General features: G+C 45.2%; 1 protein-coding gene across 1 annotated transcript; it reads left to right on the top strand.

The window, feature by feature from the left end:
* Positions 1-1,577: 1,577 nt before the first annotated feature.
* MTMR9 (myotubularin related protein 9) lies at positions 1,578-29,297 on the top strand. Its single transcript, XM_056563839.1, has 10 exons — positions 1,578-1,884; positions 2,144-2,252; positions 7,054-7,179; positions 8,914-9,087; positions 14,048-14,265; positions 19,032-19,193; positions 22,369-22,510; positions 26,004-26,224; positions 26,314-26,465; positions 28,097-29,297. The coding sequence occupies exons 1-10, from the start codon at positions 1,703-1,705 to the stop codon at positions 28,258-28,260; spliced, it is 1,650 nt and encodes a 549-aa protein (XP_056419814.1). The 5' UTR covers positions 1,578-1,702; the 3' UTR covers positions 28,261-29,297.
* Positions 29,298-72,089: the final 42,792 nt, after the last annotated feature.

The following is a 72,089-nucleotide window of genomic DNA, read 5'->3' on the forward strand; positions in this document are numbered from 1 at the left end:
AGATCAGTGTGTGCAGTGTTATAGATCCCTATGGGATAACAATGATCAGTATAAGAGATCAGTGTGTGCAGTGTTATAGGTCCCTATGGGATAATAATGATCAGTATAAGAGATCAGTGTGTGCAGTGTTATAGGTCCTAATGGGATAATAATGATCAGTATAAGAGATCAGTGTGTGCAGTGTTATAGGTCCCTATGGGATAACAATGATCAGTATAAGAGATCAGTGTGTGCAGTGTTATAGGTCCCTATGGGATAATAATGATCAGTATAAGAGATCAGTGTGTGCAGTGTTATAGGTCCTAATGGGATAATAATGATCAGTATAAGAGATCAGTGTGTGCAGTGTTATAGGTCCCTATGGGATAACAATGATCAGTATAAGAGATCAGTGTGTGCAGTGTTATAGGTCCCTATGGGATAATAATGATCAGTATAAGAGATCAGTGTGTGCAGTGTTATAGGCCCCTATGGGATAATAGTGATCAGTATAAGAGATCAGTGTGTGCAGTGTTATAGCCCCGTATAGGAGCTATAACACTGCAAAACAAAAATGAATGAAGATCATTTAACCCCTCCCCTAATAAAAGTTTGAATCGCCCCCCTTTTCCCAGTGTAAATAAAAATAAGCATATGTGGTATCGCCGCGTGCAGAAATGTCCGAATTATAAAAATATATCATTAATTAAACCACACAGTCAATGGCGTACGCGCAAAAAAATTCCAAAGTCCAAAATAGTGCATTTTTGGTCACTTTTTATATAATGAAAAACTGAATAAAAAGCGATCAAAAAGTCCGATCAAAACAAAAATTGTACCGATAAAAACTTCAGAACACGGTGCCAAAAAATGAGCCGTCATACCGCCCCATACGAGGAAAAATAAAAAAGTTATAGGGGTCAGAAGATGACAATAGTTATGATTTTATCCAGAAGTACGACAAAATCCAACCTATATAAGTAGGGGATCATTTTAACCGTATGGACCTACAGAATAATGATAAGGTGTCATTTTTACCAAAAAATTTACTGTGTAGAAACAGAAGCCCCCAAAAGTTACAAAATGGCGTTTTTTTTCAATTTTGTCTCACAATGATTTTTTTTTTCCGTTCCGCCGTAGACTTTTGGGCACAATGACTGATGTCATTACAAAGTAGAATTGGTTGCACAAAAAATAAGCCATCATATGGATTTTTAGGTGCAAAATTGAAAGAGTTATGATTTTTTTAAGGTAAGGAGGAAAAAATTTAAGTGCAAAAACAGAAAACACCCTGGTCCTTAAGGGGTTAAAACCTATAACCTACCTCCTTTCACGATAAAACCTAAGCTACGCTACCCGTTACGTTACAGGCTAGTCACACTGACGTTAAACTACGCTTTAGCCTGCGCTGCTTTCCAGCTGTCTACGCTAGAGCCCTACGCATGCGCTCTCAGTTTTCCACAGCTACGCTATCACTACGCTACTAACGCAGGCCTTGCGCGGTACGGACGATAAGTGCGCACGCGCAGGGCTACGCTACCGACGCTGCCTACGCTAGACCTAGAGCTGCGCATGCGCTCTACGTTTTCTACGGCTCGAGGTAAACTTTACATCGCTGGGCACGCGCACGCAGGGTGATCGGGCTGGGGCTGGGGCCTGGTTGTCGGTATAGTGGAGACGAGTATGACCCGGGTATAAGGACCGACCGGTCTCCGCCTCCAGCATGGAGTTCGCCGAGCTCATCAAGACCCCCCGGGTGGACAAGGTGCTGCTCCACAGACCCTTCCACCCGACAGTGGGCGGCACCCTGTGTCTGACGGGTCACCACCTGATCCTGAGCTCCAGGCAGGACAACAGTGAGGAGCTATGGCTGCTGCACTCCAACATCGACTCCATAGAGAAGAGGTGCAGTCATGTCCTGTCACATTATATCATTATTATTGGGCACTTGGTTGCCTAGCAACACGGGTGACTACCTGAGCCTCTGCGTTCAGTATAATGCAGTGTTTCCCAACCAGGGTGCCTCCAGCTGTTGCAAAACTACAACTCCCAGCATGCCCGGACAGCCATTGGCTGTCCGGGCATGCTGGGAGTTGTAGTTTTGCAACAGCTGGAGGCACCCTGTTTGGGAAACACTGGTATAATGTTGGTTATATTTCCTCAGGTTCATCGGGTCCTCCGGGACCATCACCATAAAGTGTAAGGACCTGCGGGTCATCCAGCTGGAGATCACCGGGATGGACGAAAGTCTGAACATCGCCAGCTCCATAGAGGTACGACCAGCACTGACGTGACTGTGCCCGGTGATGTAGTCTGTGCCCGGTGATGTAGTCTGTGCCCGGTGATGTAGTCTGTGCCCGGTGATGGAGTCTGTGCCCGGTGATGGAGTCTGTGCCCGGTGATGGAGTCTGTGCCCGGTGATGGAGTCTGTGCCCGGTGATGGAGTCTGTGCCCGGTGATGGAGTCTGTGCCCGGTGATGGAGTCTGTGCCCGGTGATGTAGTCTGTGCCCGGTGATGTAGTCTGTGCCCGGTGATGGAGTCTGTGCCCGGTGATGGAGTCTGTGCCCGGTGATGGAGTCTGTGCCCGGTGATGGAGTCTGTGCCCGGTGATGGAGTCTGTGCCCGGTGATGGAGTCTGTGCCCGGTGATGTAGTCTGTGCCCGGTGATGTAGTCTGTGCCCGGCAGTGTATGATGATGTAGTCTGTGCCCGGCAGTGTATGATGATGTAGTCTGTGCCCGGCAGTGTATGATGATGTAGTCTGTGCCCGGCAGTGTATGATGATGTAGTCTGTGCCCGGCAGTGGATGGGGATGGAGTCTGTGCCCGGCAGTGGATGGGGATGGAGTCTGTGCCCGGCAGTGTATGATGATGTAGTCTGTGCCCGGCAGTGTATGATGATGTAGTCTGTGCCCGGCAGTGTATGGGGATGTAGTCTGTGCCCGGCAGTGTATGGGGATGTAGTCTGTGCCCGGCAGTGTATGGGGATGTAGTCTGTGCCCGGCAGTGTATGATGATGGGGTCTGTGCCCGGCAGTGGATGGGGATGTAGTCTGTGCCCGGCAGTGTATGATGATGGAGTCTGTGCCCGGCAGTGTATGGGGATGGAGTCTGTGCCCGGCAGTGTATGATGATGTAGTCTGTGCCCGGCAGTGTATGGGGATGTAGTCTGTGCCCGGCAGTGTATGGGGATGTAGTCTGTGCCCGGCAGTGTATGGGGATGTAGTCTGTGCCCGGCAGTGGATGGGGATGGAGTCTGTGCCCGGCAGTGTATGATGATGTAGTCTGTGCCCTGCAGTGTATGGGGATGGAGTCTGTGCCCGGCAGTGTATGGGGATGTAGTCTGTGCCCGGCAGTGGATGGGGATGGAGTCTGTGCCCGGCAGTGGATGGGGATGTAGTCTGTGCCCGGCAGTGTATGATGATGTAGTCTGTGCCCTGCAGTGTATGATGATGTAGTCTGTGCCCGGCAGTGTATGGGGATGGAGTCTGTGCCCGGCAGTGTATGATGATGTAGTCTGTGCCCGGCAGTGTATGGGGATGTAGTCTGTGCCCGGCAGTGTATGGGGATGTAGTCTGTGCCCGGCAGTGGATGGGGATGGAGTCTGTGCCCGGCAGTGTATGATGATGTAGTCTGTGCCCTGCAGTGTATGGGGATGGAGTCTGTGCCCGGCAGTGTATGATGATGTAGTCTGTGCCCGGCAGTGTATGGGGATGTAGTCTGTGCCCGGCAGTGTATGGGGATGTAGTCTGTGCCCGGCAGTGTATGATGATGTAGTCTGTGCCCGGCAGTGTATGGGGATGTAGTCTGTGCCCGGCAGTGTATGGGGATGTAGTCTGTGCCCGGCAGTGTATGATGATGTAGTCTGTGCCCGGCAGTGTATGGGGATGTAGTCTGTGCCCGGCAGTGTATGATGATGTAGTCTGTGCCCGGCAGTGTATGGGGATGTAGTCTGTGCCCGGCAGTGTATGGGGATGTAGTCTGTGCCCGGCAGTGTATGATGATGTAGTCTGTGCCCGGCAGTGTATGATGATGTAGTCTGTGCCCGGCAGTGTATGATGATGTAGTCTGTGCCCTGCAGTGTATGGGGATGTAGTCTGTGCCCGGCAGTGTATGGGGATGTAGTCTGTGCCCGGCAGTGTATGGGGATGTAGTCTGTGCCCGGCAGTGTATGATGATGTAGTCTGTGCCCGGCAGTGTATGGGGATGTAGTCTGTGCCCGGCAGTGTATGGGGATGTAGTCTGTGCCCGGCAGTGGATGGGGATGGAGTCTGTGCCCGGCAGTGTATGATGATGTAGTCTGTGCCCTGCAGTGTATGGGGATGGAGTCTGTGCCCGGCAGTGTATGGGGATGGAGTCTGTGCCTGGCAGTGTATGATGATGTAGTCTGTGCCCGGCAGTGTATGGGGATGTAGTCTGTGCCCGGCAGTGTATGGGGATGTAGTCTGTGCCCGGCAGTGTATGGGGATGTAGTCTGTGCCCGGCAGTGTATGGGGATGTAGTCTGTGCCCGGCAGTGTATGATGATGTAGTCTGTGCCCTGCAGTGGATGGGGATGGAGTCTGTGCCCGGCAGTGGATGGGGATGGAGTCTGTGCCCGGCAGTGGATGGGGATGGAGTCTGTGCCCGGCAGTGGATGGGGATGGAGTCTGTGCCCGGCAGTGGATGGGGATGGAGTCTGTGCCCGGCAGTGGATGGGGATGGAGTCTGTGCCCGGCAGTGGATGGGGATGGAGTCTGTGCCCGGCAGTGGATGGGGATGGAGTCTGTGCCCGGCAGTGGATGGGGATGGAGTCTGTGCCCGGCAGTGGATGGGGATGGAGTCTGTGCCCGGCAGTGGATGGGGATGGAGTCTGTGCCCGGCAGTGGATGGGGATGGAGTCTGTGCCCGGCAGTGGATGGGGATGGAGTCTGTGCCCGGCAGTGGATGGGGATGGAGTCTGTGCCCGGCAGTGGATGGGGATGGAGTCTGTGCCCGGCAGTGGATGGGGATGGAGTCTGTGCCCGGCAGTGGATGGGGATGGAGTCTGTGCCCGGCAGTGGATGGGGATGGAGTCTGTGCCCGGCAGTGGATGGGGATGGAGTCTGTGCCCGGCAGTGGATGGGGATGGAGTCTGTGCCCGTCAGTGTATGATGATGTAGTCTGTGCCCGGCAGTGGATGGGGATGGGGTCTGTGCCCGGCAGTGTATGATGATGGGGTCTGTGCCCGGCAGTGGATGGGGATGGGGTCTGTGCCCGGCAGTGGATGGGGATGGGGTCTGTGCCCGGCAGTGTATGATGATGTGGTCTGTGCCCGGCAGTGTATGATGATGTGGTCTGTGCCCGGCAGTGTATGGGGATGTAGTCTGTGCCCGGCAGTGTATGGGGATGTAGTCTGTGCCCGGCAGTGTATGGGGATGTAGTCTGTGCCCGGCAGTGTATGGGGATGTAGTCTGTGCCCGGCAGTGTATGGGGATGTAGTCTGTGCCCGGCAGTGTATGGGGATGTAGTCTGTGCCCGGCAGTGTATGGGGATGTAGTCTGTGCCCGTCAGTGTATGATGATGTAGTCTGTGCCCGGCAGTGTATGGGGATGTAGTCTGTGCCCGGCAGTGTATGATGATGTAGTCTGTGCCCGGCAGTGTATGATGATGTAGTCTGTGCCCGGCAGTGTATGGGGATGGAGTCTGTGCCCGGCAGTGTATGGGGATGTAGTCTGTGCCCGGCAGTGTATGGGGATTTAGTCTGTGCCCGGCAGTGTATGATGATGTAGTCTGTGCCCGGCAGTGGATGGGGATGTAGTCTGTGCCCGGCAGTGTATGATGATGTAGTCTGTGCCCGGCAGTGGATGGGGATGGGGTCTGTGCCCGGCAGTGGATGGGGATGGGGTCTGTGCCCGGCAGTGGATGGGGATGGGGTCTGTGCCCGGCAGTGGATGGGGTCTGTGCCCGGCAGTGTGTGGGGATGGAGTCTGTGCCCGGCAGTGGACGGGGATGTGGCCTGTGCCCGGCAGTGTATGAGGATGTAGTCTGCGCCCGGCAGTGTATGGGGATGTGGTCTGTGCCCGGCAGTGGATGGGGATGTGGTCTGTGCCCGGCAGTGGATGGGGATGTGGTCTGTGCCCGGCAGTGGATGGGGATGTGGTCTGTGCCCCGCAGTGGATGGGGATGTGGTCTGTGCCCGGCAGTGGATGGGGATGTGGCCTGTGCCCGGCAGTGGATGGGGATGTGGCCTGTGCCCGGCAGTGTATGATGATGTAGTCTGTGCCCGGCAGTGTATGATGATGTAGTCTGTGCCCGGCAGTGTATGATGATGTAGTCTGTGCCCGGCAGTGTGTGGTGATGGATGAATAATTCTCATGTTGTGATGTCAGCGGGTGCTGATTATACATGGTAAGTGGCATGACGGGGCACTGCTCATCCCTCTGCTGTCTGATGAGAAAGTGACGTTATGGATATAATGTGTAATGGGCAGATTGGGGACGTACTGTGACTGGCGCTGTGTGAGGCGGGATCCAAGTGTAATTGCATCTTTATATGGAATCCTGGTAATGGGGGTCACAGGGATTGTGCAGGGCCCCCACAGTGTCCTTCATCTTCTGAAGCCCAGGGAAAGTTATTATGATCATCACCCTAAATCTGGGAATTGTTTTATAAGCGATATTCAGTTCCTTGGCGGGGATTCACTTTAAGGGTGTGTTCACACTACGGAATCCCTGCGGAATTCCGTGGTGTGAACTTAACATTAGTGTGAATGGATGTCAGCGAGACCTGTTCACACTGCGGAATTTCAGCGGTAGCCAATTCCGCCACTGAAATTGTTCCGCGCAAAGAAAATACATGTTCATTCTATGCGCGGATTCCGCAAGCACTGCATAGCCGTAGTGCCCCGTGGCCCTAGCGCTGAAGGAATCGTGGTGGCGGCCGCTAGGCGGAATCTCCGCTCGTGGAATTCAGCTAGCGGAGATTCCGCAGTATGAACGCACTCTAACTCCATGTTGTCACTTCATGGATTCTCCTTTATATTCCTGTGTGTGGACCCTAAAGTTGTGGGGGCTCCTGTGTCTATAGATGTTACCGTCCCTGCTCTCCTCTCCTCAGGCCTTATCCACACTGGACTCCATCACTCTCATGTATCCCTTCTTCTACCGGCCCATGTTCGAGGTGACTGAGGACGGCTGGAGCTCTTTCCTTCCGGAGCAGGAATTCGAGCTTCTCTCCTCGGAGGTGAGTTTTTGGCTTTCCCCCGTCCTCCAACCCTCTAATAGACTTTGCACATCCAGCCGGAGCTGGGCTGCCGAGCGTGCGCCTCCGGGGAATTAAAAGTATGTAACACACATATATGTACAAATATAATCACACATTCTCTGCAAAAGAGATCATCCTCTTGTTGCTGTTCCTGTGTGCTTTCACTCCTGTGCTGCTGGAGAGAGATAAGACGGGTAAAGAGGGAAATGGTGGAAGGAAACAGGGAAACTGCGGAGTCCCCGATCACTGTCAGGACAGGCTGAGCTGGGGACAAGAACTGCAGCGAATGTGCATAAAGTTTACACTGCGCCGACTGTCATGTGCTGAGGCCACGAGGGGACGGAAAAGACAGTGTACGGAGGAGATGAGGAAATGTCCCGATCAGAGGAGCTTGCAGTCTATCTAATCTATAAGGAATAAGAGGAAATACAGGAGGAGGAGGAGCAAGAGTCCTGACCATAGGAGCTTACACTCTATAAGGAATAGGAGGAGATACAAGAGGAGGAGTAAGTGTCCTGACCATAGGAGCTTACACTCTATAAGGAATAAGAGGAGATACAGGAGGAGGAGGAGCAAGAGTCCTGACCATAGGAGCTTACACTCTATAAGGAATAAGAGGAGATACAGGAGGAGGAGCAAGAGTCCTGACCATAGGAGCTTACACTCTATAAGGAATAAGAGGAGATACAGGAGGAGGAGTAAGAGTCCTGACCATAGGAGCTTACACTCTATAAGGAATAAGAGGAGATACAGGAGGAGGAGCAAGAGTCCTGACCATAGGAGCTTACACTCTATAAGGAATAAGAGGAGATACAGGAGGAGTAAGAGTCCTGACCATAGGAGCTTACACTCTATAAGGAATAAGAGGGGATACAGGAGGAGGAGGAGTAAGAGTCCTGACCATAGGAGCTTACACTCTATAAGGAATAAGAGGAGATACAGGAGGAGGAGTAAGAGTCCTGACCATAGGAGCTTACACTCTATAAGGAATAAGAGGAGATACAGGAGGAGGAGCAGCAAGAGTCCTGACCATAGGAGCTTACACTCTATAAGGAATAAGAGGAGATACAGGAGGAGGAGGAGTAAGAGTCCTGACCATAGGAGCTTACACTCTATAAGGAATAAGAGGGGATACAGGAGGAGGAGTCCTGACCATAGGAGCTTACACTCTATAAGGAATAAGAGGAGATACAGGAGGAGGAGTCCTGACCATAGGAGCTTACACTCTATAAGGAATAAGAGGACATACAGGAGGAGGAGTCCTGACCATAGGAGCTTACACTCTATAAGGAATAAGAGGACATACAGGAGGAGGAGTCCTGACCATAGGAGCTTACACTCTATAAGGAATATGTGGAGATACAGGAGGAGGAGGAGTCCTGACCATAGGAGCTTACACTCTATAAGGAATAAGAGGACATACAGGAGGAGGAGTCCTGACCATAGGAGCTTACACTCTATAAGGAATAAGAGTCCTGACCATAGGAGCTTACACTCTATAAGGAATAAGAGGACATACAGGAGGAGGAGTCCTGACCATAGGAGCTTACACTCTATTAGGGCAATGAACAAGAGGCTGAGGAGAATAAAGAGACATGTGATGGAGGAGCTCAGCTCCTGTTCATTGATATGGAGGAGGGGGAGGCTTGTAGGGCCATGGATCCCTGTTTCCTTACTGTATTTCTTTTCTCCCATGTAACTCTCGGCCATCAGACTGATGATTGGAGACTGAGTGAAGTGAACCGGGACTTCTCTGTCTGTCCGTCCTATCCTCCTGCCGTCATTGTGCCCAAGTCCATCGATGATGAGTCTCTACGTAAGGTGGCTTCATTTCGTCAAGGGGGGAGATTCCCATTACTGAGCTATTATCACAGGAAGAACGGTATGGTGAGTATGTGAGCATTTATACTCCATTATGTATTACTCCATCTTGTGTAGTTTCCTTATCGGTAATGGTAGGTCTGAAGAGGAAATTGGTAGTATATCCTGTATTATACTCCAGAGCTGTACTCACTATTCTGCTGGTGAGGTCACTGTGTACATACATTACATTACTTATCCTGTACTGATCCTGAGTTATATCCTGTATTATACTCCAGAGCTGTACTCACTATTCTGCTGGTGAGGTCACTATATACATACATTACTTATCCTGTACTGATCCTGAGTTATATCCTGTATTATACTCCAGAGCTGTACTCACTATTCTGCTGGTGAGGTCACTGTGTACATACATTACATTACTTATCCTGTACTGATCCTGAGTTATATCCTGTATTATACTCCAGAGCTGTACTCACTATTCTGCTGGTGAGGTCACTGTGTACATACATTACATTACTTATCCTGTACTGATCCAGAGTTATATCCTGTATTATACTCCAGAGCTGTACTCACTATTCTGCTGGTGAGGTCACTGTGTACATACATTACATTACTTATCCTGTACTGATCCAGAGTTATATCCTGTATTATACTCCAGAGCTGTACTCACTATTCTGCTGGTGGGGTCACTGTGTACATACATTACATTACTTATCCTGTACTGATCCAGAGTTATATCCTGTATTATACTCCAGAGCTGTACTCACTATTCTGCTGGTGAGGTCACTGTGTACATACATTACATTACTTATCCTGTACTGATCCTGAGTTATATCCTGTGTTATACTCCAGAGCTGTACTCACTATTCTGCTGGTGGAGTCACTGTGTACATACATTACATTACTTATCCTGTATTGATCCTATATTATATTCCAGAGCTGCACTCACTATTCTGCTGGTGAGGTCACTGTGTACATAGATTACATTACTTATCCTGTACTGATCCTGAGTTATATTCTGTATTATACACCAGAGCTGTACTCACTATTCTGCTGGTGAGGTCACTGTGTACATACATTACATTACTTATCCTGTACTGATTCTGAGTTATATCCTGTATTATACTTCAGAGCTGTACTCACTATTCTGCTGGTGAGGTCACTGTGTACATACATTACATTACTTATCATGTACTGATCCTGTATTATACTCCAGAGCTGTACTCACTATTCTGCTGGTGGGGTCACTGTGTACATACATTACATTACTTATCCTGTACTGATCCTGAGTTATATCCTGCATTATACTAGAGAGCTGCACTCACTATTCTGCTGGGGAGGTCACTGTGTACATACATTACATTACTTATCCTGTACTGATCCTGAGTTATATCCTGTATTATACTCCAGAGCTGTACTCACTATTCTGCTGGTGAGATCACTGTGTACATACATTACATTACTTATCCTGTACTGATCCTGAGTTATATCCTGTATTATACTCCAGAGCTGTACTCCCTATTCTGCTGGTGAGGTCACTGTGTACATACATTACATTACTTATCATATACTGATCCTGTATTATACTCCAAAGCTGTACTCACTATTCTGCTGGTGGGGTCACTGTGTACATACATTACATTACTTATCCTGTACTGATCCTGTATTATATTCCAGAGCTGCACTCACTATTCTGCTGGTGAGGTCACTGTGTACATCGATTACATTACTTATCCTGTACTGATCCTGAGTTATATCCTGTATTATACTCCAGAGCTGTACTCACTATTCTGCTGGTGAGGTCACTGTGTTCTTACATTACATTACTTATCCTGTACTGATCCTGAGTTATATCCTGTATTATACTCCAGAGCTGCACTCACTATTCTGCTGGTGAGGTCACTGTGTACATAGATTACATTACTTATCCTGTACTGATCCTGAGTTATATCCTGTATTATACTCCAGAGCTGTACTCACTATTCTGCTGGTGAGGTCACTGTGTACATACATTACATTACTTATCCTGTACTGATCCTGAGTTATATCCTGTATTATACTCCAGAGCTGTACTCACTATTCTGCTGGTGAGGTCACTGTGTACATACATTACATTACTTATCCTGTACTGATCCTGAGTTATATCCTGTATTATACTCCAGAGCTGTACTCACTATTCTGCTGGTGAGGTCACTGTGTACATACATTACATTACTTATCCTGTACTGATCCTGAGTTATATCCTGTATTATACTCCAGAGCTGCACTCACTATTCTGCTGGTGGAGTCACTGTGTACATACATTACATTACTTATCCTGTACTGATCCTGAGTTATATCCTGTATTATACTCCAGAGCTGTACTCACTATTCTGCTGGTGGAGTCACTGTGTACATACATTACATTACTTATCCTGTACTGATCCTGTATTATATTCCAGAGCTGCACTCACTATTCTGCTGGTGTATTATAGGTACATACACAGCTGGATTTATTATTCTCTGCTTAGTTGATTAAAAGTAAAGTTTTAGTTAACCCCTAACAGTGTTAACTAGGCATGCTGGGAGTTGTAGTTTTGCAACAGCTGGAGACACACTGTTTGGAAAACACTGGTTTACTGTAAGTGTGTGCATGTATTATTGCCAGCATAGGCAACATGTGTCCCCTTCTTTATTTAACCCTTGTGTTCCCTGACCTAGTCCACCCCACCCCTTCTGCAGCGTTGTTCAGTCGGGATCATTGTGGATGAATTGTTGGAGGGCTGAGCTCTCCCTGCGCTGCACATCAGATCATCAATCACTGCTCCAGACACACCGCACTGTCGGCTCTGCTGCACCACGGTGGCCATTTTCCCCTCTTTCTCCTTCACTAACCTGCAAGATAATGGCCGGGCCGTTGTGTCTGGGCTGCTCAGGCGACTGTATCTCTTCCATCGCACGTGATATATAGGATGGAGCCTATCGGAGATCCAATGTATTTTATATTGTTTTAGTACAGATTTTTTTTCTTCTCCTGTAAGCCCCACCAGATACCACATAGGAGGTCTTCACCCAGCTATTCCAAGCCCCTGAGTGGTATTTGTTGCCATACACAGACTAGGATTGATGGCCCCAAACACCTGGGAGATGGAAAGGTGTCACTCAGCTTTCCTGGGTATAGATATACTATAAAATAAGGCATGGTTTTGACAACCTGACAAAGGGAGACATCTTGTTGTTGCATTATGTCTTCTACTGCAGTCATATCCTAAACTACATACACACATCTCAATGCTTTACTAAATGGGAGATACACTATACATAGAGAAATGTAGCCCCCCCCTCCCCCCCACATATGCTTAAAGGGGTACTCCGCTGCTCAGCGTTTGGAACAAACTGTTCCAAATGCTGGAGTCGCGAGCTCGTGACGTCATAGCCCCGCCCCCTCATGATGTCACACCCCGCCCCCTCAATGCAAGTCTATGGGAGGGGGCGTGACGGATGCCACGCCCCCTCCAATAGACTTGCATTGAGGGGGTGGTGAGTGACATCATGAGGGGGCGGGACTATGACGTCACAAGCTCCCGCCGCCGTCACATTGCCCCATAGATCATTATGCCCCCTTACATTGCCCCATAGACCATTATGCCCCCTTTCATTGCCCCATAGATCATTATGCCCCCTTACATTGCCCCATAGACCATTATGCCCCCTTTCATTGCCCCATAGACCATATGCCCCCTTACATTGCCCCATAGATCATTATGCCCCTTACATCGCCCCATAGATCATTATGCCCCCTTACATTCCCCATAGACCATTATGCCCCCTTACATTGCCCCATAGATTACTTTGCCCCCTTATATTGCCCCATAGACCATTATGCCCACTTACATTGCCCCCCCATAGACCATTATGCCCCCTTACATTGCCCTATAGATCATTATGCCCCCTTACATTGCCCCATAGACCATTACGCCCCTTACATTGCCCTATAGATCATTATGCCCCCTTACATTGCCTCATAGATCATTATGTCCCCTTATATTGCCCCATAGACCATTATGCCCCCTTACATTGCCCCATAGACCATTACGCCCCTTACATTGCCCTATAGATCATTATGCCCCCTTACATTGCCTCATAGATCATTATGCCCCCTTATATTGCCCCATAGACCATTATGCCCACTTACATTGCCCCCCATAGACCATTATGCCCCCTTACATTGCCCCATAGATCATTATGCCCCCTTACATTGCGCCATAGACCATTACGCCCCTTACATTGCCCCCTTACATTGCCTCATAGATCATTATGCCCCCTTACATTGCCCCATAGATCATTATGCCCCCTTACATTGCCCCATAGATCATTATGCCCCCTTACATTGCCCCATAGATCATTATGCCCCCTTACATTGCCCCATAGATTACTTTTCCCCCTTACATTGCCTCATAGATCATTATGCCCCCTTACATTGCCCCATAGACCATTATGCCCCCTTACATTGCCCCATAGACCATTATGCCCCCTTACATTGCCCCATAGATCATTATGCCCCCTTACATTGCCCCATAGTCTTAAAGGCTGACTCCGTGTTGAAAGTTGCGGGCGTTAGGGGATTCGGGACTGGTGTCCCGGATCTCCTGGCGGCCTCCAATTTATCTGCGAGGCGGTTGCAGGGGATGCAATGGGGCCCACAGTTGAAGGGTCTGGTTACCCCACTGCGGGGACCGTGTCACCACGGTTCCCCGCATGGGAGTTACAGGCAGGGTGCAGCCATAGGGCTCCGGGCCCCTTACTGGGGTTCCAGCTCCAGCTGTAAACCCCCCCCCCCCCCCCCCGATGGCGGCCCTGGGAGGAGGCGTGGCGTGGCGTGACGTCACAAACACGGAAGCCCCAAGCCGCTGCTGTTGGCCCGGAGATTGCGGCGGGACCCCCGTGATCAGACATCTTATCCAATACTTTTTCTCACTGTATATAGATAATATGGACCCCCTGCTGATGCTCTTGACCCTCCCTCCCCCCCCTCTCCTCGCAGGTGATGATGCGCAGCAGTCAGCCCCTCACCGGCACCAACGGCAGGCGTTGTAAGGAGGACGAGAAGCTCATCAACGCCACCTTAAGGCCTGGAAAGCGTGGCTACATCATAGATACCCGCACACTGAACGTGGCTCAACAGGCAAGAGCCAAGGGCGGCGGCTTTGAGCAGGAGGCGTATTACCCCCAGTGGAGGAGGATTCACAAGGCCATTGAGAGGTAAGTGAACCTGTGCAGGGATCTCCTGTATATCGTCCTTCTATTACCAACACTGAATGACGCCATGTTTAGTAAAAGTAAATGAACCCCTAGTTGTATCTGACACTGGAAAAGATTACGGTTCCTTTTTACTTTTTTCTTCCAATTTCCCATCTTTAGGGCCATATGGGGCTTTTTTTTTTTTTTTTCCAATGCAAGAACAATTTTACTTTTTAATGCCATTCTTCAACATAAAATGTACTGTTAAAGGGGTACTCCACTGAAAAATTTTTTTTTTTATATCAACTGGTGCCAGGAAGGTAAACAGATTTGTAAATTACTTCTATTTAAAAATCTTAATACTTCCAGTACTTATCAGCTGCTGTATACTACAGAGGAAGTTCTTTTCTTTTTCAATTTCCTTTCTGTCTGACCACAGTGCTCTCTGTTGACACCTCTGTCCATTTTAGGAACTGTCCAGAGTTGGAACAAATCCGCATAGCAAACTTCTCCCGCTCTGGACAGTTCCTGACATGGACAGAGGTGAGAAAAGAACTTCCTGTGGATCATACAGCAGCTAAGTACTAGAAGGATTAAGATTTTTTTAAGAGAAGTAATTTACAAATTTGTTTAACTTTTTGGCACCAGTTGATTAAATTTTTTTTTTATTTTGGGGGATTTTGTTTTTACTCTACCCACTTTAAAGTAAAACTAACACAGGTCAGTGCAATTACAGCAACACCTAATTTATATAGTATTTGCTATGTGTTACTATTTTTACAAAAAAAAGTTTTTTTTACCAAAAATTTTTTTGAACTGCCAAATTTTGACCCTTTATTACAGGGGTATTCAACAGGCGGACCGCCCGCCAGATCTTCCCTCATTTATTTGTATAGGTGTCTCTAAGACATCAATACAAATAAATACAATGGTCCCTCAACATACGATGGTAATTAGTTCCAAACGACCCATCGTCTGTCGATTCCATCGTATGTTGAGGGATTCGTGCAATGTAAAAAGTTCATTTAATACTCACCTGTCCCCGCTTCTCCGGACTGCGTCCTCACCGCTCCCGATGCTGTCCTAGGGGTTCCGGATGCTGTCCCAGGGGCTCCCGATGCTTTCCCGCTGCTCCGGCGTCTTCTTCGGGATCCTCCGTCTTCTTCCGCCTCGCTTTCTGGTGACGATATTGCGTTGGTGCGCCGGGACGGCGTGCGCACAACGTAATAACGACGCCGGAAAGCGAGTCCCGGACCCTGGAGAAGATGCAGAAAACGCCAAAGTGGACCCGGAACAGCGGGGATAGGTAAGTGAACCTGTCCGGGATGCTTAAACTGCTATCCGAAAGCAGCTTAAGCATTTTGCGCTGTCGGATAGCAGTTAATGCGATGGCCCAGACTGAGAGGCCATCGTATGTCGATTTAATCATATGTCGGGACCATCGCATGTCGGGGGGGTTACTGTAGCTGCGTCCCGGAGCGAGGGAGCACTGTGTTCTCTGCCCGACCACCCGGTGAGTCTCCTGTGATGCAGGTGGCGCGATTAGCACTGCCTGCATCATCTGCTCTGGCCAGACCTGACTAGAAGAGGCCAGAGCAGCGGAGGAGCGCAGGACCTGGGGCAGTAGCCAAAGCTCAGGTAAAAATGTGTGTTCCCTCATGTGTGATTCTCCAGTTGATTTAGAACTACAACTCCCATCCTGACCTTCTGTCTGTGCACGATGGGAGTTGTAGTTTGCAACAGCTGGAGAGTCACAGTGGCATAATTCTGGGGGCACAGTGGCATAATTCTGGGGGCACAGTGGCATAATTCTGGGGGCACAGCGGCATCATTAATTGTGGGGGCACAGCGGCATCATTAATTCTGGGAGCACAGCGGCATAATTAATTCTGGGGGCACAGCGGCATAATTCTGGGGGCACAGCGGCATAATAAATTCTGGGGGCACAGCGGCATAATAAATTCTGGGGGCACGGCGGCATAATAAATTCTGGGGGCACGGCGGCATAATAAATTCTGGGGGCACGGCGGCATAATAAATTCTGGGGGCACGGCGGCATAATAAATTCTGGGGGCACGGCGGCATAATAAATTCTGGGGGCACGGCGGCATAATAAATTCTGGGGGCACGGCGGCATAATAAATTCTGGGGGCACGGCGGCATAATAAATTCTGGGGGCACGGCGGCATAATAAATTCTGGGGGCACGGCGGCATAATAAATTCTGGGGGCACGGCGGCATAATTAATTCTGGGGGCACGGCGGCATAATTAATTCTGGGGGCACGGCGGCATAATTAATTCTGGGGGCACGGCGGCATAATTAATTCTGGGGGCACGGCGGCATAATTAATTCTGGGGGCACGGCGGCATAATTAATTCTGGGGGCACGGCGGCATAATTAATTCTGGGGGCACGGCGGCATAATTAATTCTGGGGGCACGGCGGCATAATTAATTCTGGGGGCACGGCGGCATAATTAATTCTGGGGGCACGGCGGCATAATTAATTCTGGGGGCACGGCGGCATAATTAATTCATTCTGGGGGCACGGCGGCATCATTCATTCTGGGGGCACGGCGGCAGTGTGTGGCAGTATTATATTCAGGGGCTCAGTGTGTGACAGGATTATATTCAGGGGCACAGTGTGTGGTAGCATTATATTCAGGGGCACAGTGTGTGGTAGCATTATATTCAGGGGCACAGTGTGTGGTAGCATTATATTCAGGGGCACAGTGTGTGGTAGCATTATATTCAGGGGCACAGTGTGTGGTAGCATTATATTCAGGGGCACAGTGTGTGGTAGTATTATATTCAGGGGCACAGTGTGTGGTAGTATTTATATTCAGGGGCACAGTGTGTGGTAGTATTTATATTCAGGGGCACAGTGTGTGGTAGTATTATATTCAGGGGCACAGTGTGTGGTAGTATTTATATTCAGGGGCACAGTGTGTGGTAGTATTTATATTCAGGGGTACAGTGTGTGGTAGTATTTTATTCAGAGGGTACAATGTGTGGTAGTATTATATTCAGGTGTACAGTGTGCGGCAGTATTATATTCAGAGTAGAGATGAGCGAACTTACAGTAAATTCGATTCGTCGCGAACTTCTCGGCTCGGCGGTGCTGACTTTTCCTGCATAAATTAGTTCAGCTTTCCGTTGCTCCGGTGGGCTGGAAAAGGTGGATACAGTCCTAGGAAAGAGTCTCTTAGGACTGTATCCACCTTTTCCAGCCCACGGGAGCACCTGAAAGCTGAACTAATTTATGCAGGAAAAGTCATCAACTGCCGAGCCGAGAAGTTCGTGACGAATCAAATTTACTGTAAGTTCACTCCTCTCTAATTCAGAGGGTACAATGTGTGGCAGGATTATATTCAGGTGTACAGTGTGTGGTAGTATTATATTCAGAGGGTACAATGTGTGGTAGTATTATATTCACTATTCAATATTATAGCGGCACTGAGGCCGCTAGGTGTGAACGAGGCCTTAGCGTTCCGCTCGGACCTTTACTGGATGTCAGACCTGAATAAGAGGATCCTCTTTGAGTACCACTGCTAGTGATTTTTTTTATTGGTACCATGTTGGTGTAGATAGAGCTTTTAAAAAAAAAAAAAAAAAAATTCGGGGAATATGACAAAATATTGGCAATTCTGGCATTGGGTATTTATTTTTTTGTTATGCTGTTTACTGTATGGGATCAATAATATTTTAATAGACCAGACATTTCCGCACGCGCTGATACCAAATATGTTTTTGTAGTTTAGATGTATTTAAAAAATGGGTGGGGGGGGGGGGGGGGGGTCTTGAATTTTTGTATTAATGTGGAATATTTTATTTTTTGAAAAAAATATTTTCAAAGGCCATTTTTACTTTTCTTTTTTGTATGCTTTTAAAGTCTCCCTACAGGACTTATTATAAGCAACCCTTTGATTTCCGGTTGAAAACTTTTTATTTATTTTTTTTTTTATATAAATCAACTGGTGCCAGAAAGTTAAACAGATTTGTAAATGACTTCTCTTAAAAAATCTTTACCCTTCCAGTACTAATTAGCAGCTGTATGCTACAGAAGAAATTCATTTCTTTTTGAATTTCTTTTTTTGTCTTGTCCACAGTGCTCTCTGCTGACACCTGATGTCCGTATCAGGAACTGTCCAGAGCAGGAGAATATCCCTATTGCAAACCTATGCTGCTCTGGACAGTTCCTGACACGGACAGAGGTGTCAGCAGAGAGCACTGTGGACAAGACAAAAAAGAAATGAAAAAAGAAAAGAATTTCCTCTGTAGCATACAGCCGCTAATAAGTACTGAAAGGATTGAGATTTTTAAATAGAAGTAATTTACAAATCTGTTTAACTTTCTGGCACCAATTCATAAAAAATAAATAAATAAGTTTTCCACCGGAGTAGCCCTCTAAAGAAAGATTCCAGCCTTAAAAAAAAAAAACAGTAGGAAAAAAAGCCATACTTACCTAGCTCCGGTCACCAGCTGGTCCCGTTCGCCTCCACCTAGTCCCCCCAATCTTCACTCTTCTTGCTGCCGCGACAAGCACTCGGTGCAGGACCTTCTGTCCCATGACGACAGTGATTGACTGAGAGAGTCAGAAAAAATTGGGGGACTGGATGGAGCGGGGTACTGGGACTAGGTAAGTATGGCTTTTTTTTTTTTTTTTTTTTATATCTATCTCTACATCTGTATGATTTATAATTGATATTATTTTTAGTTATTATATTATTATTGGCTATATTTTAGCATTATTGACCCATTTGTCTTTTGTATTCATTGCTTTGTAGGTTTAACATCCTGCAGGAGAGTCTGATCAAGCTGGTGGAGGCCTGTAATGACCAGTCCCACAACATGGACCGCTGGCTCAGCAAACTGGAGGCCTCCAACTGGTTGAGTCACATCAAGGAGATCCTGACCACCGCCTGCCTGGCAGCCCAGTGCATTGACCGGTAGGCATCATGAACGCTCCATAGGGTTTAATATGCCTGACATGACCTAGAGCAGGGTTTCCCAACCAGGGTGCCTCCAGATGTTGCAAAACTACAACTCCCAACATGCCTGGACAGCCAAAGGCTGTCCAGGCATGCTGGGAATTGTAGTTTTGCAACAGCTGGAGGCACCTTGGTTCGGAAACACTGCTCTATACCATGTCAAAAAGTTTTATTATTATTATAATTTTTTTTTAACAGTGCCGATTGAACATTCTGAGGCTCAAACCCAGCACAAACCTTAATACCTCTTACATCTGAGAATTTGCTACAGTTATATCCAATGGTTCACACCAAAGCAATGTCGCCTCCACTGACTGCACTGTGGTACCATGTTATGGATATGTAGGGACCCTATAGGTGCCTATGTAGGGATAGGATACAGCACGCGACAGAAAACCGCACAATACTATCTAATGGTTTGTCGTCTTCTAAAATCTGAGATAAACTGAGATGCGATGCGAATACGGTCCCTTTATTCGTGTGCGTGAGGCGTAAAAGACTAATACAGTGAAAGAAAAAATGTAATTGAATAGTGAGATACAGAATAACAACAAAGAAAAATCCCCCCCCCCCCCCCCCCAAAAAAAAGCACATTTTAAATAAGTTATATATTTTTTGGCATTTTTTCAGTAATATAAATATTTGGCCCCCCCCCGTCAATCAGCTGGGAGCTGAGATTAGGAGCACTCTCATAGGCGGTGTTCACACGTCGCGACTATTTAGTGATACTGCAGGTTCTTGCCGCATGGGTTTTTGCCAGGAACGGCCGCAATTTAAGCAAAATCGCTTGCCGTATTTGACTGAGGTACTGCTAATTAGCCGCAGCGTGTGAACACAGCCTTAAAGGGAGTGCTCCTAATCTCAGCTTGTTACCTGTATAAAAGACACCTGTCCACAGAACAAATCAGATTCCAAAGTCTCCACCATGGCTAAGGCCAAAGAGCTGTCCAAGGATGTCGGGGACAGGATTGTAGACCTACAAAATCATTCACAGGTTCAATGGTAAACTTCACACAGGCCTGTACATGAGCTTTCTCGAGCAGGGGGACCTTGCGTACACTGCAGGATTTCAGTCCTTCATGGTGTAATGTGTTACCAATGGTTTCCTTGGTGACTATGGTCCCAGCTGCCTTGAGATCATTGACAAGATTCTGCAGTGTAGTTCTGGGCTGATTCCTCACCATTCATATGATCACTCAGCCTCCAAACGTGAGATCTTAGGGTGGGTTCACACTACTTTTGTAGTGTCAGGGTACCGGATCCGGTTGGGAGGAGCGAAAACCGGCAGCTCCCGTTTCCCAGCCAAATCCGGCCCAAACCCCATTCACTTCAATGAGCCGACCGGAGTTTCAACGCTGATTCCGGTCAGCTCATTTTTTCCCCGTATACAGTTTTTTTGACCGGACCTAAAACCGTGGTATACCACGGTTTTAGGTCCGGTCAGAAAACCGTATACGGGGAAAAAATTAGCTGACCGGAATCAGCGTTGAAACTCCGGTCGGCTACCACGGTTTTAGGCCCGGTTAAAGAAACGTATACGGGGCAAAAAGGAGCCAACCGGAGTCAGCGTTTGACTATGGTCGACTCATTGAAATGAATGGGTCTCGGTCCGGATCCGGCTGGGATACAGGAGTGGCTGGTTTTCATTCCTCCCAACCGGATTCGACACCCGTACACTACAAACGTAGTGTGAACCCACCCTAACATGGAGGCCCCGAGGGAGATCAACAGATATTTTGTGTTTCTTCCATTTGTAAATAATCACACAAACTATTGTAAACTCCTCCCCCAGCTGCTTGGCGAGGGTCTTGTAGCCCATTCCAGCCTTGTGTTGTCTACAATCTTGTCCCTGACATCCTTGGACAGCTCTTTGGTCTTGGCTAGAGATGAGCGAACTTACAGTAAATTCGATTCGTCACGAACTTCTCGGCTCGGCAGTTGATGACTTATCCTGCATAAATTAGTTCAGCTTTCAGGTGCTCCGGTGGGCTGGAAAAGGTGGATACAGTCCTAGGAGACTCTTTGGCCGGAATACGCCTTTAAGCACATTAGAAAAATGCTGAGCTTTTTATGTACAGTGATCACACCCCAATGGTTCGAACTGTTAAAAGTGATAAAAAAACATAAATAAAAAAAAATATATAAAACTCAACATATGTGTGTATATATATATATATGTGTGTGTGTGTATGTATGTATGTGTGTGTATATATATGTGTGTGTGTGTGTGTGTGTGTATATATATGTGTGTGTGTGTGTGTGTGTGTATATATATGTATGTGTGTGTATATATATATATATGTGTGTGTGTGTATATATATGTGTGTGTGTGTGTGTGTGTATATATATGTGTGTGTGTGTGTGTGTGTGTATATATATGTATGTGTGTGTATATATATGTGTGTGTGTGTGTGTGTATGTATGTATGTTCCAGCATCACATCCAATTGGCTAAAGATATTAACATGAAACTTGGCCACATGTTACTTATATGTCACCAACAAACATAGGATAGGTAATTTAACCCTTACTCACCCCCATTTGCCAGGGGCGGGGCTTATGTTTAAAGTCCCATACAAGTCTATGGGAAATATATGTTATGCATAACTTCCAAACAGCTGGAGATATTTCGATACTTGGTCACATGTTACTTATATGTCCACTTAAAATATAGGATAGTTAATTTAACCCTCAACTACCCCCATTTGTGAGGGTCGAGGTTTTTGTTTAAAGTCCCATGCAAATCAATGGGAAATGTATGTTCTCCCATAACTTCTGTACGGCTGGAGAAATTTCATTACCTGGTGCACATATTACGGGTCGGGGATAGGAGGTCGGGGATAGGAGGTCGGGGATAGGAGGTCGGGGATAGGAGGTCGGGGATAGGAGGTCGGGGATAGGAGGTCGGGGATAGGAGGTCGTGGTATGAGGACGGGATATGAGGATGGGATATGAAGTCAAAAGCTTCCTCCTTTGTTGATTTTCCTCCCCAACAAGGATTAGGAAGGAAAAACGGGCAACGCCGGGTACTAAAATATATATATATATATCAGCCTTTTATATTTTGGTTAAAATGCAGAATAAAGCTGGACTATAAGGAAGGGGTTAATGCACTTTGTTTCCTTCTCGCACAGGGAGGGAGCGTCCGTCTTGGTGCACGGTTCGGAGGGCATGGATTCCACGCTACAAGTGACCTCTTTGGCGCAAATCATTCTGGAGCCAAAGTCCAGAACCATCCGCGGGTTCGAGGCTCTGGTAGAGAAGGAATGGCTGCAAGTGAGTATATGGACAGTACACACCAATACAGCAATCCCTCAACTTACAATGGCCTCAACATACAATAGTTTTCACATACAATTGTCTTTTCTGGACTATTGTAACTTGAAACCAGACTCAACATACAATGTACAGACAGTCCAGATCTGTAATACCTGTCAATGGCTGGAAGAACCGACCAATCAGAATGGGTATTCACTGGTAAAACCCCTGTATTACTGAAGTGTATACACTGACTGTTGTCTGGTAGCGCTCCCTACAGTACAGGGAGGTATTACATGTTCTGTACTCTTTACCTGTATTACTGAAGTGTATGCACTGACTGGTGTCTTGTAGCGCCCCCTACAGTACAGGGAGGTATTACATGTTCTGTACTCTTTACCTGTATTACTGAAGTGTATGCACTGACTGGTGTCTGGTAGCGCCCCCTACAGTACAGGGAGGTATTACATGTTCTGTACTCTTTACCTGTACCAGGGTTAGCTGCTCCCTTGGACACCAGGTGAGGGCGGCTTCATGCTACTTTTTTTTTAGGACATTGCGTGTACTGTACAGGATCCTGAAGAAGCTCCTGTCCTCTACACAGACAGTGATTACAGCTCCCAGCAGATCTTTATTACTTTTATATGTAAGGACTTGACTTATCTGTATTAGTTATCTTCTTATTTTTGTTTAAAGGGGTACTCCAGTGGTAAACTTTTTTTTTTTTTTTTTTTAAATCAACTGGTGCCAGAAAGTTAAACAGATTTGTAAATTACTTCTATTAAAAATGATTAATCCTTCCAGTACTTATCAGCTGCTATATGTTACAGGGAAAAGTATTTTCTTTTGGGATTTATTTTCTGTCACGACCACAGTCTCTGCTGACACCACTGTCCATTTTAGGAACTGTCCAGAGCAGGAGAGGTTTGCTATGGGGATTTTCTTCTGCTCTGGACAGTTGTGGTCGTGACAGAAAAGAAATCCAAAAAGAAAATAATTTCCTCTGTAGTAAACAGCCGCTAATAAGTACTGGAAGGATTAAGATTTTTTTTAATAGAAGTAATTTACAAATCTGTTTAACTTTCTGGCATCAGTTGATTTAAAAAAAAAAAAAAAAAAAAAAGTTTTACACCGGAGTACCCCTTTAACCCCTTAACGACGCAGGACGTATGTTTACGTCCTGCGCCGGCTCCCGCGATATGAAGCGGGATCGTGCCGCGATCCCGCATCATATCGCATCGTTCCCGGCGCTCATCAACGGCCGGGACCCGCGGCTAATACCACACATCGCCGATCGCGGCGATGTGCGGTATTAACCCTTTAGAAGCGGCGGTCAAAGCTGACCGCCGCTGTGAAAGTGAAAGTGACCCGGCTGCTCAGTCGGGCTGTCCCGAACAGCTTGCAGGACACCGGGAGGGCCCTTACCTACCTCCTCGGTGTCCGATTGGCGAATGACTGCTCCGTGCCTGAGATCCAGGCAGGAGCAGTCAAGCGCTGATAACACTGATCACAGGCGTGTTAATACACGCCAGTGAGCAGAATAGGAGATCAGTGTGTGCAGTGTTATAGGTCCCTATGGGATAACAATGATCAGTGTCCCTATGGGACCTATAATACTGCAAAAAAAAAAAAGTAAAAAAAAAGTGTTAATAAAGGTCATTTAACCCCTTCCCTAATAAAAGTTTGAATCACCCCCCTTTTCCTATAAAAAAAAATAAGTGTAAAAAAAAAAAAAATAAACAAATGTGGTATCGCCGCGTGCGTAAATGTCCGAACTATAAAAATATATCATTAATTAAACCGCACGGTCAATGGCGTACGCGCAAAAAAATTCCAAAGTCCAAAAAAGCGTATTTTGGTCACTTATTATACCATTAAAAAATGAATAAAAAGTGATCAAAAAGTCCGATCAAAACAAAAATCATACCGATAAAAACTTCAGATCACGGCGCAAAAAATGAGTCCTCAAACCGCCCTGTACGTGGAAAAATAAAAAAGTTATAGGGGTCAGAAGATGACATTTTTAAACGTATACATTTTCCTGCATGTAGTTATGATTTTTTTCCAGAAGTGCGACAAAATCAAACCTATATAAGTAGGGGATCATTATAATCGTATGGACCTACAGAATAAAGAGAAGGTGTCATTTTTACCGAAATATGCACTGCGTAGAAACGGAAGCCCCCAAAAGTTACAAAATGGCGTTTTTTCTTCGATTTTGTCGCACAATGATTTTTTTTCCGTTACGCCGTGCATTTTTGGGTAAAATGACTAATGTCACTGCAAAGTAGAATTGGCGACGCAAAAAATAAGCCATAATATGGATTTTTAGGTGGAAAATTGAAAGGGTTATGATTTTTAAAAGGTAAGGAGGAAAAAACGAAAGTGGAAAAACCCTGAGTCCTTAAGGGGTTAATCATCACTTTACCCTCTTTTTCGATGACATTTTGGGACTTCAGAACTAATTACCAGATTTTCATAGAGCTCTGGTTTCAACTTACAACGGTCGTCCTGGAACTGATTAATATTGTAACTTGAGGGACCACTGTATGTCGCATTGGGACCTCACCTCTATTTACACCAGGCATCCCCAGCAGTTTATTTACTTTACTGCCTTTTGTAACATTAAGTTAAATTAAAAGGGGTACTCCGGTGGAAAACTTTATTATAATTTTTTTTTTTTTTTTAAATCAACTGGTGCCAGAAAGTTAAACAGATTTGTAAATTACTTCTATTAAAAAATCTTAATCCTTCCAGTACTTATTAGCTGCTGGATACTACAGAGGAAAATCTTTTCTTTTTGGAACACAGAGCTGTCTGCTGACATCACGAGCACAGTGCTCTCTGCTGACATCTCTGTCCATTTAAGGAACTGTCCAGAGCAGCATATGTTTGCTATGGGGATTTTCTCCTGCTCTGGACAGTTCTTAAAATGGACAGAGGTGTCAGCAGAGAGCACTGTGCTCGTGATGTCAGCAGAGAGCTCTAAGGTGTTCCAAAAAGAAAAGATTTTCCTCTGTAGTATTCAGCAGCTAATAAGTACTGGAAGTATTAAGATTTTTTTATACAAGTAATTTACAAATCTGTTTAACTTTCTGGCACCAGTTGATTTAAAAATAAATAAATAAATGATGATAAAGTTTTCCACCGGAGTACCCCTTTAATAACCTAATACAGCGTTTCCCAACCAGAGTGCCTCCAGATGTTGCAAAACTAAAACTCCCAGCATGCCCGGACAGCCAAAGGCTGTCCGGGCATGCTGGGAGTTGTAGTTTTGCTACACCTGAAGGCACCCTGGTTGGAAAACACTGGCCTAATATATATGTTACACATTATTTTAGGTTTCTAAGACATTCCCTTGTATTTATAAGACATTCCCTTGTATTTAGTTTTGCTGTGTTCATCCACTTATTGTGTAACATGAGTCTGTTCAGAGGGTCCAGAGCAGCGCTTCCTTGGAGGTCCAGAACTGATGTATTTTGGGGTAATGACCCCTCTGTTCTTTCTCCAGGCTGGTCATCCATTTCAGCACCGCTGTGCCCAGTCCGCCTATGCCAACAGCAAGCAGAGGTGGGAGGCCCCGACCTTCCTGCTCTTCCTGGACTGCGTGTGGCAGATCCTGCGCCAGTTCCCCTGCTCCTTTGAGTTCAATGAGAAGTTCCTGGTGACGCTGTTTGAGCACGCCTACGCCTCTCAGTTCGGCACATTTTTGGGAAACAATGAGTTTGAGAGGTCAGTGTGGGGGAGACTGTGGGGGTGGTTTGGGCGCACCCTGCACACACACAATCTGTATTGCTCATAATGTTCCTGTCTGTCTATAGGAGTAAACTGAAGCTTAAGCAGAAGACGCTGTCCCTTTGGTCTTGGGTGAACCAACCCAATGAACTCCACAAATTCACTAACCCCTTGTATGAAGCCAATGGACTGGTCATCTGGCCCTCTGTGGCCCCACAGAGTCTGCTGCTGTGGGAAGGTAATGATATTATGTGCTCCCATACTGTGCTTATTATATCATATACCCGTCATCTTCATCCTTCATATACCCGTCATCTCCTGCCATCTCCATCCTTCATATACCAGTCATCTCCATCCTTCATATACCAGTCATCTCCATCCTTCATATACCCGTCATCTCCATCCTTCATATACCCGTCATCTCCTGCCATCTCCATCCTTCATATACCCGTCATCTCCATCCTTCATATACCCGTCATCTCCTGCCATCTCCATCCTTCATATACCCGTCATCTCCATCCTTCATATACCAGTCATCTCCATCCTTCATATACCAGTCATCTCCATCCTTCATATACCAGTCATCTCCATCCTTCATATACCCGTCATCTCCATCCTTCATATACCCGTCATCTCCATCCTTCATATACCCGTCATCTCCATCCTTCATATACCCGTCATCTCCATCCTTCATATACCCGTCATCTCCATCCTTCATATACCCGTCATCTCCATCCTTCATATACCCGTCATCTCCATCCTTCATATACCCGTCATCTCCATCCTTCATATACCCGTCATCTCCATCCTTCATATACCCGTCATCTCCATCCTTCATATACCCGTCATCTCCATCCTTCATATACCCGTCATCTCCATCCTTCATATACCCGTCATCTCCATCCTTCATATACCAGTCATCTCCATCCTTCATATACCAGTCATCTCCATCCTTCATATACCAGTCATCTCCATCCTTCATATACCCGTCATCTCCATCCTTCATAAACCAGTCATCTCCATCCTTCATATACCCGTCATCTCCATCCTTCATATACCCGTCATCTCCATCCTTCATATACCCGTCATCTCCATCCTTCATATACCCGTCATCTCCATCCTTCATATACCCGTCATCTCCATCCTTCATATACCCGTCATCTCCATCCTTCATATACCCGTCATCTCCATCCTTCATATACCCGTCATCTCCATCCTTCATATACCCGTCATCTCCATCCTTCATATACCCGTCATCTACTGTCATCTCCATCCTTCATATACCCGTCATCTACTGTCATCTCCATCCTTCATATACCCGTCATCTCCTGCCATCTCCATCCTTCATATACCCGTCATCTCCATCCTTCATATACCCGTCATCTCCATCCTTCATATACCCGTCATCTCCATCCTTCATATACCCGTCATCTCCATCCTTCATATACCCGTCATCTCCATCCTTCATATACCCGTCATCTCCGTCCTTCATATACCCGTCATCTCTGTCCTTTATACACCCGTCCTTTATACACCCGTCCTTTATACACCCGTCCTTTATACACCGTCCCCTCCGTCCTTTATACACCCGTCCCCTCCGTCCTTTATACGCCCGTCCCCTCCGTCCTTTATACGCCCGTCCCCTCCGTCCTTTATACGCCCGTCCCCTCCGTCCTTTATACGCCCGTCCCCTCCGTCCTTTATACGCCCGTCTCCTCCGTCCTTTATACGCCCGTCTCCTCCGTCCTTTATACGCCCGTCCCCTCCGTCCTTTATACGCCCGTCCCCTCCGTCCTTTATACGCCCGTCATCTCTATCTTTCATCTCCCAATCCTGCACTGGTTTTGATGCCCATCTCTAAATCCTCAGGGGTGTTCCTTCGCTGGAATAGATCTTCTAAGTTCCTGGAGGACGCCTACGAGGAGATGATCCATATCATCGAATACAACAAGGAGCTCCAAGTCCGTGTGAACGCATTACGGAGGCAGCTGGCCGAACTGGAGACGGAAGACGGGATGCTGGAGACCCCTTAATGTTTACATCACCTGATCACTCCTCCCCTCGCCCTAGGATAGGGCTTCATGTTTACACTATGTCATGCATGCACTACAGTTATCTCTGGTGCAGTCCATATATATATATATGTATAACTCCTTGTGACTAGGGACCAACGTGCAGCCTGGGAGTCGGACTTAACCCCTTGTGTGCTCCTTGCCTCAGCACTTTGTGCCTTGGTTGTGTTAGTCCTTCCCATTGATGACACGTTCTTCTTCAGGTCGTACAAAGGTTGGTTGTATCCGGTTGGTGTTTTTTTTTTTGGGTGGTATGGACCTGTCACTGCCACACTGGACACTCCTGCATGTTCTAGGCTGTGTGGACCTCCAGGTGCTGGTCTAGGGTTTCCTCAAAGCTTCTTGGGCCCAACATGGTGGCACCATTTGTACTGTAAAGAGGTCTTCTGCCAATGGCCATCACCGCATAGCAAACAGTTCTGCAACTTTCTCGTATACTATGTATCTTACCTCGCCTTTGTGAGATCTCTGCTTGCTGTCAGCGAATGGGAGCATTCTCAGAAGTCGAAACCTGTCTGATTTATACAGCGATGAAACTGCATACGATAACCCATTGATCCCTGTGTTTAGCAATGAATCTACCACCAGGTGGCGCTATGAAATCACTCAATCACTTTCGGTCTCCCTTTCCCTCGCTCTCTTGGCCTGAGATTATTATTTTGCACTAAGTCTGATTTCATTTTGCTAGCTGGTTCTTGTATTTTTTATTTGTGTAAAATGTGAAGTGTACAGAAAGCAGCGAGACGGTGACTGGTCAGTACGTGATTCTCCTGTGTATGGTGAGATTAATGATGATATAGACCAGTGTTTCCCAACCGGGGTGCCTCCAGCTGTTGAAAAACTACAACTCCCCAGCATGCCCGGACAGCCGAAGGCTGTCCGGGCATGCTGGGAGTTGTAGTTTTGCAACAGCTGGAGGCACCCTGGTTGGGAAACACTGATATAGACATATGTGATTTGACTATAATTATATTAAATGACTATAACATTCCAGGTGAGACTGTGTTCTTGTGTTTATTTGACTCCTGTATTACTATGCACTTCCACCAGGTGGCGCATTTTAACCTTAAGGACCAGGCCAATTTTATTTTTGCGTTTTTCGTCTTTTCCTCCTCGCCTTCTAAAATCATTAACTCCTTTATATTTCCATCTACAGACCCATATAAGGGCTTGTTTTTTGCATGACCAATTGTACTTTGTAATGAAACCTCTGATTTTACCATAAAATGTACGGTGAACCCCCCCCCCAAAAAAAATTTTTTTTTTTTTAGGGAGGAAATTTCAATGAAAACCACAATTTTGCACATTTCGGAAGGTTTCGTTTTCACACTATACACTTCACGGTAAAAATGATGTGTTCTTTATTCTGTAGGTCAATACGATTAAAATCATACCCATGGCTAAATACTTTTATATTTTTTTTTTTACCGCTTAAAAAAAATCTAAAACTATTTTGAACAAAATCAGTAATCTAAAATCACCCTACTTTGACCACCTATAACTTTTTCATTTTTCCGTGTATAGGGCGGTATGAGGGCTCATTTTTTGCGCCGTCATCTGTACTTTTTATCAATACCACATTTGCATATATAAGACTTTTAGATAATTTTTTTATTCATTTTTTTGGGGGAATAAAAGTGACAAAGGCAGCATTTTGGACTTCTTTTTATTTTTTACGTTTACGGCATTCACCGTACGGGATCATTAACATTATATTTTGATAGGTCGGACATTTACGCACGCGGCGATACCAAATATGTTTATTTAAAAAAAAATTGTGCTTTTTGGGGGTAAAATGAGAAAAACTGACAATTTTCATTTTTATTGGGTCAGGGGATTTTTCCCTTTTTATTTTATTTTTAATTTTTTTTTTTAATTTTTCGACTTTTTTTTAACACTTTTTATGCCCCCATAGGGGACTATCTATAGCAATCATTTGATTGCTAATACTGTTCAATGCTATGTATAGGGCAAAACACTGATCAGTATTATCGGTGATCGAGCAGACCAGGGCAGGAGATATCGGGAGATGGATGGAGGCAGGTGAGGGGACCTCTATCCGCCATTACAGATGATGGGATCGCCACGGCAGCGCTCCGGGCGATCTGATCATCTATTTTAACATGATTATCTATTCTAACATGCCGCAGATGCCGGGATCAGTACTGATCACGGCATCTGAGGGGTTAATGGCGGACATCCGCGCGATCGCTGATAGCAGCCGGATCCTGCCGTGTACGACTCGAGCACCGCTCTGATGTCTGGAGGAAACTAGGCACTGTCCATCACCTGCCCAATACCATCCCTACAGTGATCATGGTGGGGGCAGCATCATGTCTGGAGGAAACCAGGCACTGCCCATCACCTGCCCAATACCATCCCTACAGTGATCATGGTGGGGGCAGCATCATGTCTGGGGGAAACCAGGCACTGCCCATCACCTGCCCAATACCATCCCTAAAGTGATCATGGTGGGGGCAGCATCATGTCTGGGGGAAACCAGGTACTGCCCATCACCTGCCCAATACCATCCCTAAAGTGATCATGGTGGGGGCAGCATCATGTCTGGGGGAAACCAGGCACTGCCCATCACCTGCCCAATACCATCCCTACAGTGAAGTATAATGGGGGCAGCATCATGTTTTTTGAGACAGGGAGACAGGTCAGGATTGAGGGAAAGCTGAATGGTTCAAAGTACAGAGATATTGTTAATGAAAACCTGATCCAGAGCTCTGGACCTCAGACTGGGGTGAAGATTCACCTTCCAACAAGACATTGACCCTAAGCACACGGCAGGGACAACACAGGAGCCGCTTAGGGACAACTCTGTGAATGTCCTTGAGTGGCCCAGCCAGAGCCCGAACCTAATGTAACATCTTTGGAGACCTGAAAATGGCTTCCACCGATGGTCCCATCCAACCTGACAGAGCTGGAGAGGATCTACAGAGAAGAATGGAGGAAAATCCCCAAATCCAAATATGTTGCCTCATCCCCAAAAAGACTGGAGGCTGGAATTACTGCCAAAGGGGCTTCAACCAAGTCCTGAGTAAAGGGTATGAATACTTATGTCACACATTATAGTAAAGGGTATGAATACTTATGTCACACGTTATAGTAAAGGGTATGAATACTTATGACACACGTTATAGTAAAGGGTATGAATACTTATGACACACGCTATAGTAAAGGGTATGAATACTTATGTCACACGTTATAGTAAAGGGTATGAATACTTATGTGACACGTTATAGTAAGGGGTATGAATACTTATGTCACACATTATAGTAAAGGGTATGAATACTTATGTGACACGTTATAGTAAGGGGTATGAATACTTATGTCACACGTTATAGTAAGGGGTATGAATACTTATGTGACACGTTATTGTAAAGGGTATGAATACTTATGTCACACGTTATAGTAAAGGGTATGAATACTTATGTCACACGTTATAGTAAAGGGTATGAATACATGAATACTTATGTCACACGTTATAGTAAGGGGTATGAATACTTATGACACACGTTATAGTAAAGGGTATGAATACTTATATCACACGTTATAGTAAGGGGTATGAATACTTATGTCACACGTTATAGTAAAGGGTATAAATACTTATGTCACACGTTATAGTAAAGGGTATGAATACTTATGTCACACGTTATAGTAAGGGGTATGAATACTTATATCACACGTTATAGTAAGGGGTATGAATACTTATGTCACATGTTATAGTAAAGGGTATGAATACTTATGTCACACGTTATAGTAAAGGGTATGAATACTTATGTCACACGTTACAGTAAAGGGTATGAATACTTATGTCACACGTTATAGTAAAGGGTATGAATACTTATGTCACATGTTATAGTAAAGGGTATGAATACTTATGTCACACGTTATAGTAAAGGGTATGAATACTTATGACACACGCTATAGTAAAGGGTATGAATACTTATGTCACACGCTATAGTAAAGGGTATGAATACTTATGTCACACGTTATAGTAAAGGGTATGAATACTTATGTCACACGTTATAGTAAAGGGTATGAATACTTATGTCACACGTTATAGTAAAGGGTATGAATACTTATGACACACGTTATAGTAAAGGGTAGGAATACTTGTCACACGTTATAGTAAAGGGTATGAATACTTATGTCACACGTTATAGTAATGGGTATGAATACTTATGTCACACGCTATAGTAAAGGGTATGAATACTTATGTCACACATTATAGTAAAGGGTATGAATAGTTATGACACGTTATAGTAAAGGGTATGAATACTTATGTCACACGTTATAGTAAAGGGTATGAATACTTATGTCACACGTTATAGTAAGGGGTATGAATACTTATGTCACACGTTATAGTAAGGGGTATGAATACTTATGTCACACGTTATAGTAAAGGGTATGAATACTTATGTCACACGTTATAGTAAGGGGTATGAATACTTATGTGACGCGTTATAGTAAAGGGTATGAATACTTATGTCACACGTTATAGTACAGGGTATGAATACTTATGTCACACGTTATAGTAAGGGGTATGAATACTTATGTCACACGTTATAGTAAGGGGTATGAATACTTATGTGACACGTTATTGTAAAGGGTATGAATACTTATGTCACACGTTATAGTAAAGGGTATGAATACTTATGTCACACGTTATAGTAAAGGGTATGAATACATGAATACTTATGTCACACGTTATAGTAAGGGGTATGAATACTTATGACACACGTTATAGTAAAGGGTATGAATACTTATATCACACGTTATAGTAAGGGGTATGAATACTTATGTCACACGTTATAGTAAAGGGTATAAATACTTATGTCACACGTTATAGTAAAGGGTATGAATACTTATGTCACACGTTATAGTAAAGGGTATGAATACTTATGTCACACGTTATAGTAAAGGGTTTGAATACTTATGACACACGCTATAGTAAAGGGTATGAATACTTATGTCACACGTTATAGTAAAGGGTATGAATACTTATGTGACACGTTATAGTAAGGGGTATGAATACTTATGACACACGCTATAGTAAAGGGTATGAATACTTATGTCACACGTTATAGTAAAGGGTATGAATACTTATGTCACACGTTATAGTAATGGGTATGAATACTTATGTCACACGCTATAGTAAAGGGTATGAATACTTATGTCACACATTATAGTAAAGGGTATGAATAGTTATGACACGTTATAGTAAAGGGTATGAATACTTATGTCACACGTTATAGTAAAGGGTATGAATACTTATGTCACACGTTATAGTAAGGGGTATGAATACTTATGTCACACGTTATAGTAAGGGGTATGAATACTTATGTCACACGTTATAGTAAAGGGTATGAATACTTATGTCACACGTTATAGTAAGGGGTATGAATACTTATGTGACACGTTATAGTAAAGGGTATGAATACTTATGTCACACGTTATAGTACAGGGTATGAATACTTATGTCACACGTTATAGTAAGGGGTATGAATACTTATGTCACACGCTATAGTAAAGGGTATGAATACTTATGACACACGTTATAGTAAAGGGTATGAATACTTATGTCACACGTTATAGTAAAGGGTATGAATACTTATGTCACACGTTATAGTAAAGGGTATGAATACTTATGTCACACGTTATAGTAAGGGGTATGAATACTTATGTCACACGTTATAGTAAGGGGTATGAATATTTGTCACACGTTATAGTAAGGGGTATGAATACTTATGTCACACGTTATAGTAAAGGGTATGAATACTTATGTCACACGTTATAGTAAGGGGTATGAATACTTATGTCACACGTTATAGTAAAGGGTATGAATACTTATGTCACACGTTATAGTAAGGGGTATGAATACTTATGTCACACGTTATAGTACAGGGTATGAATACTTATGTCACACGTTATAGTAAAGGGTATGAATACTTATGTCACACGTTATAGTAAAGGGTATGAATACTTATGTCACACGTTATAGTACAGGGTATGAATACTTATGTCACACGTTATAGTAAAGGGTATGAATACTTATGTCACATGTTATAGTAAGGGGTATGAATACTTATGTGACACGTTATAGTAAGGGGTATGAATACTTATGTCACACGTTATAGTAAAGGGTATGAATACTTATGTGACACGTTATAGTAAGGGGTATGAATACTTATGTGACACGTTATAGTAAGGGGTATGAATACTTATGTCACACGTTATAGTAAAGGGTATGAATACTTATGTCACACGTTATAGTAAAGGGTATGAATACTTATGTCACACGTTATAGTAAGGGGTATGAATACTTATGTCACACGTTATAGTAAGGGGTATGAATACTTATGTCACACGTTATAGTAAAGGGTATGAATACTTATGTCACACGTTATAGTAAGGGGTATGAATACTTATGTCACACGTTATAGTAAGGGGTATGAATACTTATGTCACACGTTATAGTAAGGGGTATGAATACTTATGTCACACGTTATAGTAAGGGGTATGAATACTTATGTCACACGTTATAGTAAAGGGTATGAATACTTATGTCACACGTTATAGTAAAGGGTATGAATACTTATGTCACATGTTATAGTAAAGGGTATGAATACTTATGTCACACGTTATAGTAAGGGGTATGAATACTTATGTCACACGTTATAGTAAGGGGTATGAATACTTATGTCACACGTTATAGTAAGGGGTATGAATACTTATGTCACACGTTATAGTAAAGGGTGTGAATACTTATGACACACGTTATAGTAAGGGGTATGAATACTTATGTCACACGTTATAGTAAAGGGTATGAATACTTATGTCACACGTTATAGTAAAGGGTATGAATACTTATGTCACACGTTATAGTACAGGGTATGAATACTTATGTCACACGTTATAGTACAGGGTATGAATACTTATGTCACACGTTATAGTAAGGGGTATGAATACTTATGTCACACGTTATAGTAAGGGGTATGAATACTTATGTCACACGTTATAGTAAAGGGTATGAATACTTATGTCACACGTTATAGTAAGGGGTATGAATACTTATGACACACGTTATAGTAAAGGGTATGAATACTTATGTCACACGTTATAGTAAGGGGTATGAATACTTATGTCACACGTTATAGTAAAGGGTATGAATACTTATGACACACGTTATAGTAAAGGGTATGAATACTTATATCACACGTTATAGTAAAGGGTATGAATACTTATGTCACACGTTATAGTAAAGGGTATGAATACTTATGTCACACGTTATAGTAAAGGGTATGAATACTTATATCACACGTTATAGTAAAGGGTATGAATACTTATGTCACACGTTATAGTAAAGGGTATGAATACTTATGTCACACGTTATAGTAAAGGGTATGAATACTTATGTCACACGTTATAGTAAAGGGTATGAATACTTATGTCACACGTTATAGTAAGGGGTATGAATACTTATGTCACACATTATAGTAAGGGGTATGAATACTTATGTCACACGTTATAGTAAGGGGTATGAATACTTATGTCACACGTTATAGTAAGGGGTATGAATACTTATGTCACACGTTATAGTAAGGGGTATGAATACTTATGTCACACGTTATAGTAAAGGGTATGAATACTTATGTCACACGTTATAGTAAAGGGTATGAATACTTATGTGACACATTATAGTAAAGGGTATGAATACTTATGTCACACGTTATAGTAAAGGGTATGAATACTTATGTCACACGTTATAGTAAAGGGTATGAATACTTATGTCACACGTTATAGTAAAGGGTATGAATACTTATGTCACACGTTATAGTAAGGGGTATGAATACTTATGTCACACGTTATAGTAAAGGGTATGAATACTTATGTCACACGTTATAGTAAGGGGTATGAATACTTATGTCACACGTTATAGTAAAGGGTATGAATACTTATGTCACACGTTATAGTAAGGGGTATGAATACTTATGTCACACGTTATAGTAAGGGGTATGAATACTTATGTCACACGTTATAGTAAAGGGTATGAATACTTATGTCACACGTTATAGTAAGGGGTATGAATACTTATGTCACACGTTATAGTAAGGGGTATGAATACTTATGTCACACGTTATAGTAAAGGGTATGAATACTTATGTCACACGTTATAGTAAGGGGTATGAATACTTATGTCACACGTTATAGTAAGGGGTATGAATACTTATGTCACACGTTATAGTAAAGGGTATGAATACTTATGTCACACGTTATAGTAAGGGGTATGAATACTTATGTCACACGTTATAGTAAGGGGTATGAATACTTATGTCACACGTTATAGTAAGGGGTATGAATACTTATGTCACACGTTATAGTAAAGGGTATGAATACTTATGTCACACGTTATAGTAAGGGGTATGAATACTTATGTCACACGTTATAGTAAAGGGTATGAATACTTATGTCACACGTTATAGTAAAGGGTATGAATACTTATGTCACACGTTATAGTAAGGGGTATGAATACTTATGTCACACGTTATAGTAAGGGGTATGAATACTTATGTCACACGTTATAGTAAAGGGTATGAATACTTATGTCACACGTTATAGTAAAAGGGTATGAATACTTATGTCACACGTTATAGTAAAGGGTATGAATACTTATGTCACACGTAATAGTAAGGGGTATGAATACTTATGTCACACGTTATAGTAAGGGGTATGAATACTTATGTCACACGTTATAGTAAGGGGTATGAATACTTATGTCACACGTTATAGTAAGGGGTATGAATACTTATGTCACACGTTATAGTAAGGGGTATGAATACTTATGTCACACGTTATAGTAAAAGGGTATGAATACTTATGTCACACGTTATAGTAAAGGGTATGAATACTTATGTCACACGTTATAGTAAGGGGTATGAATACTTATGTCACACGTTATAGTAAGGGGTATGAATACTTATGTCACACGTTATAGTAAGGGGTATGAATACTTATGTCACACGTTATAGTAAGGGGTATGAATACTTATGTCACACGTTATAGTAAGGGGTATGAATACTTATGTCACACGTTATAGTAAGGGGTATGAATACTTATGTCACACGTTATAGTAAGGGGTATGAATACTTATGTCACACGTTATAGTAAGGGGTATGAATACTTATGTCACACGTTATAGTAAAGGGTATGAATACTTATGTCACACGTTATAGTAAGGGGTATGAATACTTATGTCACACGTTATAGTAAAGGGTATGAATACTTATGTCACACGTTATAGTAAGGGGTATGAATACTTATGTCACACGTTATAGTAAGGGGTATGAATACTTATGTCACACGTTATAGTAAGGGGTATGAATACTTATGTCACACGTTATAGTAAGGGGTATGAATACTTATGTCACACGTTATAGTAAGGGGTATGAATACTTATGTCACACGTTATAGTAAGGGGTATGAATACTTATGTCACACATTATAGTAAAGGGTATGAATACTTATGTCACACGTTATAGTAAAGGGTATGAATACTTATGTCACACGTTATAGTAAAGGGTATGAATACTTATGTCACACATTATAGTAAAGGGTATGAATACTTATGTCACACATTATAGTAAGGGGTATGAATACTTATGTCACACGTTATAGTAAGGGGTATGAATACTTATGTCACTGCAAGATCTTAGTTTTTCCTTCTCAATTATTTAGTAAAGATTCAGGGGGAGATTTATCAAAACCTGTTCAGAGAGGAAATTGCTGAGTTGCCCATAGCAACCAATCAGATCGCTTCTTTCACTTTTGAAAAGGCCTCTGCAAAATGAAAGAAGTGACCTGATTGGTTGCTATGGGCAACTCAGCAACTTTTCCTCTGGACAGGTTTTGATAAATCTGGGGGTTAAGGGCAGAATAATGGGGAGAGACCTGGTATCCTGGATGCCCCGTTGCTCGGCGCCCCCTCCTGTGCACTTGGTTGTGTGCAGCAGACCTGCTCTAATACAATAATCCCCGTACTCGCTTGTACAATGGCGCGCTCCGTGAAGTGTGAAATCGGGGTCTGTCTCGCCAGCGCTTCGTGCCCGTACCTGATGCAATACTCTATCTGGTTTCCATCATTGTGTACGGTGAAAACATGGATGACAGCGCCACCGTTTCTTCTGTCCACATTAGGAATTGCGTCTCCCCCATCCTGATATCCTTGTATCATTTACGGAATTCTGCATTTGTGGCGACGATTTTCATGGATTTTTTTATTTTTTTTACAGAATTTTTTTTTTATGTTGCTTCATCATTTTGCAGCAATCTTGGCCCAAACACAACAAATGTTTCATGGCCGATGTCCTCCAGGTCGTAGAGCTGAAGCCATAATTCTCAGTATTTTGTTTCCCGTATCTAGAAATTGCATGAGTTGGTTTCCCCGAACCCCCAATAGACGCCCCGCCCCTGCTGCAGGTACTATCCGGAGTATTCCATAACTTTATGACATCTATAGTGTATCATACTCAATACCGTGGACCTCCAGCTGTTGCAAAACTACAACTCCCAGCATGCCCGGACAGGGCAAGTGTTAGCCCAGGGGAACTCCACTGGCCAGAGTTTGGAACTAAATGTTCTGAACGCTGTTTTCGCACTGCGGGGGTTGGCCACGCCTCCTCAATGCAAGTCAATGGGAGGGGACGTGACGGCCATCACGCCCCCTCCCATAGACTTGCATTGAGTGGGCGTGGTTGTGACATCATGAGGGGGTATGGCCGACACCCACAGCGCAAAAAAAGCATTCAGAACATTCACTTCCAAACGCTGGCCAGTGGAGTACCTCTTGAAGACAGAGTCAGTCCATTACTTAGCCTTCTGAACGCTGGCCAGTAAAGTACCCCTTTAAGACAGAGCCCATTACTTAGCATACCGAACGCTGGCCAGTGGAGTACCCCTTTAAGACAGAGTCCATTACTTAGCCTTCCGAATGCTGGCCAGTGGAGTACCCCTTTAAGACAGAGTCCATTACTTAGCCTTCCGAATGCTGGCCAGTGGAGTACCCCTTTAAGACAGAGTCCATTACTTAGCCTTCCGAATGCTGGCCAGTAAAGTACCCCTTTAAGACAGAGCCCATTACTTAGCCTACCGAACGCTGGCCAGTGGAGTACCCCTTTAAGACAGAGTCCATTACTTAGCCTTCCGAATGCTGGCCAGTGGAGTACCCCTTTAAGACAGAGTCCATTACTTAGCCTTCCGAACACTGGCCAGTGGAGTACCCCTTTAAGGCAGCGTCCATTACTTAGCCTTCTGAACGCTGGCCAGTGGAGTACCGCTCTAAGACAGAGTCCATTACTTAGCCTTCCGAACGCTGGCCAGTGGAGTACCCCTTTAAGACAGCTTCAACTATTGAGCCTTTAATGTAATAAAAAAAAAAAAACACATACAATTAAATGTTTTTTATCACAAAAAACACTCTCACACAGCCCTCGTTTACGATTTTGTTAAACCCCTTCGGGACTCACCTTAAGGAGCCTGCATTTTTGCTTTTTTCTCCCACCCTTCTAAAAATCCTAACTCTTTCAATTTTGCACCTACAGACCCATATAAGGGCTTGTTTTTTGCATCACCAATTGTACTTTGCAACTACATCACTTATTTTATAATATAACCTGCGGCGAAACCCCCCAAAAAAATATTTGTGGGGTGAAATTTAAAAAAACACGCCATTTTGTAACTTTTGGCGTCTCCCGTTTCTAAGCAGTGCAATATTTGGTAATAATGACACCTTATATTTATTCTGTATTTCCATACGGTTACAAGGATACTGAATTTATATAGTTTTTAATTTAATACTTAAAAAAATTATAAACTACATGCACAACTGTGTGCAACTTTGATCGCGGCGTCTAAAGGGTTAATGCCAGCCATCGGCCCGATCGGCCATGCCCGGCATTAGCCGTGGGTCCCGGCTGCCCGTAGCAACCGGGACTCACTGGGTTTAACCCGTTCTCCGCCGGTAAGAACAGTTTAAACCTATTATACCGGACCAGGGCGTACAGGTACGCCCTGAGTCCTTAGGGATCGGGGATGCAGGGTATATGCATTTGCCCTGCGTCCCCAAGAGGTTAAAAAACCAACCAAAACTAAAAAAAAATGGGACCTCGCCATAGTCCACCGAATCTGAAGTAGTCCTCCTCATCCACGTATTCGAAACGAGAAGAATAGAAAAACAAAAAAATGGGCTCATCCATTTCGGGCTCTCTCTCCCTGGGGAGGGCCCCCATAATGTGCATGAACGGTCCATTCGCATGTTACATTTTCAACATGCTAAAAATGCAAACCTGAAGAGAACCTGATTCACCAGCCATGTACTTGATAGTTATCTTGCCATCTTTATGTCGGGCAACATATATATATATATATTTTTTTTTTTTTTAGATTCTCACAGTTTTTTTTTGCCATGAGGTGCGATGCCGAACCTCCAGTGAGTGTGAGAGCGATAGCACCAAATTTAAGTGGGCACTGTCAGATACAAAATTTTTATATGTTGTACATCTTGGCACAAGGTTAACCTCTCTAATATGCTTCATAAGATGTCATTTCCTTGTTATAGAAATCATGGCTTATAAAATCATAGCTTTGTCAAAGCTGAAGCTCAAGCAAGGACAAAGTCCTGTAGGTGAGGGGGGGTTAGTACTCCTCTGTGCTCTCTCCTATCTGATAGGACAGGAATGAGCACAGAGGAGTCCTATCAGCCAGGAGAGAGCACAGAGGAGTCCTATCAGACAGGAGAGAGCACAGAGGAGTGGTATCAGACAGGAGAGAGCACAGAGGAGTGCTATCAGACAGGAGAGAGCACATAGGAGTCCTATCAGACTGAAGAAAGCACATAGGAGTCCTATCAGACAGGAGAGAGCACAGAGGAGACCTATCAGACAGGAGAGAGCACAGAGGAGGTCTACCAGACAGGAGAGAGCAAAGAGGAGTGGAATCAGACAGGAGAGAGCACAGAGGAGGGCTATCAGACAGGAGAGAGCAAAGAGGAGTACTATCAGACAGGAGAGAGCCCAGAGGAGTCCTCTCAGAAAGGAGAGAGCATAGGGGAGTCCTGACAGACAGGAGAGAGCACAGAGGAGTCCTATCAGACAGGAGCGAGCTCAGATGAGCGCTATCAGACAGGAGAGAGCACAGAGGAGTGCTGTCAAACAGGAGAGAGCAAAGAGGAGTACTATCAGACAGGAGAGAGCACAGAGGAGTCCTACCAGACAGGAGAGAGCACAGAGGAGTCCTACCAGACAGGAGAGAGCACAGAGGAGTCCTACCAGACAGGAGAGTACACAGATGGGTCCTATCAGACAGGAGAAAGCACAGAGGAGTCCTATCAGACAGGAGAGAGCACAGAGGAGTCCTATCAGACAGGAGAGAGCACAGAGGAGTACTATCAGACATTAGAGAGCACAGAGGAGAACTATCAGACAGGAGAGAGCACAGAGGAGTACTAGCCCACCCTCACTTGGACCTGCCTTTGCTTCAGCTTGGACAATGCCATAATTGTATAAGCCATAATATTTTATCAAAAAGTAAATACATTTTTTTCTTATGAAGTATATAAAAAAGGTTAATGTTTTGCCAAGATGTACAACATATAAAACGTGTTTATACCTTACAGTGACCATTTAAGACACCTGTTCTCCGTTCACACCTGAAATGTTGGAAAACTGAGTCCCGTGACTTATGATGTATAACTTATACCAGCTGTACCACCATATGTAATTATATATTTTTCTTTTTTTTTTAAGATTCTTTAAAAATAGAAAAAAAATTCTTTTACTTTCATTTTGTCTGCAGATTTCTTTCGAATTCCTATAAACCAGTCCCCGCCGGTTCTCGGTATGGTATGCATTATTGAGAATCAGCTTCTTATTTCTCAGAATTCCAGAGAGCACAGAGGAAAGCCATCAGACAGTAGAGAGCACAGAGAAGTCCTATCAGACAGGTGAGAGCACAGAGGAGTCCTATCAGACAGGAGAGAGAACAGAGGAGTCCTATCAGACAGGAGAGAGCACAGAGGAGTACTATCAGACAAGAGAGAGCACAGAGGAGTACTATCAGACAGGAGAAAGTACAGAGGAGTGCTATCAGAGAGGAGAGAACACAGAGGAGCGCTATCAGACAGAAGAAAGCAGAGAGAAGTTCTGTCAGACAGGAGAGAGCACAGAGGAGTCCTATCAGACAGGAGAGGGAACAGAGGAGTCCTAACGCACAGGAGAGAGAACAGAGGAGTCCTATAAGACAGGAGAGCACAGAGGAGTACTATCAGACAGGAAAGAGTACAGAGGAGTACTATCAGACAGGAGAGATCACAGAGGAGTGCTATCAGACAGGAGAGAGCACAGAGGAGTTCTATCAGACAGTTGAGAGCACAGATGAGTGCTATCAGACAGGAAAGTGCACAGAGGAGTCCTATCAGACAGGTGAGCGCACAGAGGAGTCCTATCAGACAGGTGAGAGTACAGAGGAGTGCTATCAGACAGGAGAGTGCACAGAGGAGTCCTATCAGACAGGTGAGAGCACAGAGGAGTACTATCAGATAGGAGAGAGCACAGAGGAGTGCTATCAGACAGGAGAGAGCACAGAGGAGTCATACCAGATAGGAGAGAGCAAAGAGGAGGGCTATCAGACAGGAGAGAGCTCAGAGGAGTACTATCAGACAGGAGAGAGCACAGAGGAGTCCTATCAGACAGGAGAGAGCACAGAGGAGTCCTATCAGAAGAGAGAGAGCACAGAGGAGTCCTATCAGAAAGGAGAGAGCACAGAGGAGTCCTATCAGACAGGAGAGAGCACAGAGGAGTCCTGTCAGACAGGGGAGAGCATAGAGGAGTACTAGCAGACAGGAAAGAGCACAGATGAGTACTATGAGACAGGAGAGAGCACAGAGGAGCCCTATCAGACAGGAGAGATCACAGAGGAGTTCTTTCAGACAGGAGAGAGTACAGATGAGTCCTATCAGACAGGAGAGAGCACAGAGGAGTCCTATCAGACAGGAGAGAGCAGAGAGGAGTACTACCAGACAGGAGAGAGCAAAGAGGAGTGCTGTCAGACAGGAGAAAGCACAGAGGAGTCCTATCAGACAGGAGAGAGCACAGAGGAGTGCCATCAGACCGGAGAGAGCACAGAGGAATCCTATCAGACAGGAGAAAGTACAGAGGAGTGCTATCAGAGAGGAGAGAACACAGAGGAGCGCTATCAGACAGAAGAAAGCACAGAGCAGTTCTGTCAGACAGGAGAGAGCACAGAGGAGTCCTATCAGAAAGGTGAGAGCACAGAGGAGTCCTATCAGACAGGTGAGAGCACAGAGGAGTGCCATCAGACAGGAGAGAGCACAGAGGAGTGCTATCAGACAGGAGAGAGAACAGAGGAGGGCTATCAGACAGGGGAGAACACAGAGGAGTCCTCTCAGACCGGAGAGAGCATAGAGGAGTCCTCTCGGACAGGATAGAGCATAGGGTAGTCCTACCAGACAGGAGAGAGCTCAGAGGAGTTCTATCAGACAGGAGAGAGCACAGAGGAGTGCTGTCTGACAGTAGAGAGCACAGAAGAATACTATCAGACAGGAGAAAGCACAGAGGAGTCCTATCAGACAGGATAGAGCACAGAGGAGTCCTATCAGACAGGAGAGAGCACAGAGGAGTACTATCAGACAGGAGAGAGCACAGAGAAGTACTATCAGACAAGAGAGAGCACAGAGGAGTCCTATCAGACAGGAAAGAGCACAGAGGAGTCCTATCAGACAGGAGAGAGCACAGAGGATCAGACAAGAGAGAGCACAGAGAAGTACTATCAGACAGGAGAAAGTACAGAGGAGTGCTATCAGAGAGGAGAGAACACAGAGGAGTCCTATCAGACAGAAAAAAGCACAGAGGAGTTCTGTCAGACAGGAGAGAGCACAGAGGAGTCCTATCAGACAGGTGAGAGCACAGAGGAGTCCTATCAGACAGGTGAGAGCACAGAGGAGTCCTATCAGACAGGTGAGAGCACAGAGGAGTCCTATCAGACAGGAGAGAGCACAGAGGAGTACTATCAGACAGGAGAGAGCACAGAGGAGTCCTATCAGACAGGAGAGAGCACAGAGGAGTACTATCAGACAGGAGAGAGCACAGAGGAGTGCTATCAGACAGGAGAGAGCACAGAGGAGTCATACCAGACAGGAGAGAGCAATGGGGAGGGCTATCAGACAGGGGAGAGCTCAGAGGAGTACTATCAGACAGGAGAGAGCACAGATTAGTCCTATCAGACAGGAGAGAGATCAGAGGAGTCCTATTAGATAGGAGAGAGCACAGAGGAGTCCTATCAGACCGGAGAGTGAACAGAGAAGTCCTATCATACAGAAGAGAGCCCAGAAGAGTCCTATCAGACAGGAGAGCACAGAGGAGTCCTGTTCTCTCTGTTCTCTCTCACAGAGGAGACTGAACAGAGGAGTCCAATCAGACAGGAGAGAGCACAGATGAGTCCTATCAGATAGGAGAGAGCACAGAGGAGTGCTATCAGCCAGGAGAGAGCACAGAGGAGTGCTATCAGACAGGAGAGAGCACAGAGGAGTTCTATCAGACAGGAGAGAGAACAGAGGAGTCCTATCAGACAGGAGAGAGTACAGAGGAGTCCTATCAGACAGGAGAGAGCACAGAGGAGTCCTATAAGACAGGAGAGAGCACAGAGGAGTGCTATCAGACAGCAGAGAGCACAGAGGAGTCCTATCAGACAGGTGAGAGCACAGAGGAGTCCTATCAGACAGGAGAGAGCACAGAGGAGTACTATCAGACAGGAGAGAGCACAGAGGAGTCCTATCAGACCGGAGAGTGAACAGAGAAGTCCTATCATACAGGAGAGAGCCCCGAAGAGTCCTATCAGACAGGAGAGAGAACAGAGGAGTCCTATCAGACAGGAGAGCACAGAGGAGTACTATAAGACAGGAGGGAGCACAGAGGAGTGCTATCAGACAGGAGAGAGCACAGAGGAGTTCTATCAGACAGGAGAGAGCACAGAGGAGTACTATCAGACAGGAGAGATCACAGAGGAGTGCTATCAGACAGGAGAGATCACAGAGGAGTGCTATCAGACAGAAGAGAGCACAGAGGAGTCCTGTTTTCTCTGTTCTCTCTCACAGAGGAGACTGAAGAGAGGAGTCCTATCAGACAGGAGAGAGCACAGAGGAGTCCTATCAGACAGGAGAGAGCACAGAGGAGTGCTATCAGCCAGGAGAGAGCACAGAGGAGTGCTATAAGACAGGAGAGAGCACAGAGGAGTGCTATCAGACAGGAGAGAGAACAGAGGAGTCCTATCAGACAGGAGAGAGTACAGAGGAGTCCTATCAGACAGGAGAGAGCACAGAGGAGTCCTATAAGACAGGAGAGAGCACAGAGGAGTGCTATCAGACAGAAGAGAGCACAGAGGAGTCCTATCAGACAGGTGAGAGCACAGAGGAGTCCTATCAGAACGGAGAGAGCACAGAGGAGTACTATCAGACAGGAGAGAGCACAGAGTAGTTCTATCAGACAGGAGAGAGCACAGAGGAGTGCTATCAGACAGAAGAGAGCACAGAGGAGTCATACCAGACAGGAGAGAGCAAAGAGGAGTCCTATCAGACAGAAGAAAGCACAGAGGAGTCCTATCAGACGTGAGAGAGCACAGAGGAGTCCTCTCGGACAGGAAAGAGCACAGAGGAGTCCTATCAGACAGGAGAGATCACAGAGGAGTCCTATCAGACAGGAGAGAGCACAGAGGAGTCCTATCAGACAGGAGAGAGCACAGAGGTGTACTACCAGACAGGAGAGAGCAAAGAGGAGTGCTATCAGACAGGGGAGAGCACAGAGGAGGGCTATCAGACAGGAGAGATTACAGAGGAGTGGTATCAGACAGGAGATAGCACAGAGGAGGGCTATCAGACAGGAGAGAGCACAGAGGAGTACTATCAGACAGGAGAGAGCCCAGAGGAGTCCTCTCAGAAAGGAGAGAACATAGGGGAGTCCTACCAGACCGGAGAGAGCACAGAGGATTCCTATCAGACAGGAGCGAGCTCAGATGAGCGCTATAAGACAGGAGAGAGCACAGAGGAGTGCTGTCAGACAGGAGAGAGCACAGAGGAGCACTATCAGACAGGAGAGAGCACAGAGGAGTCCTACCAGACAGGAGAGAGCACAGAGGAGTCCTACCAGACAGGAGAGAGCACAGAGGAGTCCTACCAGACAGGAGAGTGCACAGATGGGTCCTATCAGAAAGGAAAAAGCACAGAGGAGTGCTATTAGACAGGAGAGAGCACAGAGGAGTCCTATCAGACAGGAGAGAGCACAGAGGAGTCCTATCAGACAGGAGAGAGCACAGCGGTGTCCTATCAGACAGGGGAGAGCACAGAGGAGTCCTATCAGACAGGCAAGAGCACAGAGGAGTCCTATCAGACAGGTGAGAGCACAGAAGAGTGCTATCAGACAGAAGAGAGCACAGAGGAGTCCTATCAGACAGGTGAGAGCACAGAGGAGTCCTATCAGACAGGAGAGAGCACAGAGGAGTACTATCAGACAGGAGAGAGCACAGAGTAGTCCTATCAGACAGGAGAGAGCACAGAGGAGTGCTATCAGACAGAAGAGAGCACAGAGGAGTCATACCAGACAGGAGAGAGCAAAGAGGAGTCCTATCAGACAGAAGAAAGCACAGAGGAGTCCTATCAGACGTGAGAGAGCACAGAGGAGTCCTCTCGGACAGGAGAGAGCACAGAGGAGTCCTATCAGACAGGAGAGATCACAGAGGAGTCCTATCAGACAGGAGAGAGCACAGAGGAGTCCTATCAGACAGGAGAGAGCACAGAGGTGTACTACCAGACAGGAGAGAGCAAAGAGGAGTGCTATCAGACAGGGGAGAGCACAGAGGAGGGCTATCAGACAGGAGAGATTACAGAGGAGTGGTATCAGACAGGAGATAGCACAGAGGAGGGCTATCAGACAGGAGAGAGCACAGAGGAGTACTATCAGACAGGAGAGAGCCCAGAGGAGTCCTCTCAGAAAGGAGAGAGCATAGGGGAGTCCTACCAGACCGGAGAGAGCACAGAGGATTCCTATCAGACAGGAGCGAGCTCAGATGAGCGCTATAAGACAGGAGAGAGCACAGAGGAGTGCTGTCAGACAGGAGAGAGCACAGAGGAGCACTATCAGACAGGAGAGAGCACAGAGGAGTCCTACCAGACAGGAGAGAGCACAGAGGAGTCCTACCAGACAGGAGAGAGCACAGAGGAGTCCTACCAGACAGGAGAGTGCACAGATGGGTCCTATCAGAAAGGAAAAAGCACAGAGGAGTGCTATTAGACAGGAGAGAGCACAGAGGAGTCCTATCAGACAGGAGAGAGCACAGAGGAGTCCTATCAGACAGGAGAGAGCACAGCGGTGTCCTATCAGACAGGGGAGAGCACAGAGGAGTCCTATCAGACAGGCAAGAGCACAGAGGAGTCCTATCAGACAGGTGAGAGCACAGAAGAGTCCTATCAGACGGGTGAGAGTACAGAGGAGTCCTATCAGACAGGAGAGTGCACAGAGAAGTCCTATCAGACATGAGAGAGCACAGAGGAGTCCTCTCAGACAGGAGAGAGCAAAGAGGAGTCATATCAGACAGGAGAGAGCCCAGAAGAGTCCTATCAGACAGGAGAGAGCCCAGAGGAGTCCTATCAGATAAGAGAGAGCACAGAGGAGTCCTAACAGACAGGAGAGAGCACAGAGGAGTCCTATCAGACAGAAGAAAGCACAGAGGAGTCCTATCAGACATGAGAGAGCACAAATGAGTGCTATCAACAGGAGAGAGCACAGAGGAGTACTATCAGACAGGAGAGAGCACAGAGGAGTGCTATCAGACAGTAGAGAGCACAGAGGAGTACTATCAGACAGGAGAGAGCACAGAGGAAAGCTATCAGACAGAAGAGAACACAGAGGAGTCCTATCAGACAGGAGGGAACACAGTGGAGTGCTATCAGACAGGAGAGAGCACAGAGGAGTACTATCAGACAAAAGAGAGCACAGAGGAGTACTATCAGACAGGAGAAAGTACAGAGGAGTGCTATCAGAGAGGAGAGAACACAGAGGAGTTCCATCAGACAGGAGAGAGCACAGAGGAGTACTATCAGACAGGAGAGATCACAGAGGAGTGCTATCAGAAAGGAGAGATCACAGAGGAGTGCTATCAGACAGGAGAGAGCACAGAGAAGTTCTATCAGAGAGGTGAGAGCACAGAGGAGTCCTATCAGACAGGTGGGAGCACAGAGGAGTCCTATCAACAGGAGAGAGCACAGAGGAGTGCTATCAGACAGGAGAGAGCACAAAGGAGTGCTATCAGACAGAAGAGAACACAGAGGAGTCCTATCAGACAGGAGGGAACACAGTGGAGTGCTATCAGACAGGAGAGAGCACAGAGGAGTACTATCAGACAAGAGAGAGCACAGAGGAGTACTATCAGACAGGAGAAAGTACAGAGGAGTGCTATCAGAGAGGAGAGAACACAGAGGAGCGCAATCAGACAGAAGAAAGCACAGAGGAGTTCTGTCAGATAGGAGAGAGCACAGAGGAGTCCTATCAGACCGGAGAGTGAACAGAGGAGTCCTATCATACAGGAGAGAGCCCAGAAGAGTCCTATCAGACAGGAGAGAGAACAGAGGAGTCCTATCAGACAGGAGAGCACAGAGGAGTACTATCAGACAGGAGGGAGCACAGAGGAGTGCTATCAGACAGGAGAGAGCACAGAGGAGTTCCATCAGACAGGAGAGAGCACAGAGGAGTACTATCAGACAGAAGAGATCACAGAGGAGTGCTATCAGACAGGAGAGATCACAGAGGAGTGCCATCAGACAGGAGAGAGCACAGAGAAGTTCTATCAGACAGGTGAGAGCACAGAGGAGTCCTATCAGACAGGTGGGAGCACAAAGGAGTCCTACCAGACAAAAGGGAGCACAGAGGAGTACTATCAGACAGGAGGGAGCACAGAGGAGTGCTATCAGACAGGAGAGAGCACAGAGGAGTCCTATCAGACAGGAGAGAGCACAGAGGAGTCCTATCAGACAGGAGAGAGCACAGCGGCGTCCTATCAGACAGGGGAGAGCACAGAGGAGTTCTATCAGACAGGCAAGAGCACAGAGGAGTCCTATCAGACAGGTGAGAGCACAGAAGAGTCCTATCAGACGGGTGAGAGTACAGAGGAGTCCTATCAGACAGGAGAGTGCACAGAGAAGTCCTATCAGACATGAGAGAGCACAGAGGAGTCCTCTCAGACAGGAGAGAGCAAAGAGGAGTCATATCAGACAGGAGAGAGCCCAGAAGAGTCCTATCAGACAGGAGAGCACAGAGGAGTACTATCAGACAGGAGGGAGCACAGAGGAGTGCTATCAGACAGGAGAGAGCACAGAGGAGTTCCATCAGACAGGAGAGAGCACAGAGGAGTACTATCAGACAGAAGAGATCACAGAGGAGTGCTATCAGACAGGAGAGATCACAGAGGAGTGCCATCAGACAGGAGAGAGCACAGAGAAGTTCTATCAGACAGGTGAGAGCACAGAGGAGTCCTATCAGACAGGTGGGAGCACAAAGGAGTCCTACCAGACAGGAGAGAGCACAGAGGAGTACTATCAGACAGGAGGGAGCACAGAGGAGTGCTATCAGACAGGAGAGAGCACAGAGGAGTCCTATCAGACAGGAGAGAGCACAGAGGAGTCCTATCAGACAGGAGAGAGCACAGCGGTGTCCTATCAGACAGGGGAGAGCACAGAGGAGTCCTATCAGACAGGCAAGAGCACAGAGGAGTCCTATCAGACAGGTGAGAGCACAGAAGAGTCCTATCAGACGGGTGAGAGTACAGAGGAGTCCTATCAGACAGGAGAGTGCACAGAGAAGTCCTATCAGACATGAGAGAGCACAGAGGAGTCCTCTCAGACAGGAGAGAGCAAAGAGGAGTCATATCAGACAGGAGAGAGCCCAGAAGAGTCCTATCAGACAGGAGAGAGCCCAGAGGAGTCCTATCAGATAAGAGAGAGCACAGAGGAGTCCTAACAGACAGGAGAGAGCACAGAGGAGTCCTATCAGACAGAAGAAAGCACAGAGGAGTCCTATCAGACATGAGAGAGCACAAATGAGTGCTATCAACAGGAGAGAGCACAGAGGAGTACTATCAGACAGGAGAGAGCACAGAGGAGTGCTATCAGACAGTAGAGAGCACAGAGGAGTACTATCAGACAGGAGAGAGCACAGAGGAGTGCTATCAGACAGAAGAGAACACAGAGGAGTCCTATCAGACAGGAGGGAACACAGTGGAGTGCTATCAGACAGGAGAGAGCACAGAGGAGTACTATCAGACAAAAGAGAGCACAGAGGAGTACTATCAGACAGGAGAAAGTACAGAGGAGTGCTATCAGAGAGGAGAGAACACAGAGGAGCGCTATCAGACGGAAGAAAGCACTGAGGAGTTCTGTCAGATAGGAGAGAGCACAGAGGAGTCCTATCAGACCGGAGAGTGAACAGAGGAGTCCTATCATACAGGAGAGAGCCCAGAAGAGTCCTATCAGACAGGAGAGAGAACAGAGGAGTCCTATCAGACAGGAGGGAGCACAGAGGAGTGCTATCAGACAGGAGAGAGCACAGAGGAGTTCCATCAGACAGGAGAGAGCACAGAGGAGTACTATCAGACAGGAGAGATCACAGAGGAGTGCTATCAGAAAGGAGAGATCACAGAGGAGTGCTATCAGACAGGAGAGAGCACAGAGAAGTTCTATCAGAGAGGTGAGAGCACAGAGGAGTCCTATGAGACAGGTGGGAGCACAGAGGAGTCCTATCAACAGGAGAGAGCACAGAGGAGTGCTATCAGACAGGAGAGAGCACAAAGGAGTGCTATCAGACAGAAGAGAACACAGAGGAGTGCTATCAGACAGGAGGGAACACAGTGGAGTGCTATCAGACAGGAGAGAGCACAGAGGAGTACTATCAGACAAGAGAGAGCACAGAGGAGTACTATCAGACAGGAGAAAGTACAGAGGAGTGCTATCAGAGAGGAGAGAACACAGAAGAGCGCAATCAGACAGAAGAAAGCACAGAGGAGTTCTGTCAGATAGGAGAGAGCACAGAGGAGTCCTATCAGACCGGAGAGTGAACAGAGGAGTCCTATCATACAGGAGAGAGCCCAGAAGAGTCCTATCAGACAGGAGAGAGAACAGAGGAGTCCTATCAGACAGGAGAGCACAGAGGAGTACTATCAGACAGGAGGGAGCACAGAGGAGTGCTATCAGACAGGAGAGAGCACAGAGGAGTTCCATCAGACAGGAGAGAGCACAGAGGAGTACTATCAGACAGGAGAGATCACAGAGGAGTGCTATCAGACAGGAGAGAGCACAAAGGAGTGCTATCAGACAGGAGAGAGCACAGAGGAGTCCTATCAGACAGGTGAGAGCACAGAGGAGTCCTATCAGACAGGTGGGAGCACAGAGGAGTCCTATCAGACAGGTGAGATCACAGAGGAGTGCCATCAGACAGGAGAGAGCACAGAGAAGTTCCATCAGACAGGTGAGAGCACAGAGGAGTCCTATCAGACAGGTGGGAGCACAGAGGAGTCCTATCAGACAGGTGAGAGCACAGAGGAGTCCTATCAGACAGGAGAGAGCACAGAGGAGTACTATCAGACAGGAGAGAACACAGAGGAGTGCTATCAGACAGGAGAGAGCACAGAGGAGTCATACCAGACAGGAGAGAGCACAGAGTAGTACTATCAGACAGGAGAGAGCACAGAGGACTGCTATCAGACCGGAGAGAGCACAGAGGAGTACTATCAGACAGGAGAGAGCATAGAGGAGTCCTACCAGACAGGAGAGAGCACAGAGGAGTACTACCAGACAGGAGAGAGCACAGTGAAGTCCTATCAGATATGAGAGAGCACAGAGGAGTCCTCTCAGACAGGAGAGAGCACAGAGGAGTCCTATCAGACAGGAGAGAGCACAGATGAGTCCTATCAGACAGAAGAGAGCTCAGAGGAGTCCTATCAGACAGGAGAGAGCCCAGAGGAGTCCTATCAGATAATGGAGAGAACAGAAGAGTCCTATCAGACAGGAGAGAGCACAGAGGAGTCCTATCAGACAGGAGAGAGCACAGAGGAGTCCTATCAGACCGGAGAGTGAACAGAGGAGTCCTATCATACAGGAGAGAGCTCAGAAGAGTCCTATCAGACAGGAGAGAGAATAGAGGAGTCCTATCAGACAGGAGAGCACAGAGGAGTACTGTCAGACAGGTGAGAGCACAGAGGAGTCCTATCAGACAGGTGGGAGCACAGAGGAGTCCTATCAACAGGAGAGAGCACAGAGGAGTGCTATCAGACAGGAGAGAGCACAGCGGTGTCCTATCAGACAGGGGAGAGCACAGAGGAGTCCTATCAGACAGGCAAGAGCACAGAGGAGTCCTATCAGACAGGTGAGAGCACAGAAGAGTCCTATCAGACGGGTGAGAGTACAGAGGAGTCCTATCAGACAGGAGAGTGCACAGAGAAGTCCTATCAGACATGAGAGAGCACAGAGGAGTCCTCTCAGACAGGAGAGAGCAAAGAGGAGTCATATCAGACAGGAGAGAGCCCAGAAGAGTCCTATCAGACAGGAGAGAGCCCAGAGGAGTCCTATCAGATAAGAGAGAGCACAGAGGAGTCCTAACAGACAGGAGAGAGCACAGAGGAGTCCTATCAGACAGAAGAAAGCACAGAGGAGTCCTATCAGACATGAGAGAGCACAAATGAGTGCTATCAACAGGAGAGAGCACAGAGGAGTACTATCAGACAGGAGAGAGCACAGAGGAGTGCTATCAGACAGTAGAGAGCACAGAGGAGTACTATCAGACAGGAGAGAGCACAGAGGAGTGCTATCAGACAGAAGAGAACACAGAGGAGTCCTATCAGACAGGAGGGAACACAGTGGAGTGCTATCAGACAGGAGAGAGCACAGAAGAGTACTATCAGACAAAAGAGAGCACAGAGGAGTACTATCAGACAGGAGAAAGTACAGAGGAGTGCTATCAGAGAGGAGAGAACACAGAGGAGCGCTGTCAGACGGAAGAAAGCACAGAGGAGTTCTGTCAGATAGGAGAGAGCACAGAGGAGTCCTATCAGACCGGAGAGTGAACAGAGGAGTCCTATCATACAGGAGAGAGCCCAGAAGAGTCCTATCAGACAGGAGAGAGAACAGAGGAGTCCTATCAGACAGGAGGGAGCACAGAGGAGTGCTATCAGACAGGAGAGAGCACAGAGGAGTTCCATCAGACAGGAGAGAGCACAGAGGAGTACTATCAGACAGGAGAGATCACAGAGGAGTGCTATCAGAAAGGAGAGATCACAGAGGAGTGCTATCAGACAGGAGAGAGCACAGAGAAGTTCTATCAGAGAGGTGAGAGCACAGAGGAGTCCTATGAGACAGGTGGGAGCACAGAGGAGTCCTATCAACAGGAGAGAGCACAGAGGAGTGCTATCAGACAGGAGAGAGCACAAAGGAGTGCTATCAGACAGAAGAGAACACAGAGGAGTCCTATCAGACAGGAGGGAACACAGTGGAGTGCTATCAGACAGGAGAGAGCACAGAGGAGTACTATCAGACAAGAGAGAGCACAGAGGAGTACTATCAGACAGGAGAAAGTACAGAGGAGTGCTATCAGAGAGGAGAGAACACAGAAGAGCGCAATCAGACAGAAGAAAGCACAGAGGAGTTCTGTCAGATAGGAGAGAGCACAGAGGAGTCCTATCAGACCGGAGAGTGAACAGAGGAGTCCTATCATACAGGAGAGAGCCCAGAAGAGTCCTATCAGACAGGAGAGAGAACAGAGGAGTCCTATCAGACAGGAGAGCACAGAGGAGTACTATCAGACAGGAGGGAGCACAGAGGAGTGCTATCAGACAGGAGAGAGCACAGAGGAGTTCCATCAGACAGGAGAGAGCACAGAGGAGTACTATCAGACAGGAGAGATCACAGAGGAGTGCTATCAGACAGGAGAGAGCACAAAGGAGTGCTATCAGACAGGAGAGAGCACAGAGGAGTCCTATCAGACAGGTGAGAGCACAGAGGAGTCCTATCAGACAGGTGGGAGCACAGAGGAGTCCTATCAGACAGGTGAGATCACAGAGGAGTGCCATCAGACAGGAGAGAGCACAGAGAAGTTCCATCAGACAGGTGAGAGCACAGAGGAGTCCTATCAGACAGGTGGGAGCACAGAGGAGTCCTATCAGACAGGTGAGAGCACAGAGGAGTCCTATCAGACAGGAGAGAGCACAGAGGAGTACTATCAGACAGGAGAGAACACAGAGGAGTGCTATCAGACAGGAGAGAGCACAGAGGAGTCATACCAGACAGGAGAGAGCACAGAGTAGTACTATCAGACAGGAGAGAGCACAGAGGACTGCTATCAGACCGGAGAGAGCACAGAGGAGTACTATCAGACAGGAGAGAGCATAGAGGAGTCCTACCAGACAGGAGAGAGCACAGAGGAGTACTACCAGACAGGAGAGAGCACAGTGAAGTCCTATCAGATATGAGAGAGCACAGAGGAGTCCTCTCAGACAGGAGATAGCACAGAGGAGTCCTATCAGACAGGAGAGAGCACAGATGAGTCCTATCAGACAGAAGAGAGCTCAGAGGAGTCCTATCAGACAGGAGAGAGCCCAGAGGAGTCCTATCAGATAATGGAGAGAACAGAAGAGTCCTATCAGACAGGAGAGAGCACAGAGGAGTCCTATCAGACAGGAGAGAGCACAGAGGAGTCCTATCAGACCGGAGAGTGAACAGAGGAGTCCTATCATACAGGAGAGAGCTCAGAAGAGTCCTATCAGACAGGAGAGAGAATAGAGGAGTCCTATCAGACAGGAGAGCACAGAGGAGTACTGTCAGACAGGTGAGAGCACAGAGGAGTCCTATCAGACAGGTGGGAGCACAGAGGAGTCCTATCAACAGGAGAGAGCACAGAGGAGTGCTATCAGACAGGAGAGAGCACAGCGGTGTCCTATCAGACAGGGGAGAGCACAGAGGAGTCCTATCAGACAGGCAAGAGCACAGAGGAGTCCTATCAGACAGGTGAGAGCACAGAAGAGTCCTATCAGACGGGTGAGAGTACAGAGGAGTCCTATCAGACAGGAGAGTGCACAGAGAAGTCCTATCAGACATGAGAGAGCACAGAGGAGTCCTCTCAGACAGGAGAGAGCAAAGAGGAGTCATATCAGACAGGAGAGAGCCCAGAAGAGTCCTATCAGACAGGAGAGAGCCCAGAGGAGTCCTATCAGATAAGAGAGAGCACAGAGGAGTCCTAACAGACAGGAGAGAGCACAGAGGAGTCCTATCAGACAGAAGAAAGCACAGAGGAGTCCTATCAGACATGAGAGAGCACAAATGAGTGCTATCAACAGGAGAGAGCACAGAGGAGTACTATCAGACAGGAGAGAGCACAGAGGAGTGCTATCAGACAGTAGAGAGCACAGAGGAGTACTATCAGACAGGAGAGAGCACAGAGGAGTGCTATCAGACAGAAGAGAACACAGAGGAGTCCTATCAGACAGGAGGGAACACAGTGGAGTGCTATCAGACAGGAGAGAGCACAGAGGAGTACTATCAGACAAAAGAGAGCACAGAGGAGTACTATCAGACAGGAGAAAGTACAGAGGAGTGCTATCAGAGAGGAGAGAACACAGAGGAGCGCTATCAGACGGAAGAAAGCACAGAGGAGTTCTGTCAGATAGGAGAGAGCACAGAGGAGTCCTATCAGACCGGAGAGTGAACAGAGGAGTCCTATCATACAGGAGAGAGCCCAGAAGAGTCCTATCAGACAGGAGAGAGAACAGAGGAGTCCTATCAGACAGGAGGGAGCACAGAGGAGTGCTATCAGACAGGAGAGAGCACAGAGGAGTTCCATCAGACAGGAGAGAGCACAGAGGAGTACTATCAGACAGGAGAGATCACAGAGGAGTGCTAACAGAAAGGAGAGATCACAGAGGAGTGCTATCAGACAGGAGAGAGCACAGAGAAGTTCTATCAGAGAGGTGAGAGCACAGAGGAGTCCTATGAGACAGGTGGGAGCACAGAGGAGTCCTATCAACAGGAGAGAGCACAGAGGAGTGCTATCAGACAGGAGAGAGCACAAAGGAGTGCTATCAGACAGAAGAGAACACAGAGGAGTCCTATCAGACAGGAGGGAACACAGTGGAGTGCTATCAGACAGGAGAGAGCACAGAGGAGTACTATCAGACAAGAGAGAGCACAGAGGAGTACTATCAGACAGGAGAAAGTACAGAGGAGTGCTATCAGAGAGGAGAGAACACAGAAGAGCGCAATCAGACAGAAGAAAGCACAGAGGAGTTCTGTCAGATAGGAGAGAGCACAGAGGAGTCCTATCAGACCGGAGAGTGAACAGAGGAGTCCTATCATACAGGAGAGAGCCCAGAAGAGTCCTATCAGACAGGAGAGAGAACAGAGGAGTCCTATCAGACAGGAGAGCACAGAGGAGTACTATCAGACAGGAGGGAGCACAGAGGAGTGCTATCAGACAGGAGAGAGCACAGAGGAGTTCCATCAGACAGGAGAGAGCACAGAGGAGTACTATCAGACAGGAGAGATCACAGAGGAGTGCTATCAGACAGGAGAGAGCACAAAGGAGTGCTATCAGACAGGAGAGAGCACAGAGGAGTCCTATCAGACAGGTGAGAGCACAGAGGAGTCCTATCAGACAGGTGGGAGCACAGAGGAGTCCTATCAGACAGGTGAGATCACAGAGGAGTGCCATCAGACAGGAGAGAGCACAGAGAAGTTCCATCAGACAGGTGAGAGCACAGAGGAGTCCTATCAGACAGGTGGGAGCACAGAGGAGTCCTATCAGACAGGTGAGAGCACAGAGGAGTCCTATCAGACAGGAGAGAGCACAGAGGAGTACTATCAGACAGGAGCGAACACAGAGGAGTGCTATCAGACAGGAGAGAGCACAGAGGAGTCCTATCAGACCGGAGAGTGAACAGAGGAGTCCTATCATACAGGAGAGAGCCCAGAAGAGTCCTATCAGACAGGAGAGAGAACAGAGGAGTCCTATCAGACAGGAGAGCACAGAGGAGTACTATCAGACAGGAGGGAGCACAGAGGAGTGCTATCAGACAGGAGAGAGCACAGAGGAGTTCCATCAGACAGGAGAGAGCACAGAGGAGTACTATCAGACAGGAGAGATCACAGAGGAGTGCTATCAGACAGGAGAGAGCACAGAGGAGTCATACCAGACAGGAGAGAGCACAGAGTAGTACTATCAGACAGGAGAGAGCACAGAGGACTGCTATCAGACCGGAGAGAGCACAGAGGAGTACTATCAGACAGGAGAGAGCATAGAGGAGTCCTACCAGACAGGAGAGATCACAGAGGAGTGCTAACAGACAGGAGAGAGCACAGAGGAGTTCCATCAGACAGGAGAGAGCACAGAGGAGTACTATCAGACAGGAGAGATCACAGAGGAGTGCTATCAGACAGGAGAGAGCACAGAGGAGTCATACCAGACAGGAGAGAGCACAGAGTAGTACTATCAGACAGGAGAGAGCACAGAGGACTGCTATCAGACCGGAGAGAGCACAGAGGAGTACTATCAGACAGGAGAGAGCATAGAGGAGTCCTACCAGACAGGAGAGAGCACAGAGGAGTACTACCAGACAGGAGAGAGCACAGTGAAGTCCTATCAGATATGAGAGAGCACAGAGGAGTCCTCTCAGACAGGAGAGAGCACAGAGGAGTCCTATCAGACAGGAGAGAGCACAGATGAGTCCTATCAGACAGAAGAGAGCTCAGAGGAGTCCTATCAGACAGGAGAGAGCCCAGAGGAGTCCTATCAGATAATGGAGAGAACAGAAGAGTCCTATCAGACAGGAGAGAGCACAGAGGAGTCCTATCAGACAGGAGAGAGCACAGAGGAGTCCTATCAGACCGGAGAGTGAACAGAGGAGTCCTATCATACAGGAGAGAGCTCAGAAGAGTCCTATCAGACAGGAGAGAGAATAGAGGAGTCCTATCAGACAGGAGAGCACAGAGGAGTACTGTCAGACAGGTGAGAGCACAGAGGAGTCCTATCAGACAGGTGGGAGCACAGAGGAGTCCTATCAACAGGAGAGAGCACAGAGGAGTGCTATCAGACAGGAGAGAGCACAGAGGAGTGCTATCAGACAGAAGAGAACACAGAGGAGTCCTATCAGACAGGAGGGAACACAGTGGAGTGCTATCAGACAGGAGAGAGCACAGAGGAGTGCCATCAGAGAGGAGAGAACACAGAGGAGCGCAATCAGACAGAAGAAAGCACAGAGGAGTTCTGTCAGATAGGAGAGAGCACAGAGGAGTACTATCAGACAGGAGAGAACACAGAGGAGTGCTATCAGACAGGAGAGAGCACAGAGGAGTCCTATCAGACAGGAGAGAGCACAGAGGAGTACTAGCCAACCCTCACTTGGACCTGTCTGTGCTTCAGCTTGGACAATGCCATAATTTTATATCATAAAGTAAATAAATTTTTTTCCTATGAAGTATATAAAAAACGTTAATGTTTTGCCAAGATGTACAACATATAAAACGTGTTTATACCTTACAGTGACCATTTAACCTGATAACGACCATGGACGAGTATAGACGTCCAGGTTGGCGGGCGTTCCTGCACCTGGACGTCTATACTCGTCCATTCTTCTCGTGGGTGCTGCCCAGTGCACCCACGAGATCGCGGCAGGGACTCGGCTGTATCACACAGCCGGGACCCTGCTGCACTGCCGGCAGGTCCCGGCAGTTTTAACCCTTACAGCCGCGGTCGGAAGTGACCGCGGGCTGTAAGTGTTATGACAGAGGGAGGGGGCTCCCTCTGTCTCCTCTGCAGCACCCCGCATCGCGATCGCGGGGTGCTGTGTGTGGCCGCGGCTGGCCGGGACCTGCAGCACTGCCGGGAGTGAAGTTCACTTTACTCCCGACAGTTTAACCCTTACAGTTGGCGGGCGTTCCCGCACCTGGACGTCTATACTCGTCCATTCTTCTCGTGGGTGCTGCCCAGTGCACCCACGAGATCGCGGCAGGGACTCGGCTGTATCACACAGCCGGGACCCTGCTGCACTGCCGGGACCGAAGTAAACTTCGGTCCCGGCAGTTTTAACCCTTACAGCCGCGGTCAGAAGTGACCGCGCGCTGTAAGGAGTTCTGACAGAGGGAGGGGGCTCCCTCTGTCTCTCCTGCAGCACCCCGCATCGCGATCGCGGGGTGCTGTGTGTGGCCGCACTGCCGGGAGTGAAGTTCTCTTCATTCCCGACAGTTTAACCCCTACAGCCGCGGTCAGAAGTGACCGCGCGCTGTAATTAGTTCTGACAGAGGGAGGGAGCTCCCTCTGTCTCTCCTGCAGCACACCGGAGCATCGCGGGGTGCTGCTGCATACCTGGGCAGCCGGGGGTCCTACAAAGACCCTCAGGTCTGCCCTGGGTATTGCCTGAGAGGCACGTCCTAATATGCTGCCTGCTAGTGAAAACTGGCAGGCAGCATATAACTGTAATGATTTGGAATACTAAGTATTCCAAAGCATTAAAAAGTGTAAAAATAAATTAAAAAAATAAAAGTGTAAAAATAAATAAAAATGTAATAAAAGTGTAAAAAAAAATATTAAAAATACATTTATTAAATGAATCTAATAAAAAAAAAATGCATAATGTGTAGGATCGCATTGGCGGACATCCGCAGCATGTAATATGTTGCGGATGTCCGCCACGTGATCCTACACATTATGCAGCAGTCACGGTAATGAGCTCCCTGCTGCGGCTGGGTAGCTTTGTGTGTCCACTCATAGCGGCGGATTTCCCGCCAGCAGTCATGAGCGGACACACTGAGCTACCCAGCCGCAGCAGTAATGGATATATTCGCCATGAGCGGGTGCTTATTCCCACAACATGGCGGATATATCCATGAGGAGCCTTAACTGTCACAGACAGACACGTTATACTGCCAGCCGACCAAGGACCAATCAGAGAGGTCCCTGGTCCAGCCAATAACTTGTAGGGGTGCGGAATATAAATGGGGTCACTTGTGGGGGTGGGGGTACTGTTCTGCCCTGAAAGCCAAATGGCGCTCCTCTCCTACCACGCGGCCAAGGAACCATATATGGCCAAAGCGGGGGTATTTCCGAACATGGGACAAGCAGCTAAATAAAATATAGGGTGCATTTCTTTCAATATCAGAAGTGATGTACAAAAAATATGCCCCCCAAATGATGCATTTGTGAAAAATTGCAAATTTCGAATTTTTAACACTGACTTTGTAATAATTCCTGCCAAAAAACTATGGTGTTAAAATACTCACTGTACCCCCTAGCGAATACCTTGAGGGGTCTAGTTTTTAAAATGGGGTCATTTGGGGGGGGTGTTCCTATGTTCTACTACCTTTTAATTTCTGCAAACCTTGCATAGCACACAAAAAAAGATGTACTTTTCAAATTTTCAAAATTTTCAAAATTTCAAGTTAAATTGTTAGGCTTCTAACTAATTTAAAATGTTAATTAAAAACTAAAAAATGACGTCAAAATAAAGTAGACATCTGAAAGTATAAGTTTCATAAACTATTTGGTCAGTATGTATAAATATATGCAACCAATTAGTGTTAAAATAGCAAAAAATCTTAATTTTTTGTAAAAATGTCATGATTTTTTGCATTGTAAAAAAAACTACAAATGATATCGGCTTACTTTTACTATGTACATGAAGGACAACGTGTGACAAAAAAACTATCTCAGAATTATCCTGATTGGCAAAACGTTACAAGAGTTATTCTCTAATAAAGACAGACATCCCCGATTTGAAAAAACAGGCCTGGTCTTTCATGGGCGTACAGGTTTATTTGCATTGGTCCTTAAGGGGTTAAGACACCTGCTCCCCGTTCACACCTGAAACGTTGGAAAACTGAGTCCCGTGACTTATGATGTATAACTTATACCAGCTGTACCACCATATGTAATTATATATTTTTCTTTTTTTTTTTTTTTAGATGCTTTAAAAATAGAAAAAAAATTCTTTTACTTTCATTTTGTCTGCAGATTTCTTTCGAATTCCTATAAACCAGTCCCCGCCGGTTCTCGGTAGGGTAAGCATTATTGAGAATCAGCTTCTTATTTCTCAGAATTCCAGGGACATGATGTGTAATGTACAGCTGAAGGCATATAGGAAGGAGGCGGAGCCAGGGTGTGCAGGATACTGATCCTGGAAATCACATGACACGGGCCCAGCCCCAGGGGCCCTTACTCAGGACACTTACTATATGGCAGTGGTCTCCAAACTGACGACCTCCAGCTGTTGCAATACTACAACTCCCAGCATGCCCGGACAGCCAACGGCTGTCCGGGCATGCTGGGAGTTGTAGTATTGCAACAGCTGGAGGTCCACAGTTTGGAGACCACTGCCATATAGTGGCTGTCCAGGGATGCTGGGAGTTGTAGTTTTGCAAATCATCTATCAAAATGATGTTTTTGGTAAAAAAACTAATAAAAAATAAAGCAATCAAAAAGTCCCAACAAAACTAAAGCAGTACTGATAAAAACTACAGATCAGGACGCAAAAAATGAGCGCTCATACATCCCTGTGTACGAAAAAAACAAAAAAAAAAGAGTTATAGGGTGTTTTTGGTACAAAAAGTTTATTTTTTTAACCCCTTAACGACGCAGGACGTAAAAGTACGTCCTGGTGAGCTGGTACTTAACGCACCAGGACGTACATTTACGTCCTATGCATAACCGCGAGCATTGGAACGGAACGATGTCCGTAATGGCGGACATCCGCGATCGCGCGGATGTCTGCCATTAACCCCTTAGATGCTGGCATACAGATCACGGCATCTGCAGCATGGATGATCGGATCGCCCGCAGCGCTGCCGCGGCGATCCGATCATCCAGCATGGCGTCCGATCATCCAGCATGACCCCTGACCTCGCTCTGGCCGTCTCCCGGCGGCTCCTGCTCTGGTCTGAGAGCAGAAGATGACCGATAACACTGATCAGTGCTATGTCCTATACATAGCACTGATCAGTATTAACAATCGAATGATTGCTATAGATAGTCCCCTATGGGGACTTTTAAAGTGTAAACATAAAAGTAAAAAATTTTTTAAAAAACCCCTCCCCCAATAAAAACATAAATTGTCCCATTTTTCCTATTTCACCCCCAAAAAGTGTAAAAAAATATTTTATATACATATTTGGTATCGCCCCGTGCGCAAATATCCCAACTATTAAAATAAAATGTTAATGATACCGTACGGTGAACGGCATGAACGTAAAAAAAAAAAAAAGTCCAAAATAGCTGCTTTTTTTTTATAGCATTTTATTCCAAAAAACAATTTAATAAAAAAAAGTATTAAAAGTTTTATATAAGCAAATATGGTATCAATAAAAAGTACAGATCACGGCGCAAAAAATGAGCCCTCATACCACCGCTTATACGGAAAAATGAAAAAAATTATAAATCTTCAAAATAGGGGGATTTTAAACGTTCTAATTTGGTTAAACAGTTTGCGATTTTTTTTTAAGCGCAACAGTAATCGAAAAGTGTATAATCATGGGTATCATTTTAATCGTATTGACTCAAAGAATAAAGAACACATGTCATTTTTACCGTAAATTGTACGACGTGAAAACGAAAACTTCCAGAATTAGCAAAATTGCGGTTTTCTTTTTAATTTCCCCACACAAATAGTATATTTTTGGTTGCGCCATACATTTTATGGTAAAGTGAGTGATGGCATTACAACGGACAACTGGTCGCGCAAAAAACAAGCCCTCATAATAGTCTGTGGATGAAAATATAAAAGAGTTATGATTTTTTTGAAGGCGAGGAGGAAAAAACGAAAATGTAAAAATAAAATTGTTTGAGTCCTTAAGGCCCAAATGGGCTGAGTCCTTAAGGGGTTAAAGTAGTAAAATAAAACAAGACCTATATCATTTGGGTATCGTCGTAATCGAACGGACCTACAGAATAAAGATAATTTGTCAATTTTACCGAAAAGTTTGGTGCGTAGAATCAAAACTCCCCAAAATGTAAAAAAAAATTTTTATTGTGTATAATAAGGAATAATTTTCTATTATTTTATATATTTTTTTTTAAATACATTTTATGGTTAAATAAGCGGTTATTACAAAGTACAATTGGTGGCACAAAAAACAAGCCCTTTTATGGGTGGGGAAAATGGAAAGAGTTAGGGTAGGGTCACACGTAACGGATCTGCAGCATATTTTACGCTGCGGATCCGGCAGTGACCATTTTGTGCCTCCAGCTGTTGCCAATCCAAAAATTTTAAAATCCAAAAATGTAAAAATCCTTTTTTTTTTTCTTTTAAATTCAAATTTCAATAATGATTAGGATAAGTATGTGACACTGTCATAAACGCTGTCATAAACGTTGCATTTTTTGTTTCTACTGTGTATATACATATATATTTTTGTTTCGCCTTAGATTTTGGCGGTAAAGAGAACAATGTCATTTCCAAAGTACAATTCGTCCCGCAAAAAAAAAAAAAAAAAGGCTTCCTATGAGGGAAATGAAAAGAGTTCAGGAGGGGAAAAAAAACATAAAAAATAAAAACAGTTTATTTTTTTATTTATTTCAATACTGATTATTGAACATTTTTATTTTTATTAAACATTTTTTTTAATTTTTGTTTTTTTCGGGCTTTGCCGTAGCTTTACGAGGTAAAATAAATGATATCACTTACGAAGTACATTCGGTCCTGAAAAAAATTTAAAATAAATAAAACAAAGAAATGGAAAGAATTAAAGGGATATTCCAGGAAAAAAAATGTTTTATATATAAACTGGCTCCAGAAAGTTAAACAGATTTGTAAATTACTTCTATAAAAAAAAAAAAAAAAAATCTTAATCCTTCCAATAATTATAAGCTGCTGAAGTTGAGTTGTTCTTTTCTGTCTGACAACGGTGCTCTATGCTGACACCTCTGTCTGTCTCGGGAACTGCACAGAGTAGGAGCGGTTTGCGATGGGGATTTGCTTCTACTCTGGACAGTTCCCGAGACAGGTGTCATCAGAGAGCACTTAGACAGAAAAGAACAACTCAACTTCAGCAGCTCATAAGTACTGAAAGGATTAATATTTTTATTATAGAAATAATTTACAAATCTGTCTAACTTTCTGGTACCAGTATATATATATATGAAAGTCTTTTTTCCTGGATAACCCCTTTAAGGAAAAAAAAATTCATGAATACGCAAAAATGAAAAAATCCCTTTTTCTTTTTTCTTTTCATTTCAATAATGATTAAAATATGTATGTGAACACAGTCATAAATGCTAAAAAAAAAAAAATAGATTATGAAAAAAAATTGTGTTTTTCAAGCGTTTTTATCTCGTTCTTCGTTTTATTCCTCACGTGTGAATTCGCCCTTATTCAGCAGTCTGACCCTGAGCTGCAGTCGCTACAAAGCCCCGCCCTCCTTCTCTCCCATTGGTTCACGCTCGCACACCCCCGACGCTCCCCCGCCAGCGTGCCAGTGAAACGTCACGTGAGTGGGCGTGACGCAGCGTTCTATTGTCTCCAGGATACAAGGCGAAGCGTCAGGAGAGACAGACCACGCCCCCCCATCCTCCGCTCAGCCAATCAGAGGCGACATGTGCGGCTGGGCTGACGTGCACGTGGTCCGGAGCCGGGGTCCCTTCTATTGGCTGCGCTCTGATGTAATATCGCAGCGGTGTCTGATCACACTGTGCGGATAGGAACCGGTTGTTTATCCAGGATCATTACCGAGTGTTCTGCATCGCAGGAGGTAAGACTGACGGGCAATGATCGGGTCAGGGAGGGTGGCAGAGTGGATGTGGCACTACAAGTACAAGCATGCTCTGTTAAGAAGCCATAAAAGAGCACTGGTCGGGCATAGTGGTGGTGTTTCCCAACCAGGGTGCCTCCAGCTGTTGCAAAACTACATCTCCCAGCATGCCCGGACAGCCAAAGGCTGTCCGGGCATGCTGGAAGTTGTAGTTTTGCAACCCAGGTTGGGAACCATGGCATAGAGCTAGATCAGTGCTCCCCCCCCCCCTAACTTGTGGGACTCCATCTGTTTCAGAACTACAACTCCCATTATGTCAGGACCTACAACAGCCCTACAGACATAGATTGCGGGGAAGGGGACTGCGCCAAGTAAAGGGATTTGAGTTGCAACGTTTGCAATTTTTTATTTTATTTTTTTTAGTTCCTTTTTGTATATCTCAAAGCAAAAAATAAATAAAAAAAAAGAGTTCTTAGCTCGCCCATCCGGTAAGAGGATCAGGACCGCAAGGATATCCGCAAGTGCAGTGGTTCGATCCGACAGAAGAAAGTAGCCCAGCCTTCCCCAGATTGGATAAAACTCTTTGCTTTTATTTAGGGCTGCAGCTAACCATTATTTGTAAAGTCCAGTAGTTGACCAAGTTATTGGTTTGAATAATTGGATAAAAAAAAAAAAAAAACTGAATTAGGGGATCAGGGAACGGGGTTAACAGGAGGAAGTGTGGACCTCATCTTGAAGTGTTACCTGGGGGAAAAGAGAAGGGACAGCACCTGAAGAGTTAACAGAGGGTAAGAGAGAAGGGACAGCACCTGAAGAGTTAACAGAGGGTAAGAGAGAAGGGACAGCACCTGAAGGGTTAACAGAGGGTAAGAGAGAAGGGACAGCACCTGAAGAGTTAACAGAGGGTAAGAGTGAAGGGACAGCACCTGAAGGGTTAACAGAGGGTAACAGAGAAGGGACAGCACCTGAAGGGTCAACAGAGGGTAACAGAGAAGGGACCTGAAGAGTTAAGAGGGTAAGAGTGAAGGGACAGCAACTGAAGTGTTAACGGGAGAAAAGAGAGGGGACAGCACCTGAAGGGTTAACAGAGGGTAAGAGCGAAGGGACAGCAATTAAAGGGTTAACAAGGTGAGAAAAGAGAGGGGTTAACAGGGTAAGAGCGAAGGGACAGCACCTGCAGAGTTAACAGAGGGTAAGAGCGAAGGGACAGCAACTGAAGGGTTAACAGGGGAGAAGAGAGGGGGCAGCACCTGAAGGGTTAACCTATGAGCCTCGCTGTAGGGGAGGAGGAGCAGTTCACAGACCTTAGTGATGGCCGTCCTCCTGCACCAGGAAGATCTGTCCCTGCACAGGATGGAGAGCGGAGCTTCTGGTCGGACAGGGGGGGCTCCCGGGATGTCCGGACCGGAGGCTTCTTGTTACCGGAGGCGCCGAGGACAAGGGGGCAGTGCCAGCTTCCAGACTGCACTCCAGGCCGTGGTCTCAGTGCTGGAGGTGGGCCGCAGACCAGAAACATCTTCAAAAAGGCACCGGAGGGTAAGGGGAGACTGACCCCCGCGATCAGACATCTTATCGCCTATCCTTCGGATAGGGGACAAGATGTCTAGGGGTGGAGTACCCCTTTAAAAATGCAGAATTTTGTAGTGTGAAAGAAGACTAAGTGGACAACCACGAAACACGTCGAGCTGTTATATCTTGCTCCTGTTTGAGACTGTGTAAGAAATAGCAGCTTGACCCGTTTCGCAGTTGCCCTCCTAATCATAAGCCCCATGTCACAAGGCTTATGATTCAGTGAGCCACTGCGAAACACGTCGAGCTCTTATATCTTCCTCCTGTTTAAGACTTTGGGTATAATTTTTAATAGATTAAATAAAAACAAGAAGTATTTATTAACTAATCTTGAAAATGCTGGACAACTTTCTCCTTTTGTATAACTCAGGTGAAAACTTGCGCCATTGTTGCATAGAATGTGCCTATAGGAGCCCAACTTGGGCCCCAGAGCAAAATCAAATGGGCCCAAAGAAACAGCAGTAACTGAAGGTATAAAAAAGTAAAAAAAATACTGCCATGAAGTGCAATGTTTCTGTATGGGTCACAATGTACACCACCAGACTGCGCCGGATCCATTCACTTTAATGAGCCGGACTGACTCATATAGTGACTCCGGTCGGCACATTTTTGGGCCAAATCTGTTTTTTTTTCACATGGTGTGAATGATCCCTTAGATGTGTCTCTTGAATATGCCACCATTTAGGTCATTGTCTTCCCAATAAGTGTGCCTCCAGCTGTTGCAAAACTACAACTCCCAGCATGCCCGGACAGCCTTTGGCTGTCAGTGTGATTGGGGGAGAAACTGGCATCCAGTAGTCCAGAAAGTCTGATAATCCAGCATTGGAATAATAATGATGATGATGATGATGATAATAATAAAATATGTATATATATATATATTTTATTTTATTTATTATTTTGTGTGTATATATATATTTTTTAAAATTAATTTATTATTAATTATATTAATAATAATAATCATAATATAATTAATAATAAATTAATGTAAAAAAAATATATAAACAAAATTGGGGAGAAACTGTCATCCAGTAGTCCAGAAAGTCTGATAATCCAGCATTGGAATAATTAATAATAATAATAATAATAATAATAATAATAATAATAATAATAATAATAATAATAATAATAATAATAATAATAATAATAATAATAATAATAATAAATAAATAAAAAAAAATATATATATATATATTTTATTTTGTGTGTATATATATTTTTTTAATTAATTTATTATTATATTAATAATAATCATAATATAATTAATAATAAATTAATGTAAAAAAAATAATATATACAAAATAAATTATATATATATATATATATATATAATATATTTTTTTTATTATATTAATAATAATAATAATAATAATAATAATAATAAATGAATTTAATTAAAAAAAAAAAAAAAAAAAAAAATATATATATATATATAATTTTATTTTTTATTTTTTATTTTTTAATTGTTGAACTCCTATATTCCTCAATGAGTTCACCATTGAACGAATTAATAAATAAATTGAGTAAATAAAACAAATTACAATGACAAACTCAGCTCAGCTACATCTGTATATTCTCCAGTGTTATATAATAGTGTGTACAGTGTCGGCCTGGGGGAGGTGATATAGTGAAGGGCTGGTAGGAGCCGGTCTTATCCAGGTAAGTTCTTACACCGGTTTATGGCGGCTTATCCTGTCTGTAATCTGCTCCGAGAACTGATTGTGTTTGTGTGTGTGTGTGAAAATATATATATATAGGGGGAGATTTATCAAAACCTGTCCAGAGGAAAAGTTGCCCATAGCAACCAATCAGATCGCTGCTTTCATTATTAACAAGGCCTCGGCAAAAATGAAAGCAGTGATCTGATTGGTTGCTATGGGCAACTGGGACACTTTTCCTTTGCACAGGTTTTGATAAATCTCCCCCATAGTCATGGCCGTAAATGTTGGCGCCCATGAATTTTTTCTAGAAAATGAAGTATTTCTCACAGAAAAGGATTGCAGTAACACATGTTTTGCTATACACATGTTTATTCCCTTTGTGTGTATTGGAAATAAAGCAAATTGGACATAATGTCACCAAACTCCAAAAATGGTCTGGACAAAATTATTGGCCCCTTAACTTAATATTTGGTTGCACACCCTTTGGAAAAAATAACTGAAATCAGTGGCTTCCTATAACCATCAATAAGCTTCTTACACCTCTCAGCCGGAATGTTGGACCACTCTTCCTTTGCAAACTGCCCCAGGTCTCTCTTATTGGAAGGCGCCTTTTCCCAACAGTAATTATAAGATCTCTCCACAGGTGATCAATGGGATTTAGATCTGGACTCATTGCTGCCACTTCAGAACTCTCCAGCGCTTTGTTGTCGTCCATTTCTGGGGCTTTTTTACGTATGTTTGGGGTCATTGTCCTGCTGGAAGACCCAAGATCTCGAACACAAACCCAGCTTTCTGACACTGGGCTGTACAGTGCGACCCAAAATCCATTGGTAATCCTCAGATTTCATGATGTCTTGTACACATTCAAGGCCCCCAGTGCCAGATGCAGCAAAACAACCCAAAACATCACTGACCTCCACCATATTTCACTGTAGGTACTGTGTTCTTTTCTTTGTAGGCCTCATTCCGTTTTCGGTAAACAGTAGAATGATGTGCTTTACCAAAACGTTCTATCTTGGTCTCATCTGTCCACAAGACGTTTCCCCAGAAGGATTTTGGTTACTCAAGTTCATTTTGGTAAAATGTAGTCTTGCTTTTTTGTGTCCCTGTGTCAGCAGTGGGGTCCTCCTGGGTCTCCTCCATAGCGTTTCATTTAAATAACACTGATGCTCCCTGAGCCTGCAGGACAGCTTGAATATCTTTGGAACTTGTTTGGGGCTGCTTATCCACCATCCGCACTATCCTGCTTTGACACCTTTCATCAATGTTTCTCTTCCGTCCACATCCAGGGAGATTATCTACAGAGCCATGGGTTGCAAACTTCTTGATAATGTTGCGCACTGTGGACAAAGGCAAATCTAGATCTCTGGAGATGGACTTGTAACCTTGAGATTGTTGATATTTTTACACAATTTTGGTTCTCAAGTCCTCAGACAGTTCTCTTCTCCTCTTTGTGTTGTCCTAGTTTCGTGTAACACACACACACACACACACATTGCAAAGACTAAGTGAACTTCTCTCCTTTTCATCTGCTTTCAGGTGTGATTTTTATATTGCCCACATCTGTTACTTGCTCCAGGTAAGTTTAAAGGAGCATCACATGCTTGAAACAATCTTATTTTTCCACAATTATTTTGCCAATAATTTTGTCCAGCCCATTTTTGGAGTTTGGTGACATTATGTCCAATTTGCTTTTTTTCCTCCCTTTTTTGGTTTAGTTCCAATACACAAAGGGAATAAACATGTGTATAGCAAAACATGTGTTACTGCAATCCTTTTCTGTGAGAAATACTTCATTTCATAGGAAAATTTCAGGGGTGCCAACATTTACAGCCATGACTGTGTATATATATATAAAAAAAAAAAAATTATGATGATCTGTGAAATAATAATAATGATCTGGATAATTGATTATAATCTGGGTAGTAATAATACATAAATTCAGGTGCAGTACTGTGGTAGATGTAAACAGTGACATATGACTAACCCTCAAACTAAAATTAAGACATTCGTCAGTATATCCTTATATGAAGGACATACCTGAGCCCGCACACCAACGCCAAGGTTTCTCAAGTGGCGCGGGACCTAACGCTAAACCTACCTGTGCCGTATGGGCAAAACCAGGGGCCAGTGGGCAATTACATCGGCATTAGGTCCGACTCACAGCCTGATCCCAGTTCCCTCCAGTTTGGCTGGGCACACATACAGTGGGAGGAGGGAGGAAGGCTATGAACCCCACCAGAGTAGGCTGATATGTTGCCGACATCACAGTTGCACCAAAATGCTGCCTATAATAGTGATTAAAGGGGTACTCCACTGGAAAACATTTTCTTTTAAATCAACTGGTGCCAGAAAGTTAAGCAGATTTGTAAATTACTTCTATTAAAAAAATCTTAATCCTTCCAGTAATTATTAGCTGCTGTATACTACAGAGGAAGTTCTTTTCTTTTTTAATTTCCTTTCTGTCTGACCACAGTGCTCTCTGCTGACACCTCTGTCCATGTCAGGGACTGTCCAGAGCAAGAGAGTTTTTCTCTGGGGATTTGTTCCTTCTCTGGACAGTTCCTAAAATAGACAGAGATGTCAGCAAAGAGCACTGTGGTCAGGCAGAAAGGAAATTCAAAAAGAAAAGAACTTCCTCTCTAGTATACAGCAACTGATAATTACTGGAAGGATTAAAGGAGAACTCCAGAATCTAAAAATTGTCCCCCATACTGCCGGCGATAGGCTGAGCGACAGTGTGAAAACGCTTCAGGACACAAAATTCTTCACTACACCGGCACCTGCTGCCGGGGCCGAAAACATCCCACTGCCGCTCAGCCTATCGCCGGCCGAGCCGGGACTTCACTGCGGCCGGTGATTGGCTGAGCGCAGTAAGACTCCCCGACCACTGGCAACCAGGACGAGGATCACGACGGAGACCGGAGATGGTTACCGGAGGGCCCCGGGGGAGCGGAGGAAGGTATGTACATCTTTATTTTTTTACTGCCGGCAGTATGGGGGACAATTTTTATATTCTGGAGTTCTCCTTTAAGATTTTTAAATAGAAGTAATTTACAAATCTGTTTAACTTTCTGGCACCAGTTGATTTAAAAGAACATGTTTTAAATTTAAACCCCTTTTAAAGCGCATTAGATTTGGATTTTATACACCTCCAAGTACAAGATTTGGACAACAAGAAAAAAATGTGGTTTCAAATGGCAGGAAATAATAATAATAATAAGTAATAATAATAATAATAAGCAATAATAATAATAATAATAATAATTAGCAATAATAATAGAAAAAAATAATAATAATAATTTGTAAAATGATCTGGATAATGATAATCTGGGTAATAATATTATAATAATCTGTGAATTATTATAAATAATAATAATTTAAAGATTAATATACTATTAGTATTATTCAGATTATCACTATTTATTATGATTATTATTACCCAGATTATTAGCATTATTATGCAGATCATTACTATTTTTATTATTGCTTCACATATTATTATTAATATTAATAATATAATATGCAAAGCTATAATAATGATAATATTTTAAAGAGTAGTATTATACTATTATTCAGATTATCAATATTTATTATGATTATTACCTAGATTAGCATTATTATCCAGATCATTACTATTATTATTATTACTTCACATATTATGACTATTATTATTATGCAAAGCAATAATATTTTAAAGATTAGTATTATAATATTCAGAT

Source organism: Hyla sarda, chromosome 3 (genome assembly GCF_029499605.1).
Source record: "Hyla sarda isolate aHylSar1 chromosome 3, aHylSar1.hap1, whole genome shotgun sequence".
In the NCBI taxonomy this organism is placed as follows: domain Eukaryota; kingdom Metazoa; phylum Chordata; class Amphibia; order Anura; family Hylidae; genus Hyla; species Hyla sarda.

Coding starts and splice junctions, on each gene's coding strand:
- MTMR9 (XM_056563839.1), top strand. CDS start 1,703: ATGGAGTTCGCCGAGCTCATCAAGACCCCCCGGGTGGACAAGGTGCTG. Junction 7,180..8,913: donor TCGAGCTTCTCTCCTCGGAG/GTGAGTTTTTGG, acceptor CTCGGCCATCAG/ACTGATGATTGGAGACTGAG. Junction 9,088..14,047: donor ATCACAGGAAGAACGGTATG/GTGAGTATGTGA, acceptor CTCTCCTCGCAG/GTGATGATGCGCAGCAGTCA.